Source organism: Prunus dulcis, chromosome 4 (assembly GCF_902201215.1).
Source record: "Prunus dulcis chromosome 4, ALMONDv2, whole genome shotgun sequence".
Classification (NCBI taxonomy): Eukaryota; Viridiplantae; Streptophyta; class Magnoliopsida; order Rosales; family Rosaceae; genus Prunus; species Prunus dulcis.
The window spans coordinates 8,009,049-8,069,996 of record NC_047653.1 but is presented as its reverse complement, the minus strand read 5'-3'; the positions used below and the strand labels follow the sequence as shown (position 1 = coordinate 8,069,996).

At 35.0% G+C, this 60,948-nt stretch overlaps 5 protein-coding genes across 7 annotated transcripts; 2 read left to right on the top strand and 3 right to left on the bottom strand.

Moving 5' to 3' along the window:
• The first annotated feature begins 12,764 nt into the window (after positions 1-12,764).
• Positions 12,765-13,834, top strand: LOC117624876 (auxin-responsive protein SAUR71-like). Its single transcript, XM_034356373.1, has one exon. It carries the CDS (start codon positions 12,977-12,979, stop codon positions 13,394-13,396), a length of 420 nt encoding a protein of 139 aa, XP_034212264.1. The 5' UTR covers positions 12,765-12,976; the 3' UTR covers positions 13,397-13,834.
• Positions 13,835-21,590: 7,756 nt separating this feature from the next.
• LOC117624830 (sedoheptulose-1,7-bisphosphatase, chloroplastic-like) lies at positions 21,591-24,087 on the bottom strand. Its single transcript, XM_034356302.1, has 8 exons — positions 23,854-24,087; positions 23,534-23,653; positions 23,189-23,374; positions 22,930-23,011; positions 22,616-22,837; positions 22,378-22,478; positions 22,197-22,268; positions 21,591-22,083 (listed from the first exon to the last, which is right to left on the bottom strand). The coding sequence occupies exons 1-8, from the start codon at positions 23,968-23,970 to the stop codon at positions 21,802-21,804; spliced, it is 1,182 nt and encodes a 393-aa protein (XP_034212193.1). The 5' UTR covers positions 23,971-24,087; the 3' UTR covers positions 21,591-21,801.
• A 564-nt stretch (positions 24,088-24,651) lies between these two features.
• On the bottom strand, positions 24,652-32,449 carry LOC117625833 (nucleolar complex-associated protein 3). 3 transcript variants are annotated; one of them, XM_034357402.1, is made up of 13 exons: positions 32,173-32,449; positions 31,841-32,010; positions 31,532-31,722; positions 31,207-31,415; positions 30,618-30,720; positions 30,021-30,184; positions 29,205-29,343; positions 28,446-28,622; positions 28,212-28,348; positions 26,847-27,164; positions 26,394-26,533; positions 26,215-26,312; positions 24,652-25,402 (listed from the first exon to the last, which is right to left on the bottom strand). In XM_034357402.1, exons 1-13 carry the CDS (start codon positions 32,337-32,339, stop codon positions 24,890-24,892), a joined length of 2,526 nt encoding a protein of 841 aa, XP_034213293.1. In that variant the 5' UTR covers positions 32,340-32,449; the 3' UTR covers positions 24,652-24,889. The 3 variants fall into 3 exon arrangements, with proteins under 3 accessions (XP_034213293.1, XP_034213294.1, XP_034213295.1); XM_034357403.1 differs by lacking the exon at positions 26,847-27,164; XM_034357404.1 differs by lacking the exon at positions 26,215-26,312 and having other exon boundaries at positions 25,160-25,402.
• Positions 32,450-39,942: 7,493 nt separating this feature from the next.
• On the bottom strand, positions 39,943-41,744 carry LOC117624851. Its single transcript, XM_034356333.1, has 2 exons — positions 41,454-41,744; positions 39,943-40,650 (listed from the first exon to the last, which is right to left on the bottom strand). Exons 1-2 carry the CDS (start codon positions 41,670-41,672, stop codon positions 40,120-40,122), a joined length of 750 nt encoding a protein of 249 aa, XP_034212224.1. The 5' UTR covers positions 41,673-41,744; the 3' UTR covers positions 39,943-40,119.
• Positions 41,745-57,560: 15,816 nt separating this feature from the next.
• LOC117625039 (transcription factor MYB58-like) lies at positions 57,561-60,213 on the top strand. Its single transcript, XM_034356604.1, has 3 exons — positions 57,561-57,744; positions 59,083-59,212; positions 59,374-60,213. Exons 1-3 carry the CDS (start codon positions 57,606-57,608, stop codon positions 60,203-60,205), a joined length of 1,101 nt encoding a protein of 366 aa, XP_034212495.1. The 5' UTR covers positions 57,561-57,605; the 3' UTR covers positions 60,206-60,213.
• Positions 60,214-60,948: the final 735 nt, after the last annotated feature.

The following is a 60,948-nucleotide window of genomic DNA, read 5'->3' as shown; positions in this document are numbered from 1 at the left end:
ATAAATTACTCATTTCTATTTCGTTATCAAAATACTGAAATACTTATTTTTTTTCTTTAAACAATTTGTGAAGAATATTTAAACCAAACTCATACTTTTCCTCCTAGCACCCCCAATCTATCAAAATTAAAAAGCATGCACTACACATGCAGGGATAGTGCGGTCACAAATATGACAATTAGAATTGGGATAGTCTAGGACAACTTAGACGGTAATAGGGTTTTTATACAAGTTCTTTGCGATTTGTTTTTTTCAGATCGTTTCAATTCTAGAGCTAACTCTAGTCACTAGAGAAACTTTACCCATATTCGTCGTATTCAAGATGGCTCTCTACGTACGAAAAACATCTAAACTATTCCAAACACATTCCCTCACACGCACGGAAAAAGATCTAAACTATACCTAGGTTAACCTAGTCAGAACAAGATCGCGATCCATCACATAAAGTAAAAGGCAAAACATGAGTGGGTGGGAAAAAAAATGGTTATTTACACAAGAATTTATACAACCGACCCAAATAATAAGACAAAGCAAAGAAAGAGTGCGCCTTGGAATTGTTGATGGGAGTGTGTTGTACAGTGGGAGGAGTCAGCTGTGACTCTCTGCGCGCGCGTCTTTTTCTTCTTTATCGCTTTGGCCTTTGGAACGGGGCAAGAGGCATGGGACCCACTCATCCACTGGTCATTGGCTTGTGGGCTTGGTCTTTGGTCTGCGTCTGTCCGTACTTGTTACTCTCCGTCCGTACGGCACCACCGATAGTCCACGTTCTCTGTTCATCAAACACCGTTTTCAAAGTTAAAACGTAGAATAAAACTCACGCAACTTTCTCCATCAAACTAATTACCAATTAAATTAACCAAAAGATTTGGACCTTGATTAATTATACTAAACAAAATTATTACTTTTCATTGACAATCGCTTGGGCAGGCAGTAAAAATACATATATATCCTTCCAAATTGATCGGCCCCATATTTTTGTTTTTAAGTTATTATTTTGAGTTGGATCAATATGTAGGTTAACCAATACATAATCTAAGTAATTGAATAAATGAAATGTAATTAGTGGAGTGTTGAATTAAAATAATGATGTATACATGATTCAAACATAAAATTCTAAGTATATAGGATATTTAGATCCTCTCATTGTCTTGACTGCCCTTTATTTTTTAATTTAAGTGATCTATTACAAATTCAATGGGCAAACTCGAGTTGAATGCTCCTCTTCATATATTAAAGTAATTTAAAATATCGATTTGTTAAAAAATAATTATTATTATTACGATGAGCTATCACTTGAGTTAGAAAGTTTGAAACAAATGTTAGTAGACTCAATTACTCAAATATCACTACTTCAACTTAGAAACTCTTACCCCCAATTAGTTAGACATGTTAATTAAGACAAACTTGGAATGGTAATCAACAATGTTCCGCCATATATACATATTAGTTAACAATACTACTAATTAATAAATCAAAATTAGAATTTTTTTTAATGACAACAAGTTTATGGGGAGATTGTCTACTCTCATCATTAGGGCCAGGGCAGATCTACAATCTCGAGCCAGAATAACTTAAGCGTGGTACTCAACTGCTTGTTGTCATCGATATGAATTTATGTAAGAAATTACATATCGCACATCAACGAGGATTGCTAACAGTAAGATTCGAACACTGATGAGACTATGCACAATACATGAATCTTACTAACTGAATCAACTTCCGTTGGCAAAACAATCATTTTGTCCTTTAAAATAGAAATATATATATATATATATATATATATATATATATAGGTCACTAATAGTAGTGGATAACCCACTCCATAAATAGTGTAGCGTACGATAAAGCTGCAATAAAGTTGACAGAAAAAATTTCTGCATTATCTCCTCTATAATAGTGTACAAATTCCAGTCAACATTTGCCTACAAAACCAAAAAAAAAAAACAGTTTGTGTACACACGTAGGGAGGATGATTGATATTAATAAAATCTTTCCCCATAATCGTGAAGTTCCTAAAAAAATTGTTTGTTTTAAATATTTTCTTTTGTTAAAAACCAAATAACTGCAAAAAACCAAAATCCAATAGGATAGTCTATAGATATACGTAAAAGAAAAAGAGACATTAAATAATCTTGCACAAGAGAAAGAGGACTGCTTCGATGCTCTTTTTATTTATTTATTTATTTATATATAAGACATTTTTTATTGAAATAGACGATAATAGTATACTAAACACACATCCTACACGAATGTTAAGACTCGAATCCAAAACTTTACTTTGGTACTCGCTTTAGTTCTCTTACTTTTGGCTTGATTGCAAAGTCATTATTAAGAACTAATATATATCTGGCCATATATAATATGTACAGAACCTAACTTCATAAACGTCATCCTTTGACTGCATGCAAGCCAATAGGTGGGGGCACCTCCCTTAATTAAACTGTTCTAAGATCAGCAAAACACCAATAATAAAACTCTAATGTATAGATCCAAAAGAGCCGTTGAGAAATTATTAGAATCAGATTTGCACCTAAAGAAATGAAGCTCACTCGCTCTTGGGAACCTATAGCCTTTCCTTTATACAACATACATATACAGACAACCTAATTTGAGCAATCTTAACAATGTATTATGTCAAAGGAATCTAACTTGTATAGATTAGTGGTCTCAAGTTCAAACTTTTATGACACTTTAGTAGTGTGTATATGAGAAATCTCAATTTTATTATAATTCAGACTATCACTCGTAAATTAATTTAAAATAAATCTCATAATCGTTGTTTGTACCATAACTAATTGAACAACCTTCGAGTAGAGGAATCAGCCTTTGACACCAACAACTGTAAATCTATTGGCAACAGTGTAATCCGTGAGTCATTAGGGACAAATAGAAATAGTTTTTATGTAAGTTGGAAGGCTGCACACAAGACTGAAAGATTTGATTACTCAGAAACAGGCTGCTACCCTACGTATATAAAATACATAATATTTAAGTTAAAGAATAGTTCGATATTGCCACCAATTTTCTTGGTCAAATCTTGAAAATTCAACGAAGACTGAATTAAATCTAAACGTTTATAATCTCTGACAAATATTATAAAATTTATTTCCATGAAAATCCAAGGCATGTAGGGAAGCAGTGTTGCCCATGCGTGTTTATCATAAATTCATAATTGATAAGAGAGCCGACATGAGGTCAGTCAAGTGCCATGGATAAGCTGTGGATGGGCCAATCTGATAAGATTATTGCAGCACCCTTGTTGGAATTTTAGACCAGAAATAAATAAAATTAAAAAAACAAAACAAATCTTTGACTGGAAATGTGATGGCAAGGATCTTAGAAGCTGAAGAGAATAGTTATAGGAACTGGGAAGTTGAAAATATATAGGTGATATTGCCTGGTATGTTCCTGGTAGAACATGTACGGTTTGACTTGCCTGGTATGTTCCTTTTTTCAAGTTCTAATTGAAGGCGAAGTGCTAACCAATATTCAAAGTTCAACTCATACATGTGTTTTTTTTTCTTCATGGAAAAAGAATTAAGAAGAAAACTCTCTCTATTGATGGCTTGGATCGAGGGAGTCAAAGATTCGACCAAAACTTTTTCTATGCGACGACTAAAGTTTTATTTTATTTTATGCGAAAACTGAAGTATTTCAACATCTACTGAATTATTTGAAATTAGTTAAAGAGATCTAGTTTAATGGAAAAATGATTTGATTTGCAGACTAGTATAACACATTGACAGTGTATATGTGATAAAACCCTGTCACATACTGGATCGGTTCCGCCGTAATACGATATTGTCCACTTTGGGCCTCCTGTCCTCACGGTTTTGTTTCTGAGAACTCACGAGCAACTTCTCAGTGGGTCACTACTCTTAGGATTGACATAGCCCAAACTCGCTTAACTTTCAAGTTCACATAGAATCCGAAGCCAGTGAGCTCCCAAGAGGTATCGTGCTAGATGAAGGTGGGTATGGCACATCACCCCCTCTCCATTGATCGATGTGGGAGGTTACAAACCCCCTCTTTGGAGCAATATTTTTCACTTCAATTATTTCGATTTTGACAATTAAAGGTTAGGCCAAATTGCATTACTTATCCTTGTGATTTGGCTCATTTTCCACTTTTTATTAATCATCCTCACTTCAATTTTAATAGTTTTAAGTCATGTACTTTTGTTTGGTTACGAATAAGTCCAACAAGTTTCACAATGTCAAGAAAAATAGACAAAATTCTTAAGATTGACTGCAAAGGTTTAGAAAAGACAAAAGTACCCTTACGCGTAGCGTTATCGTGCTGCCACGTCAAATTACATCTATTAATTTGACGAAATTTAGGATTTGAAGTTGATTGCAAAACAAATTAAACTACAAGACTAAAACCTTGGAATTTTAAACAAGTGATTGATGGCAAACAAACACAATGAAAGCCACGTGGATAAAGTGGAGCCCGTGAGAGTGCTAATGACTTCAACAGTAGGGCAGGGTGTTGGTGTGCGGTGTCACAAATGTCTTTCCTTTTTGCTTTTCTTTATCAATGCTTTGTTGGGCTTGGTGGTTGGGTGAGTTCAATACGACTCACTCTCACTCACTTTCTGTACGGCACGACGGCAACGGCTTCCATATCATGTCTATATCTATCTATCTTCCATCTATATAAAAATAGGGTTAGAGTGTGCCAAATTTTGCACCTCTTTCAACGGGCTATGTTTGTATGTAGGCCTCCCTGCCCTCCCAGTCTCACTTATTACGTAGATTTCAACTTCATCTACAAGACTTGAACCCTACAACTAGGAATTGACTTAGAATTTTAAAATAGAATGGGCTAAATTTTAAATTCGGCTAACCTTTATAGAGAGACTTATGGAATTAATCATAATAATATATAAATTTAATTTAAGGACATATCATTTTTATTTTATTTATTTAAAAGTACAATTTTACACCAACAATATCAGCAACAATTGATTATATATGCTTAAAATTAACATTAGTTGACAACTCACAACTCATATTGCAACTTATTTAGTATATGTGTTTTATACTAACAATAACAAAAGAAAAATACTTGACTGGGCTATAGCCCAGTTTGTACACAACGCAGGACCATCCCTGCCTACAACCCGACCTACAACCCTAGAAAAATACAAATGGTCCCACACACACACACACAAAAACAGCCTACAATTGTTGAATTTCTTTTCTTTTTGTTTTGTTTTTATATTACTCCGAGTGTGTGTGAGAGTGAACCTTAATTTTTATTTTTTGAATACAATCGATAGTCTAAATTATAAGAGGGAGGAGTGTTTCTTACACACACTAGAAGGATACTATGGGAGTTCGAACCTAAGACCACTGTACAAATCGATGCTTTTTTTTTTTATTAGGCTAGACCTCATTGGCAAATCCTGATATTATTTTCATCTAAGCATAAATATTCAACCAAATTCGATTTTAATAACCTTATTGTGTACGTTTGTGTACTTTGCTAGACACGACTAGAAAAATGCCATGTACCTTCTTTAAAAATCTAGCGTGTGAACAGAATCTTAATCCAACCATATTTACGTGTGATAATAAACACATTTTGATCGACCAATAGGACGAGAGAGTCGCATGGTTACAACAAGAAAAGGACATTTAATTTCATGGCTTCGATCAATCCATTTTATCAAATTTGATGTTAATTAAACATGTAAAATATATTAGTATACTGCACACAGGTTGTGTCCGATTTTTGTTGTCATCACCCAGAGTGGCTTGTAGCCATGAAGGGAGATGAATACGTCTAAATTTGTTCATCTTTTGTACTTCACAGTAAACTCATTCGAGTACTATTCAAAATTCAAGAAATTTTTTATTCATAAATTTGCTGCCTCTCTTGACATATATTTTGTTCTGATACTTTGTTTTCTATGTACTTCATTGAACTTTTCAACCTTTTGATGTTTTGTTCTTCATATGCACCAATAGTTTCTCTTCACACTAAATAAAATATTTTACGCTATCCATCGCATCGACAAGAAGAAGAAGAAGAAATCATCGAAAACCTCGAATATCTAGCAATGATAAACGAGATGAAGGGGGTGACTTAATCTTTTTGATCAAGTGCAATATATATCTTGCAAGAAATGAATTCTTGTAGCTTTCCAAACAGAACCAAACCAAACCAAACGTTATTGTTTTGACAACCATTTAGTAGTGCTTTTGGAATTTTGGACTTCCCTAAAAGTGATTATAAATGGTCCTCCTCCCTCCACACTTTACTGCATTTTCAAAATTCGTAACACCTAGAAGTTGGAATATTCCTAAAACCACCCTCTAAATATTCTGCTAGAATACGAACAAATTCAGCTTGCCAATATGCTACAATGTTACACCACAAATGAATTCAGGCATATGCTTTGAACATTAAAGCATTTGAAAGCTTTAGTTTCCCTTCCATTGTGTGCATGCACAGGGATTAATTAACCAACTTTGGAAGCAAAGTTAATTAGGTTCCTAATCTTGTTTAAAAAGAGAAGCATGTAATTAGCACTAACCTGAAATATTTAAAGATCAATCAAGGACGTTTGCTCGTGAAGCTTCAATCCTCGGCCGTCACAATCAATGAAAATTTTGCAGGGCTTTTCTTTCTTGTTCATTACATATATATATAATATGTGCAAATATGTTTGGAAGGTTCAGAACAGAAGCTATGGAATTAATAAGATCTGGTTTTTTTGCCTGCATGATTGGTAATAATTTAAACACGCTATCTCTCCACGCGGTCTGTGGAAGCAGCGGTACGGTGATGGTGATGATGAGCTGCCATGAATTATTAAAGATGACATTTTCAAGCTGGCCATTGTTCATTCACAGTTCAACGACGACGAAGCCATAAAAAATATATATTTTATTTTGAAAATTGAAATAAATATTTTATTGTTCTGCGGTGCACCTTGGTAAGGCATCAACATGGCTTCTGGGGTTTCTGATTTAAATTAATAAACTATATATGTGACAGTTGATTCAATTGAAGAACATGTGTTAGTTAACAAGTTGAAGGACTTGGAATACCAAATGGCAGTGTTTGGTTGGATGAGGATCAACATCCAAATTGAGTTCTTATTTCAGCCATCAATGTTTTTCAAATGCTTTAGGAGTACCCTTCTTCTCCAAACATTAATTCCCTTTGGGTATTGAAACAAAATAATGATTCAATCATTTGGAAGTAGAGTTTTTTAAAAATCGAATTAGCATAGTCTAACATATTTATTTGGTCACGATAAGTTAGCGTCGTGACTAAATAAGATACAGGTATTCACTCTATTGTGATTAACGAATTTTCACCTTATATATGTGATAAACCGTGAATATTGTCTATCCATGCCCATGTAGTTGAAAGATACTTGGATCAACTTTGTTTTAAAATATCTCTATCTCAGAAAATTCGATTTAATCTATTTAGCATGTACATATGTACACGGCATTGATTTTTCAATATATATTTGTTTACGAATATATATATTATATTGAATATAATGATCTCATTTTTGGCCTTGTATGTGTCCAACATATTCTAATAATTCTAATAGAATTATGCCAATATATTTGGAAAAATATTTGGTAAAGAGAGGAGCTTAGGCATATGCGTTCCTATAGATGCTCCTTTACAAAGTACATGCAGGGGGTACTGATTTCAACATATTAAAGCAGGGATTTTCCAACAAGCTTGTATATCTTCCATAGCCGCCCTAGCTAGCTAGTGGATGTAACTTTATACTAGGGTTAAGTTGTAGCCCCTAATTTTGAATTTGTGGACCACATATACTTAGTTGCACTTGTTCAAACCATGTGTTTATTTGTACGAATAAGTAGGGCCTAGCTAGGACAACAAGAAGTTACTATGAACTTAATGCCACGACAAAAATAAGGCAATTTCGATCTAGTCACTTCATGAGTTTTAATCTTTTTGATATAAGCGGTATCAAAAAGATTAAAACTACATGAATAAATGCTATAAATTACTTGAGCTATAAGTCCATTTCTCATTAGCTTTAATCTTGCTTTTCCACAATTTTGTTCATACATGTAATCACGCAAGCAAAATACGACTAGTAAGGGTTGATCAAATATTTACAAATTAAAGTAAACTGTAGAAGGAAAAAAAAAAAAAAAAACTTGCCTAGCTAGTTCCGTCCACAAACTTTGAATGAAACATATTGTCCCTAATCTTTGGTTTTTCTTGTCCATTTGTAGCACATCCAACCTAGCAAAGTTTCTTTCGTGTCATGTATGACATGAATATTAGGGAGGATGAGTCATTCAATCGGATAAACAAAGCAAACTTTAATTCTTGTGCAACTTCGCGCATGCACATCTTTATGTGTATAAAGATTATATAGTAATATTACTTTTGTGTAATACTTAACATTTTAAACGTTTTGGATTACTACAAATTCATTTAGACTAACAAAGGGGAATAACTTTACAAATGAATCTTGACTTTACAGTGCGTTTGGATGAGGAAATTTAAAAGTACAAAGAATTTTTTAAATGACGGAATTTAAAATGACGGAAATTAATATTCTAGAATTGTAAAGTTTCTTGTTTGGGTGGCGGATTTAAAACACGGAATTTAACCTTTATTTGTAAAGTTATCTTTTTAAAAAACTCAATCTCTCTTGGGATTTTAGAAATGACGACTTTTAGATAGAATTTAAAGTTGGGATTTATGATGTCCAAATTCCATGTTTTTTCCCACGCTGAATTTCTAAATTTCGATGTTTTTTTAATCCAAACACGGGAATTGGTTCATGTCAATTTTGAAATTCTGAATTTTGTCAAAATCTCAAGTTTATTTCCCTCATCCAAACTCACCGTAGTGAATCTCACAAATTCTGATTTTCGATTGATGGAAGTACTATATTCATATCCGAATAAATTGGATTATATCCACTAGCTTTACACCACTACAACATGTGGTTTTTACCCTATTTCTCCATAAAGCTACTTAAAGTACATAAATCTTTTACGATTAATCTAAATTTGAGGATGGAGAAATACTTTCGAATTAAAATATTCAGGCTACTCCTAGATAAATTTCTACTTCCGCCCTTGACCAAAGGTACCGAAAGGACATCCTTCTCCAATTAAACAACAACATGCCGAAGGCACTTACCAAAGACCAAGCTCGAATAACCTAAATCTCAAGACGTGTCATCACCACAATGACTTGGCCAAAGTCCCACATCAAAAGTTGGGCAAACATCCACTTCATTTTTGCCTGTAAAAGTAGAAAAGTGCCAAGGTAAAAAGGTAATTAATCTTTACCACATTCTTACTCTGCCAAAATCACATTTTACCTTATACTCCAAGGACTTAAGTATCAGAGAGCATTCAGCCGGTACCACACCAGTGCCAAGATCTGGATGATTGTTTCTTTTGTTCACCTTTTGCAGATTCGCTTACATGCTGAAGGCGTTACTACTGATGGTCCACACCTTCCCATCACTTGCTGAAGAAACCACACTTCACTCCTTTTAAGTTGAATTCAGTTTTGGACATCAACACTATGTGTTAATGAAAGACGAAATTGTATCGATATTGCTATAATGTATCGATAACATGTCGGTACGTTTTGTTGTTGACATGTTATTGAAAATGATATCGACATGTTATCAATACCATATTGACAATTCATTCTTTAATAAAGAATATACATTCGTTTAAAAGAAGAACTACTTATCAAAACATGTCAAAAAATTTAATTAATTGAGATTAAGAAATTTGTCCTGAGAGAAGTTCAATGAACTAAGTTTGCATCATCAAATTAGACGTGATATATGCTACAAATTTATAATCAACACGCATGTGGATATTTGTGACACACGCATGTGGATAATTTGTGACGGGTAACATGGCGCGGGAGGAAAATTCACCTTAGCAAAATTATCAAATTATCCAAATCTTTGCTTAGATATTACACCAACAATATTCTGGTAAACCAGCCTTTACCCACTGACGTGACAAGACTGGCAATCGAAATGTGACATACATGGGACTATCTTTGTGGGGATTCTTTCACAATTTTTCTGGTGCCAAGTTGCTCTGATTCCCCCACAAAACAAAAATCAATCCAAACAAATATTTTATATAATGCACCTTTTTAAACCTTTAAACACAATACAATACTTTATCCCGAAAAAGACAAACACATAAATCGCCACTTTTTATCCGGGCTTTATAAAGCGGACCACACGGCCACACGCAACGCACGACCGCAGCGAGCACATCGAACCAGCGGCGGCATTCTATTGGCGCGTTGATACAACGGGAGCGGAGGCCGGGTGGAGGGAGTGAAAAAGTGACACGTAAGAAAAAGAAGCAGAGGACAAAAATGCTTAAAAGCGTGAATCAGAGTCACGGAACTGTACCTGCAACGGACTACGGAAAGACGACCCATCCGGAAACCGCTAATTGCGCTCGCTTCTTTTTCGCTTTGCTGTTTTGCCCAACTCCTTTACCAGCGGCTTTGATTCTCACTTTGTCCCCCTTTTTTGGCCCGTTATTTTTACCGTTTTACTAGCTTTATACATAAAATTCTTGATATATATAATATGAAATGTTAATCAAAATAAAAATGATAGATGCGGATTAAGCCAGTTGACTTAAACAAAGTGTCCGTCATTTTGCATCTGTATTTGATTTCTATTTCCGTACATTACAGTAACTTGAAATTTTATTTTTTTTTTTCACGAAAACACCAAAATTGTTTTTGATTAAATAAAGTAACTTGTTGGGTTAGTAAAGTAACACCTCTTGGTTTAATTGTATAGGTGTTTTGAGGAGGGACGAGTTTTGAGGCAAATAAGCAAATATGCCTCTTTCTCCAAGTGTCCTTTATAGAAACTTCCATTGAGAAATCAACTGAATTATACAATTTTATTTCATTTGAATGGACTAATAAGTTTATTTGACCCAATTAAAATTTTAGGAGGGTTTGCCGTACATTTCAAATATAGTTATATAATCTATTGCAAAGTTCACACATGCAATTGCGAAGTAGTCACTAAAGACTATAGAGATGTTGCATCATGACGTGGACTACCTAAGTATTATCTTAACTTAAACTCAGATATTATAAAATGTAATTTCCACTTGCTCGCGTTTTCCATTTTATATTAAGCCATCCCGGTAAAGTAGAGGAAGCAATAGTTGAATAATCATAAAATTGCAGCATAAGTAGACCTACTTTTCTCATCTCTACATGAGAGTTGCCATATTGGAGTTACATGATAAGGTAGAATGAATTGTTGTTTTTATTATATATAAACAAAGGAATATTCTGACCACTCTATATGAAACGGGGAGGAAAATCGAACTCGAGTGCAAATAAGAGGGTATATCATATCTTACTAAAATGCAAGAAGTTTCTGACAAAATCACTCTTCTTCTTTTTTTACCTAAAAGAAAAAGAAAGAAATTATGACATAAGTAAATCCAAGAAGTTTCTACCAAAATCTAAGATCGGTTTCCAAAAACAATTAAAGAAAAATTCTGACCAAAAAATTGGGAAAAAAAGGCAATGCGATACTTTTATCGTGTCAACTTTGAGGCAGTCTTCGACTTTTGTTTGGTTCTCATCTGTTTGAGCAAATGGCAAACATGCCATAAAATCATCCCGTGAGAGTTTGATTTCTTGTGAAATGTTTTGGAATGTTTTTATTTATTTATCTAGGTTTCTTTTTGTGGCACCAAATGATTGGAGCATGCAAAAGTCTCAATAGCAACTTGTTTGTGCATCAATCAAGGCATCGATCTGCGCCCTAGATTTGCCTCAATCCATTGTTTAATTACGGTTCTAACCCCCAACGAGAAAGATAAATAGTAAACAACCAAGAAGTAAAACAAAACAAAAAGGGATAAAGGGAATGTTTTTACCACCAAACATTGCTTAAATAACACCCAAAATTTAAAGGGAAAATATACATTCGTTAAAAAAATTTATTCATGTGTGCCAATTAATGTATAGTTGTTCACGATTGATTTATCTTTGAAATGGATTTATTTGTAAGAAATATTGAGAAAATTTTGTGAAATTGACGACTCAACGTGCAGACTTTCCACACCGATTGCTCTAAAAAAAGCATTTTGCTTCTTCATGTCGATTTCTCGCATAAATGACTTTGCTTCTCATGTTGAATTCTCACAGAAACAATTCAATATCTAGAAACAAATAGCATGTCCCACATTATTATTGTCAGACGATGGAGCATTTCAGTGGCGTCACGCGAAATTTTTATCAATTAAACAAATACTTTCACGTCATACCATTTAGTATCCGCAATTTAAAAAACTTTGTGTTGCGCATGGGCAACATTCTAACATTACAAGAATTACTGCACTATAATGTAAGTTATGAGAAAATTCATAACAGTTTTTGAGTATGCATAGACAAAGATATGGTTGGATTAAGAGTATGATATCATAGTAGAATAGAAGCATTCTTTTTCGTACTCAAGTTTTTAGAAAAATCAGATCAAATATGAATGCCAAACATCAAGTCTTACCTGCTAATGATGGTGCCCTATTAATACGCAATTAAAACCAAAAAAGAAAATTACATTAATCTACAGTTCTCTAATCAAGAAATAAAGAAAGATGCATGATATTTTAATTGAGTTTAATTAAGACTAAGAAGGAAAATAAAATAAAGAGAAAAAAGAAAAGCCTGTTTCACTTATTGTACCTGCCAAGTACGCCTAATTGTACCTCCCAACCTTCTCTCATCATCACCTTTCCATGTCTCACATTACCCTCTCTCTCTCTCTCTCCTCTCCTTTCTTTATTCCCTCTCCTGCCCTTTATATATTCCACTTCTCCCCTCACACCTCTCACACCCACCACCACTCCATCATCTCTTCTTCTCTCTCTGGAAAAACTTCTCTCTTCGGCTCCTCGCACAGTCCGTACACATCATCACCATCATCATGAAGCAGTTGATCAGGCGGCTCTCCCGCGTCGCCGACTCGTCACAGTACTGCCTCCTGCGCTCCGCCGACACGGCGTCGTCCCGCCCACGCCGAAGCGAGTCGTTTCGGGTGAAGCTCCGCCGCCGCAGGTCCTCCGCCGGCGAACCGGTGGTTCCCGAGGGACACGTGCCGGTCTACGTTGGCGACGAGATGGAGCGGTTCGTGGTTCATGCCGAGCTGCTGAACCACCCGGTCTTCGTCGAGCTTCTGAACAAGTCGGCTCAGGAGTACGGCTACGAGCAGAAGGGCGTGCTCCGGATCCCTTGTCACGTGATCGTCTTCGAGCGAGTGCTGGAGGCTCTCCGCCTCGGGCAGCCCCCGTCTCGTGACCTGCACGACCTCCTGAGCTCGATCTCCGACGACCTGAGATCCTGGTAGATTCGGAAATTTAGGGAAATGTTTTGGCCTTTTTTTGTAAATACGGTGGCGTTTTCGATCGAAGCGAAGCAAAAGAGTAAAGAGCAGTTGCAAGGTCCTAAAAAAAAAAAAGTTTTTTTGTTTTTTTTTTCGGTGTTGTAAAGGGAAAGAATACTACTCAGGCTTTAGAGTGTGCCTAGAAATGCTAGTGCTGGTCTCTCTGTATAATTGAATTACAGTCATGGCAAAAACGGAAAATACTTGTACTTTTTTGTCCTAATCTTTGTGTTGCTTCTTTCTCGACTTATTTTCTTTCTTCTTCCTGTTTGTTTCCCGGGAAACCTGGGGAGAAACGGTGAAGAAAATCACGTAACACTAAAATTGGGGTTCCGTGAGTGCCAATTTTCAAGAGGGATGATTGTCTCTGTTTAATTTATGGAAATGGACGATGATTTTTGAGATTCAAGCGTTTTTGGGGGTTTTGATTGGTTTGTTTTCCGTTTGATACATTTTGCATTTTCCCGGAAGCCAAACGGGCACGGCAGTGAGTTTTGGTGTAATTTCCAGGGCGGCAGTGGAAGCCAGACATGATGTTCGTACTAAATTACAGAACTGGGACTCTATTAATTTTGGGGGGTTGTAACGTCCGCAACGGATCTGGAAAAATCTCTGACACGATATGACCGGGTTGGATTTGTCTCTGTCATGTAATTTACGCGATCTTTGGTGGCTCTTTGGGTAGGGCGATAACTTTGTCTGTCTAGATTTCTGGTGAGGGTGTTTTGGTCAATTTTGTGGGGATGATGGTTTCGGTGGCTTATGAGATCATGGTGATATGCTGTTTTGAGTTTTGACGGTGGTAGCTCAAGCCTGGCTGGCTGTAGAAGCACAAAGCACCTTCTGCTTTGCACAAAAATTAAAAGAAAATGTGTACATTAATATATTTTTGTTTTTGGCTTCACTGATTTATATTTTTGTTTTAGGGTGAAATATAAATTAGGTGTCAAGCAAAGTTGTGTCCTATGATATCGTATCGTATTAGGAGAAAAACTTATCTATAACAGAGTTGTATGTAAACACAGTTGTTTGATAAGTCGGGACAATTAAGTTTTTCTCCGATGTAAGAGTGTGTGCCTCGAGTTTCTCCGGTGCAAGAATGTGTGAGAGGAAAAGAAGAAAGAGTACATTTACCAACTATAGGGCCAAACATGTACATGAACATGCACATAATCCGGCAGTTAATCTCACCTAACACAAATGATTATAAGAAACTGTCAAAACAATCTCATTCAACCCACCAACGATGTAGAGAGTCCAAATTAGATAAGTCTATATAAACAAATCAAGGCATGCATTGTCCACCTAAAGCATAGACACCATGATTAATGGCTTAACACATTTGCCACCTAATATGATTAGGTAAATCCTCATCCGGTAGGTCTGCATACTAGTATATTGCTCTTGCTCTTGTTTTTGGGGCTACAATATTCCAATTTGAGTTCACTAATGAAATTGCTAAATATGTACGGTCACTTAATTAGTAACATTTTTAAGCTTAATTAGTAACATTTGATTACATAGCTAGAGGCTAGGGCTAGGCCCTTGGTCTCTCGGATTAGTTGAAATGTAGATTGATTTTGGAGGGGAAATTCGAGCAAAGCTTACCATGCAAGAATACATTACTGAAACTTGTCAAAGATGCTTCGGTTTTGTCTCTAAAACTTGTCAAAGGTTTCTGGGTAGGTGAGTTTTTTCTTAGTCTTTTCAAACAAATGTACCAATATTACTTCAAATTTTATCTTGAGTAGGTGATACATATATGTCATTAGTCATGTTTATACCTAAGTATATATCATGGGATTGATTATTTTGGATTTTAACTTTAGATAAAAATCAAGTGTAATTATATTTTTTTGAGAGAACCTCGATGGAACGAGTGAAACTTTATTGATAAAACGAAGAATTATAACAGGGGGACAAAATGCCTGACCCTAACTCAAAAAATCACACAATATAACATCCTAAATAAGATCGGGGGCCACTTCAAACCAAATAAAGTTGTCCACATTATATGTTAACGCCGTTAATTAGACTTTGTAAGTATGTATTGTTTTACCATGGCAAAACAAAATCTTAATTTGAGTGCAAACAAGAACGAAAAATACAAAGTCTACCTACGTTTCTTTAATTAGAGTAAAGGACATTATTACTATGCTACAAAGCTTGGTGATTACCAATTCCATGCATGGTCTTTCTTTCATCTAGTAACACCTTCACCCCTAAAATAAGGATAAAAATGAGTGTTTGAGGGATTAATTTCGTGTGTGTTACTATCGAGTTCTGAATTTATTAGTACTTCTCTTCTTAAATTTGACAGATATCTCAAGTTCAAATTTTATTTTTCTATTGATTAAAGAAAAATGCATGTACAATTCGGTCAAGCCTCGGACTCATACATTGCATTAGGCATAGACAAGAAAGTTTTAACCCTGGTGATTATACATAAAGCACTAATTATAGCTAAGTAGCCCATTAATAGAAAAATTAGTTCCAATGGACAAGAAGTACACAAAATGCAAGGGCAGTTACTCAAAGGAGGCAGTTTATGTCGTGAAGCTCCAAAGCAATTGAATTGTGCCGGGCCAAAAATTAAACACGAACAACCGTTAACTTGGTCCACATGATTCTACGTACCATTTCGTTTTCTCTGTTTGTGTATCTACTTTGCTGTCTCTAATTAACACGTGTCGAAAGTTCAGGACTTGAGCACTTGCTATATGGATCTGTTTGGCATTAATTCCTAATTAATACATACAATTGGGGACTGGTTGATTAAATCTGCCTGCATTAAAAAATGTACATGATATCATTTTTGGGGCAATTGCCAAACATGGTTTTGCTTTGAAGGAAATATTTTTGCTCACCACTTTAACCTAAGGTATATCTTTTTCAACACTTGATACATGTCCCTTGACATAACCATAGTTAACTCTTTACTTTGTATTTATACAATCATGGTTATGTCAATAAACACGTGTCAAATGTTGAGAAGGGTTGTGAGGGTATACCTTGAGGTAAAGTAGTGAGTAAAAATGCTCCATTGCTTGAATGGTGCATGAGACTATTTTTTTTCCGGGGAGGATGTGCTCCCCACTCTTTATCCGAGTTCGAATCCCTCTCCATGTAGTTTTAATTAATTTAAAATAGAGTATCAATTGTATATAAAAATAAAATATAAAATATAAAACCCAGAAATCAGATTCTGATGAGTGTAAAATATATGTAATGACATATGAGTAGGCTAAGGTGGTCTCAAACAAGAAATCATGGAAAATGAGTGGTGGGAGAATATTTTGGTTTAAGACCCCACAAGAAAAGTATTTCAATTTTGAACATTAATATGTATAATATATATGTGTGGACTGGGAAGAAGAAGAATAATAATAATTAAGCAAATTTTGATTGATTAAGGAGTAAATCAAGTGAAATTGGATTAATTGTGGACCCAAAATTCGATCCGGCTTAAAAAGAAAACAAGCAGAAATGGACAATAAGTAATTGCAAAAAGATAAGGTACCAAATATATATGGTGGCAATTGCAAAACTGATCATCATGTGAAGTGAAGGACGGGGCCTGCATGCTGGCCTTAAGCAAGCAATACTTTGGAGGCCTCACAAGGACGTAGTTTTGACACCATTGATTGGATTTGTTTTGTAATTATCTTTCTTAATTATGAATTAGTTTAAGTTTATCCATAATTAAGCTCAATCACTAACGACAGCTCATATATATATATATATATATATATATATATCCTTAGAGTGACTGATGTTCTATATGTCAAGAGCTGCAGTCTTTACACGTAACACTTGGAGAAATTTCAAGTGTGAAACCAAGACAAGTAAAGGGTATATAAAAGTGAAAAAGAATAATATCATTTAGGATTGTTGCTGATCTCTCCTCTGCAAATCCTTATCTTTTTCGAATCCCAGATTGTTATACTCAAGCAAAATTTTAGAGAATAAGCTTAGTATATTTATATACTTTAATTTTGATTAACTAATGTGTATATATATATATATATAGTTCTCTCATTTGGATGTCTGCACGTTATTATTATACGGATTTCATTGTAAACAGAGAGAAGGCTCTTTACCAACTAGGGTTATGCTAATTTGATCTCCCCTTACTTGATTAATCAAACCCAATAGGGAAATAGTTCTTGCACGCTTACTGCATTTGTATATACAAAGAAAGCCAGACATATACACTAATAATTCTTGCCAAAATTCGTGATATAAATCCACAAATTCGATAATATAAGTTTAGCAAGAGATCATTTATCTCAAATATATAACGGATATATAAGATATATTAACATGTACACCGATATCATTATTCGGTGATCAATTGCATTATATAACATCACCTTTGGCTAATGTTGGTTTAGAGAGTTGTTAATTCATTAGAGTGTGAAGTCGGGTTGCTGCCTGCCTCTCATTAAGGCTTATTGTAAGGTAATCAAAAACGAAAAAGGAACAAAACCGTACCAGGCTACCAGACATTTTACAAAGGGAATAATAAAAAGCTGGAGCCGTGGAGATGGTGGAGAGGGCTTTACAGCTTATTATTATAAGACACAACCCATTTATGCCAGCCTATTCAAGTAAGTACTTGACTTGTGTTGCCAGCTACATGAGCTTATAAATAAAATTAAAAACATAGGTTTCGACGTGGAGTTCATGATTGGCTAGAATGGGAATTTTGTGACAGTTAATGTGTTTATAGAAATATATTATTTTTCTCCAATCTTCATCACTCCCCATTAAGAAATATAAAAAATAATTGAATTTTATTTTCAAATGGGTCATCATGAAGATCTTTAAAAAAAAAATACCAAGAATCATGTTAGATGAGAGATACTATACGCGTGCCAGTGTGAAACAACTTGTGATTTGTTCTTCTGGGTTTGGGTTTTGGTTTATATGCAGGAAATGAGCCAATCGAGATTACGGTGTGAACTCTGTGAAAATATTACATAACCTAATTATTAGTCCAAGATTTGGAAAAAAAGAAGAATTGAAAATTTATGCATGCCCTTGATTTGAGGCCCCCCAGAGGCACATGGCATGCACATTTGGGGTTCAAGAACTTGTAATGCACGTTCTTCTTTGTAATCATGAAGATATATCTCTGGGGTTCTGTGGAATATTTTGAATTGTTTATGGAAAAGGATGAGCTCTAAGATCCGTGAAAATGGCAAAATCTCATCAATCCGTACGTACAACAGAAGTGGATTGGGGAGAAATGTCAAATGTGATGGAAGCTGCTTGTGATACGGGTCACATGCATGGATATACATTGCCTAAGCCTAGAGCTATAGGTATATGCTGACAATATTGACGAGAAATGAGATCTTATAGGCCTTCGATCACCAATTTTTTTCCCCCTTGACGTTTAGAGAAGTTCACATGTTGTATAGGAAAAATCATGCATTTACCTTGGCTACGTAATTCTTCGGCATGTCGGACATTATACCAATCGTTAATGCGTGATACGTCAAAAAAAGTCATCATACACTTATTTAATATATTATTTTTCTCTTTATATTTTCGTTCTAAAGAAGGAGTACATAATGAGACCCCCTTATAACTTATTATCCATACTTTGATTAAATAATTCAAGTTACTATTTTGGACTCAATAGAAAAAACTTTCACCACTTATCCTTATAGAATCCAAGGAAAAATAAGTGTGACTAACACAAATGCCTTTGCGGCCACAATAAGGCACCGAAATAAAAGTAGCGGTGAAGGCATATCATATGTTGGATAGTAATTAGTGACTTTGTTGCGTAGTGACATAATGGCATTACTCCCACATAAATTATACTTTATTTTTTTACAAAATTTTATGTCTTGATATTGTAAGTGTGGACAAAAGGAAATTTAGGGTTTAAGGTTAAGTGTTTAGGATTTAGTTTGATTCATGTCTTCCATTTCCTTAGGCCTTAGACACGTTTTAAATAGTTAAAGAAAAAAAAATTTCAATTAGCACTCTTCAAACTAATTGTATCTGTCCTTTGTAGCTAGTGACTGTTTTAGCTGAATTATGAATTCAATCACAAAAATTCTCAGAAAAATAAAAAAAAAAACTTAGAATTAATAAACCAGATGGATAGATACATGGATAATATGCTTATCCAATCAATCATACGAGCACATGTATAGAAAAGTTCACATTTAAGGAAACGAAATAAAAATTAGTTAATTACTTGAATTAAGATATGTGTCGCCCAAAAATATATGAATTAAAATGAAATGTTTGATAATTATATCTTAACTTCCAAGAAAGTTGGCCAAGCGCCCACCATTCGATGGCCTTGGAGTTCATGATTTGACTCAATGATTCGTAGTCCAATGTGTTCATACCTTCTTTAATTTAAACATGCAAAAACAAGAGCTTATAGTCAAACAGTTCAATTCTTGAATTGGCCAATTCATCACCGAGGACTTCTTATATATAAATATTCTCTTATTCAGATATTCGCATGTTATTATCGTGCGGATGTTATTATAAATATGCAGGAAAATATAGAGTGAGAGTACAAAATACATAGCGTCCGCACGATAATAACGTTCAGATGTCCGCATATGAGAATTTTTGTATATATATGTCAACCTAATTATATATGAAGCTGCTGCAGATATAAATATATGAAAATAAATGCCGGCCTTACAGCTTATGATGAGCCTGCAGCACCTGCAGGCCTTACATTACATTAATCAAACTATATATAACATAATAATTAATAAAATAATTTTAGTTATCTCTTAATAATTATATTAATTTGTTTGGACAGTTGATGCACATGGCAGCTTGGAAATTATGTACTTCGGGTTTTCTCAGCAGCAGTCGCAGCCATGTTCAAAATCATAACTCACCGCCAATGTAAATGATCCAGAAGATGCAGCACATGCATCTTTGATGAATAATGTGCATGAAATCGAGTTAAGCCAAGGTATATTTCTGCTGTGGAATTTCAGATTCTTCATTAATGGAAACATGAGTGAAGAACAAAAACATATTTGGAAATTAAGGACCAACTTGCTAATCACATGCAATAGCTCACATAATTCATAGTACGATTTTCGATAATATTCTGATCCCATTTGTTTAAGAGATGGCATATATACTATTGGCATCTACAATTCTTAAAGGCTAAGGCTTTTGAAGATGAACCCAAAAAAAAAATAAAAAAATCATTAATGCAGATATGTGCTTAGCTAAGGTAGCTAGAGCCGATGTGTTTCATGCTACTTTGCATTCGAGTTCGAATCCCCCTCTTCGTAGTTTAGATTAAATTAAAATAGAATATTACTTGTATAAACAAAACACACTCACATTGATTTGAATTAATTTGCTGATAATGTTGATAAATTTAATTTTCTCTGGCTATGGCAAGTGGTTTTAGCATAATTAAGGGAGTTTGTATTCCATATATAGAGTAGCATGCCTAGCTACACCTGGCTCTGTTAATCTATTTAATCCAGATTTCTAAAATTAATGATCACATGTCTTTATGCTCTAAGTCTTTCCAAATTTGTTGATAGAATATGGTTTGATGTGCTAATATGATAGGTAAAGGAAAATAATAATGGAGATTTGGGCATTGCATTTTCATTGGGCCTGAAAATTTGCCGAAGCTCATCTGAATGAATGAATTCCAGGCCTTATAGAATTTGCAGGCCTCAAATGGGTCAACATTTCTATTTTTCTTTATCTTTTAAATCTTTGTTTTGGTAGCCTCCTGTTCTGCATCAACAGAACTGCTTCTTGGTGGGCTTGCAGCTTTTTTAAAAGGGACTTTTCTGTGAGTGCACAACTTAAACAAACAGTCTTATTTCTTTTGGTGTTTGTGTTATTATGACTCTTTTGTAGTCTAATGCATGGGTGACACTCTTTTTTCTATCCCAGGATTTTGTCCAACGTGGTTTTTCCTAGAAAGGTTTTTAATGAGGCTGCGTTCCTACATGCGGGTTCCTTTGTAACGTTCTCTCTGATGATTCTAATGATATACCCCTACTTAAACAGAGTTTTCTGTTTCTTGCATCAGAGAAATGTGTATTTGTTGTACCTCAGTGCATTGCTCAACTGGTGACTTGAAGCATACCAGTTATCATGCGCATTTCTATCCATATATAACTCTTTGGTTAATGGATCTTAAAAATCATGGACACTTTAGTTTTCTGCTGATCAAATGTTTTTCAACAATTTTTACTTGATTTATACTTCTTAATACAAATACAACCTTGTGTCTCCAATTTCACAATAACTATTTTGAGCTATATAGCTTGATTTTTCCAACAAAAAAAGAAAAGAAAAAAAATGGGGGTGGAAATAATTAACCAAGTAAATGTTTGTCACTAGGCAGCAGCTCCAACAGGCACTGCTCCCTTGAGCCTGGACGATCCGTATAGAGTTTCTTCGAATCGGATAATCTCGTTCTTGGATCCGTAAGCAACTTGAGTCCGATCATCAAGATTAACGATCACCTTGTCTAGCACAGACTGGTGGCCATCACTACTAAAACCTCCAGCATTTTCAACCAACAAGCCTAATGGAGCTACCTCAAACAACAGTCTTAACTTAGCCTTGGTAGTTGGGGATATCACATTGGTGAAGATGCCCTTCTCTTTTACAATAATCTGCAAACCCGATAATTGTGTGTCATTTTAGATGCATTGTTTTGCTTAATGACTAGAAATTAACTAAACTCAGGCATGTCAAAGGGTGTTAATTAATTAAGATAAGTAAAGACCTGGTTAACATCTGGAACCATTCCTCCAGTGTATCTCAGTGTGTACTTCTCTTTCACATAATAGTCAATCAGCTGTTAAATAAAAATTCAAGAAATTACAACATGAGTGAAAAAAGAAAAGAAAGTAGCATGTCTTCTAAAAACACATCAATAAAATAAAATTTAGGAAAGCAGAGTTGACCTTGCTGTAGTCAGGGTTGTCAAATGTGGCTCTCAAATTTCCAGGGGAGAATAGCTTTCCTTCACCAATTTCTGTTGTCTCCTTAACATGTTGCCATTTTCCTAACCAATGCATTTTGTAGAGAAAATTGAGGGAAGCCATGCATTAAGTTTGAAATTTATCATAGAAGTGAGCTGATCAAATCATTGTTGGGTGAGAACTTTATATGAGATTTAATTTTTTTGATATGAAAGCAAACCTTCATCAAGAAGAAGGAACTCATGGGTGCCAGGGAAGCCTTTAACAGCAAGAACATATGTTGTTCGAGGCCCATAAATCCCCATGGCTGCAGCAACTTGATCGCTTCCTGTTACCCCAGTTAACTTATCTCCTGGCCACACCCCAAAAATTGTCCCTACAGTGAAATTTGTGTCGACAATACTGGAGCCATCAAGTGGATCAAAGGCAACACTGAATCCACCTGTTTATGTTAGGATTAACTAGTGAGTAAATGTTCAAATATATATTGAGTGCTCATATGAATACATGAATTTCCATATAAGATTAGCAGACCTTCAGCTGGGCCTCCCATGTCTTGGAGTTCAGGAACTTCTTCAGAACAAGCATATTTGCAAACGTGTGAGTAAGTTAAGGCCTAGATGTTGAAAGACAGAAATCAGCTTTGACAATATTCTGAAAACCAGAGTTTACAATCAAGTTTGGTTTAGGAGAAGTAACTTCTGATTGTAACATGCATTGAAAAAAGCATATTTCTTCTGCAAAATTCAAACTATCCCATTTGTGCAATATGTATATATAGATTAAGTCTGACCTCAAAAAGAAGCTTATCAGCAAGCATATCCACAGCAAGCTGCTCATCTCCAAAAGAATTCACACATGCTGTTCCTCCACAAGAAGCTGTCCTCACTTTAAATCCAATGGTCCTTAATGCTTCCCCCATTGATATCAACAATGTGATCAGTTTCTTATCTGGGGTTGCCTTTGTTAGGAATTCTTCCTACAATCACAAATTAATTGTTTTTTTTTTTTAATAAATAAAATTAAAATTGTATTTAAGCTCCATAAAGACCCTTTTGCCTATACTGATTGTGCAGCTCTTTTTGTAAGTCAGTTTTAACGTTTAGGAAATAGCATGAGGTTTCTTTTTGTATCTTACCAAGCTATCACCAATTGCACATTTGGGTACACTGGAACTGTTCTTTGACTTTAAAACTCTCAGGGATGATTTTGGCACCATACGCAATGATTCCCCAAATAGAGAGCTTGTTCTCAAAACCTGCCATGCATACAAAAATCCTTTAATAATATGTATATTTCATTCATCCACCATTTTCATTAGAGCACCATTTGGGCACGTATCGAAAGAAGAAGTCCATTATATATTGGTATATATTCTCAAGCAGCAATTTGCACTAACTTGGCCAAAAATATGTGCATGCATATTTGTCTGAAAGTGAAAACTCCATGTGTTAATACCTTAGAATTGAAAGATGAAGAGATGGAAGCTGGAGAGACTAGGGAGCTTGAATGCTGAGATGAAACATTACGCACTGGAAAAGCTCCTCTGGCGTAGCATGCAACACTGGTCTCCATATTTTACAGTTAGCTTCAAATTTGCAAGAGCTAGCTGTGCTGTGCTTTCAATCTATTTTCCTTGGGCATGGAAACTTGGAATGAGTAAGGATTGTAGATATATAACCAGCTAATAGTGTGTTTCCACGTGGCACATGCTAAGTTTATAAGCTGAAAAGGTGGGAGTGGGCTGAAGTTAATTAGCATCACTCAAATATCTGTGGCTCTGCTCTGGTCCCATGAAGAGATATGGTTTAGTTGAGACCCCACTTATATGGCTATGTATGTCACATTTCTGAACAAGAAATGCAACTGGGAGCTCCACTGGTCATTTGTTTTCTGCTTTACTCGTAGTTAGTTAATAGGATCTGTCAGCAATTTTTTTATATTTTTTTAACAAGCAATATTGAGGAAAGAAGGAATCAAACCGATAACCTCGGGTGCAGGGGTAATAAAACCACTAAGTGCTTGTTTTCCCTTACAAACCATCATTCAGAATATCTGCAGAGCATAACAAAGGCCTAAAAACCATAACTCTGGAGCACACTAAATATAAGCCAAGAATATGACGCATCCAATGAGCCAAGTATGGAGTCTGGATTATTTAAGCTTTGATATGATCTGTTGCTCTACGAATAGATTTAGGAGGTAAATGATGGGCTAGACACAAATTCCACATGTGATACAAAGATGCACGCATTATCCAAGAATATCATGAAAATTAGTATTCTTTAGAATGAGCAAAATATTACAGATGAATCAGAAATGGAAGGCTGATAGAGATCACTGTTACAATCAAAATTTCTCCTGACCCGTTTCACATTTCCCTCTTCAATTTTTCATGTTTCTTTTTTCTTTTTCTGTGAGGGTCTAAGAGAGAGTCAGGTTCAACTGAAAAAATTCACTAAACTTTTCTACGGAACTTGCCAGACCAAGAATGTTACTTGACAGTCAACAAAGTTCTACTTTTCTTCATTTTCGGCTTTTTAGCCTTTTTCTTTTGCTGCTTATACTCTTCATATAGTTGTATGGATGATGTAGTGCCATCTAGCTCAGCCCTTAATCTCTGATTCTCCTTAATGTCACGAAGAAGCATGAAATGAGCAGAAAGCTTCTTTCTCACATCATCTTCGTCGATTGAAGTTGTATCTGCAGAAGGTTCTATCACAGCTGATACAGAAGGGTCACTTCCTCTTTTCCTTTTGTTATTTGATTTTTTAATGTCACTCGGTGGCTTGAAAGACTCTGGCCTCTCCAAGGAAAAGTCCGTGAAAGCTTGTTGAGGAGAGATGGTAGAGAGATAAACCTGGTTATGAGCAGTGTTCATGCTAGATATACTTGAAGCCATACTTGAGACAGCTGGATGATAATGCTGGGTTAGAAGATTGAGTTCCCAAAGGACTGAAGCAAGAGCACCACTTAAATTGGGGTCCGAAGCATATGGGTGATATTTCTGTGCATCAGAAGGGAGAGAAGAGAGCGAGAGGAACGGGTGTCAGATTCAGCATTATAATGAGCGTAAGCATGTAATGATGTCAAATGTACCAAACCAAAATCACATATAAACTAAAAAATAATTATATAAAATCACTTTATTTAAGATTACTTGCTGAATGAACAAGCATGACAGACATTTCTCATTTTTATATTACAAAGCAGTCTGCACAGAGTGAACAATGCACAAGCATCATTTGAACTATTGCATACGTTTGTGCAAGTTTAGGTGTAAGGTCTTTCTTCCTTTTTCTCTTTGTTTTTTCCTTTTCCCCTCCTGCTTGACAAATTAACTAGTGCATTCAACTGGATGAGTCTTTATTACTACATTTATAGATGGACTTCAGATTCTGAAGAGAGGACCATTGTGAGAAACATAAGCATGCAGAGAGGAAAGCAAACGAAAAATTTATTTGTCTATCTTCCATATGGGAGACTAAAGGCCACACAGACAAAGTGAGTAAAACTTTATCAGTGGTATCATGGGTTCATGGGGAATTATTGAGGCATCCTTGAGGGAAATTAAAGGACTCCAGCAAGCAAAATGATAGTTTTGGCCTCTCTACTGTGGATTAGAATTTAGATAAAAGATAATTCTACAGTTTTGGCATCCAGAGCTGTAGATCAGAATTTAAATAAAGCTAATTCCTTCACATGATAATCAAAATGAAAAGAACTTGTGTTTTTGGAAATTTATTTTCAGAAATGCAAGCTGGCCGCAGGCTCCAATTCATTAAATATCATGAAGCAGATGTTGGCATGAGAACTTACAGCGACAGAACCTGACACTGAGCCACCTCCAGCATCATTTTCTAACAGATTTCGGCACTTGACATTCTTCAGAAGAAGATGCTTTAAAGTAACCAAAGCTACAAAAGATTCAAATGGGGAACAGGAATAAGAAATCCATAACAAGATATTGATAACTTTATTTCTAAACAAGAACATACCAGCCATGGACTCTGCCGATCCGGAACATAATGAGAATGTGGCCAAACGCTTTACAAATGCAGCAGCCTTCTGCATGTCATGTTGTCTATCTTCACACAGCATTATCTTCAAAGCTTCAGCTAATACTTCGCCCTGATCTCTGTTCCATGAACACAACCAGTAGGTAATTTTTTTTAGGTAAGTCATTAGTTGAACCTGCCTAGAAAGCATGCATTTATACTAGTCTCTAAGGTGACAGGAAAAATCAATACACCCATTGCAGGAAATAAGCTTATCACAACAAATATTCTTAATAGAAAGATGCAAATTAAGTTCCAGAACTCCAGTAAATATGGGTATAGGAATTTGAGGTTATTTACTTCATAAAATGCACAAAGATACCAACTAGATGCCACAGAAGGTAGAGAAATGTTTTAACACCAAATTTTGGCATTAAAAAGTTTAGTGCAAACCTTCCAGGCCTATATTCAAGTATAATATTGTAAAGCTGAACAAAGAAGTCCTGCAGATCAACATTTAAGGCATCAAGATTGCTCTTCATCACTTTAAATGCAACAATGCAGCAACGGAGGCGCTCAGATACAGTCAAACATTTTGAAGTATTCTCAGAATCGCTACCACCAGAAGCAAGCTTTTTCAGATAGTTTATAAGATCCCCCATGAAATCCATGTCAATTAGATGCGAGAATTTTCCTAATCCTTTCAGACACGGAGCAAGTAAAGGGTGGGGCTCAGTTGCACCAGTAGATAAACTAGCATTTGCTTCGGATCTGAATGGAGAATCACAGGAAATTATTCAATACATTTGAAATCTGAAATAAAGGGGAATTGCAAATCCATAAACTACCCAAAGAACAAATTATAAATGATTTCCACTTTCAATCAAGCATATCTATGACAGACTTCAAAACTGAATATATCTCCCATTTCAATCATCACTCTCAAAGTAGCCATTTACTGCTTTTGGATACCTAGTTCCTCAAAGCAAAGCACATGCATATTCATAAACAAGCTTATCTAAGCTTATGCCATTTAAAATATCACTCAGAAGATCATTCATGTTTATGCATTTATCAATATTATGAATGAACTGTCAAAATATCAAAAGGTAAAAGATAGAAAATTATAGAAATATGGTTGAACAATATGAAAATTACACGAAAAAAGAACTGTTTCACAATACAGCTATATTTATAACAACGTAGCTTAAGTGAATTTTATAAAGGACAGAATCAGATACCTACGTTCTTTATGGGCTTATTTGAGCACTTGAGGTACATTCTCTTTAGCGTGATCTGATTGGGAATGAGTTTTGAGCTAAATTTAAATTATTTCTCTTTAAGCATTTGTAGTTTTTTATGCCAAGATGGACATATTCTCCATCTTTTTTCTTGTACTTAATAGAAGCTAATTTCCAATCAGAAAAATTTACAAATCCTTTTGGTCTTCAATGATACAAAATGTGAAAATTCACTTCTACAAGGAGTTTCTTCCACAATGCATCCATTTACCATATCACACGCTGTATTTACAGAAAAAGTAAACATGAGTGCCCCATAGTGCCCATAGACAGAGAAGCCAGTTTTTCCTGATACCATGTGATCAGTGGTCTCTCAAGTCTTAAAACTCATGTATGCTAATTTATATGCTTAGTTTACAAACTTGTAAATCTTCTCTTTAAAAAATTAAAATTATTTGTACAGACTACACATAGTGAGCAATCTGCTCCTTCTTGCTCTGGTTTGTCTTTTAAGCTAAAGCAAATTCATAGGATATCACAGATCCAAAGTTATCAGAATCATGATGCGCAAACAAACCTGGAAGCTGATGACTGCATTGTATGTTTCAATATGCGAAAATATGTTTCAAATACAGCAGAAAGTGCCTCTGTCTGCATTCCTCTCCGCTCCATAACATCTGGGGCCAAAGCAACAGCCTTGTAATCAGCAGCAACCTGTGTATAGCATTACAAAATTCAATAGGTTGAGAGGAAAAACCACTGAAACAAGCAAGATCAAGAAGTCAATGGATTTTGCAAAACAGAAAAACACCTCCTCTCTTGTCTTCGTCAATAACTCTTGCCTACTCCTTTTTTTGTCATTTTCCTTCAATTGACGTGCCTCCTCATAATGCTTTTTCTTCTTACTTTTCTTGCTTTGGGGTTTATGTTTCTCATCATTTCTTGCAGCCCTCCCAAGATCCTCATCAAATGACAGAGACAAGAAAACCTGCAGAAGTACTAACAATAATAAGCATGGAGGAAAAACAAAATCCACAAGAGTTCTTATTATACAATATGATTCCAACACGAAATTCATCTTCCCACTATTTGTAGATTACTAGACAGAAAATCAACAATTTCCTATCAACAATCATTTGTTTATGTGAACCTGTGTATGACACAAGCTACGGTAACATATGTACGTTCAACTGACCAAATGCATTATGTGTTGCTGCAAAATTACCCGAGAAAAGCTATATCCATATACATTTCTGTACCGTAAAACAGTAAAGCTCCTTTTAAACAAAACTCAAGAAATATGCCATCTAGTTGGCTGAGCATGGAGTCTAACGGTAGATGACGGCCATAAGTAAGGAAATAACAATTTTATCTTAACTCAATATAACCCTGATTGTATCCTTATAAAACTACAGCATTTGATCAATAATTTTCTTTTGGCAGAGAGATATAGAGAACTGGTCTTATTTTCTCCTAGTATATGGTTAGGCAAGATGGTCCAGTATTGAGTTTATCGGCACAAAAATTGGTTAAAACAACATAAATAACAAATAGATAAGTAATCTCATGCCTCCACAGAGTCAGGGTGTAATTGGCAATTATGAGCTTTCACATGATCTGCAATTAATCGAACAGCCTCCACAGTTGCTTCACCACCATGTTTTCCCTCGTTTGTAAACAGTGACTTGATGGAAGAACAGCACAGTTTCCTGTTAAGAAGTAGTTCATAGTTAGATGGATGAAATAGTAAAAGAAAACATTGGCTATGATCATGGACACAATTATCTTGTGAATAAACCGAGAAAATTGACATGTACCGACACAGACATGAGAGACGTGTTACACATGGTACATGGACATGAACGTGTCATGTCAACTTCATCCCAAAAACGATGACACATCAATACATCTGCAGTTTTTTTATATTTATATAGATATCTGTTCACATTCAAACAAATCTTTATATGAGAACATTATTCTTAAAAATAATTATGAAAATAACAACCATGTCTAATTTTTTTGACAAAAAAGGTCAACACCGTGGCAATGTTGAACTGTTTCTAGGCAAAAGAAGGTGTTTTGACACCCATGCAGTCTGCAGCCAGTAACATCTTCAGTCCTTGACCAATTTAGAATATTTTTCCTTTGTCAGATAAAATTTTAAATTGAGACTCTAAACAAAGAACAATATTTCCACTTGAATGTTTTGCTCAATCCTAAAGTAAATGCTGGCTAATGCTCATATTTAGAGTTAAACTGTGTACTCCAACTTGAAGATACAATCATTTTCCAAATTCTTGCGTCAATCCTGACCTTCAAAGACACCTTGTAAGACTACTTACCAAAAGGATAAATTAGGGAACAAAAACTAAAGATAGAGCAAAACCTTACAACATCATCTGGGGAGCCTATGTTTCTGATGACAACACCTAACAAGCTCTCCCGGTAGTTGAAGTGGGGTGCTGCATCAAGCAATGTACAGATACAGCGAAATGCCACATGCTGAAATGAGGACTGCTTTTCTAATGCTGCCAACTTCTGCAGGTATGCCTGAGAATGTGCATAAAAGAAAATTTTAACAATATTTATAAGGACAACCACACAAATTAACTCAAAATTTTATCTACCACTCTTCAAAACAAAATTGTTCTTCAAATTTACATAAATCAACAACGTTTTACAGGTCTTTAGGTCTTTTTTAAACAATGAACAAACCTAGTGTAGGTTCAGTGATTGGTCCAATGACCCAAACAAACTTTACATCCCCAAAATCTAAACAATACAATATCATCCATCAAAATGACCACTAAGAAAAAGAAACAAATTTACAAATGGCAATTGGCAATTGGCATGATTCAAAATCCACTAGCTTAATAAAACTAACTAATAATTTATTTTGTTCAAGGTGTAGCAGATCCATCAGAAATCAGAAGTAAGAAACAAAAACCATAACAAGGAACCAAGCATAGAAAATATTGCCAACCTTGTATACAGATAGCAGTGTTGATTCATATAGCCGCATTTTCTTAACATCCTTTGAGACCTTCATTTCTAGCTCCTTCTCAGTAGGAAGCCTAATCCGATATCTGCAATACATTCATATAAGAGTTACAGTCCATTACTGGAATGCAGACAGAAACAATGTTGATCATGAGTAAACATGCACAATGGTTTGTGGGCAAGGACAGAAGTTTCATGTGTCAACACAGACACAAGGCGTCCAACACCTCAACAGCCAAAATTCTATAATGCCAATGTTTATTCTTAATTTGAAACATTTAGCACATATTTACATGTGCTCGGTGTATATTCTTCCAGTGTTTATTCTTAAGTTGAAACATTTAGCACATTCTTAATTGGAAATATTAACGCTGTAAAGTTTCTCCAAAAAAATCAAACCACCATAACTCTCCTTTATTTTGAGAGGCTTTTTCCTCCCAAGGATCCAAAGGTGTGACAGAAATGGGTAGGCACATGTCCTAAGGCGTTTGTACACCACATTTCATACTAAAGAAGAGTTCTACAAATCATAAAAGATCAATGTACATCATGGAACAGAACTGTGGTCTTACCCAGGAATAAGGTCTTTAAAAACAGCCAACAGAGATAGGAGTCCAAGTTTGACAATGGCATGATTGTTATCTTTACAGATCTGCAATATCTCCTTCAGAGATTTTATATTAGAAGCTGGATCAGCAAGCAGCGCTATTCCCAGCTCTGCAAGTTTGTTCTTCTTACTTTCAAAGGCTTCTTCAGTTGTAAGATCTTCTTTAACCTCAGCCTAACCAAAATAAATAAATATTTATTTATTTTTTATGTGATACACAGATAATACAGTATACTAAATGTAAAACTCAGAAGCAAAACAGAAGAATAACTAGTCCAATCAGATGATACCAGCACTGCTTCTTGTGGAGTTTGTTCGACTTCAGGTTCAGCCTCCTTTCCTTGTTTCTTAGCCTCTTTCTTACTTTTCTTAAGCTTTGCCCTCCTTTCAGCCTTTGTCAGCTTAACTATGCTTTTATCTGCAGCACCACTGGCTTCCTCTTCGGTGGGATCGTTTTCAGATGCTTTTGATGCCTTCGTTGCTGCATCATCACAAGAATTTAAAACATGCACACTCAGTGTACGTCCAAAGACCTTCTAAAGACAACTCCCCCAATTACCATTATCCAAACTAGAAAAAATAAAATAAAAATGAGGAACCTGTTCGATAGTAGAGTTGTCCATCTAAGGTTTTAACAGGAAGAGCATCTACACGATCAACTTGAACCCCAGGATCCTCTTTTTCTTTGTGCAAGGATTTCCTTTTTAAGCGCTTTTCATACAGAGCTTCCAAAGCATCCTCCTTTACATCAGCAACGCGGGTAACATGCCTTTGTTTAAACATAAATGTAGATTAGATGAACACAAAAATGACATTGAAATCAAAACTTTGAAAACTCAGGCCCAACCAATGAAAATTCAGAGGTATGTAAGTATTAAATTTTAAAGGAAATTAAGGTTCAAAAGCACGAAATAAGAGAAAATGAACAAACTTGGTGATGGACTGGGTGTCTAAGGTGGAGAGAAAGCCAGCGTATTCTCGGTTTTGATCGACAAAGTCCTTGTCCTCGTCCGAGACTTCAATTTCGTCCTCTGAGACCTCCGGTGGGAGCTCAGGAGGTAGAATGATCCTCTGCTTTTGCTTCCTCTTCGCCACCATTCTGCACCTAAAATCCTAGCTGCTTGTTAGTAGGGTTTTAGACAGAGAGAGAGAAGCTGAAGATGAGTCTCAGCTAGTTAAACTTTCGACCTGCTGACAAAAAAAAACACTTTGGGCCCACTTCAGTAAGCTTCGGCCCATATTTTATTGCTCGAGCCCGCTAAAAGTTTCATGAGTTATCGAGTCCTTAATTTCTCATTGTGGATTTGATTTGAACAGATGAATTTAAAATTTGGGTAAATTATTCAAAAGGTCTTCAAACTTATATGTGATTTATATTTTGGTTCCTCAATTAAATTATTCGTTCAATTGGTCCATCAACTCTATATTATTAGCTCCATTGGTCCTACCGTTATATTCTGTCAATATTTCTGTAAAATATGAGGGCAAATTGGTCATTATTTACCCTAAAATTAGGTTAAATCTAACAGAAAATTAAACGGTATATCCACTGGAGCGAATAATATAGAGTTGATGGACCATTTGAACGAATAATTTAGTTGATGGACCAAAATGTAAATCAGGTACAAGTTTGAGGACCATTTGAGTAATTTACACTTAAAATTTTGGAAAAAATAAACGAGGGAAGGAAGAAGAAAAGAGGAAGAAAGGTTTAAAAAAAAGAAAGGGAAATGGGGTGATGAAGAATACGATACGGCACCGATATGTATTTGATACGCCACTTGGCATATCATAGACCATTTCAGAATGTTAACTTTATGATACGGTTCTGATACTCTATTGATACGGTCACAATACGCTCGCGATACATCAAGGGATAAAAGTGAAAAGATATTGAAAATTTTGTGGTGATTTTGACAGCAACCAAAAAAGGAGGAAGAGGGAAGAATGAAGAAAAAAAGAACGAACTTGCGCTTGCAACTGTTGCGAATCTTCAATTGCAGAAGATGATGTTAGGCGCCTAATTACAATACGCACCGTTTTAGGTGCATGTTATGTTATGGGGCTTATGTTTTTATTTGGTCTGAAGTTGGCCTATGTTAACAAAAGTGTTTAACACCTTTTTATGCTTGATGCATTCATTTGGGCCCAAGCCCAATAACTGAAACAAATATATGGCCTAGAAACACATAAGGAACCAGAAATTTAAAATTTAGGAAAAAGAACTTTAAAATACTAACGAATTTCAGTTCATCTAAAAGGATGGGACTTAGTCTGCAGCGGCATTTTAGTTCAAATTTTACCAACGAAAGTTTGTTACGTGCACGAATAAAACATATAAAGTTTACAGTTTCTTATATGGCCGCTAACCTATAAAGTATAGTGCGATTTAAATTCATTAAAATTGTCAACGGGGTATAGTTTAGTAGAAAAATGGCTTGACTTATAGATAAGTGGTATTAGATTTGAATTCTCATGTCATCTTAATAATTTGTACGTGAGAAACCCCCTCCCTTTGTAGTTAAAATTATCGCTTTTATTTTTTAAAAAAATTAATAATAATAATAATTGGCAAGCATCCTCTTTTCATTATGTTGAGTAAGTAGATTAAACTAAGTTTATTTTTTACCATTTGGCTATTGATTTGGTGGCTTAAATTTGAAATCCCATGAGATTTAAACTCAATTATTCTTTGCAATTTGCATGTAATTTACCAGCACACCATATGTATTTTCTGATGTTCTTGTGCTTCTCAGCCGCAATACCAACTGTGCACTTAGTTTTAAACATTTGACCTGCCGATTTCTTTTCACACACACACGTGCAAATATTTCCACAATCAAAAAAGCGATAAAACACTACACATTAATATTATACATTACAATACATGATGAGACCATAGGAAAGAAAATCGGGTGGTCCATTTCTCATTTACTGCTGCTGCTGCTTTTGACATTTCAACCCCTACTCTCCTTCAATAGATTAGGACCATATTTTCCAAGCGTGACATTAATGTGGAAGGTTTATTTAGTTGAACCAATCCAATAAAGATGATGGTGACAAACTAAGCATTGAAAATGGGCTCTCCTGTGATTCTTTAAGGTTTGATTGGGGCTAAGCTTTGGATTGGGAATGAGAATGTATATTCTAATTCACACTTTGCTTTTGTTGTATAGGATCCAATAATTCATGGATCACAAAATGATTAATTAGACACTCATCAAAGAGGTTAATTGAATTAAGAGTTAATTAGGACTTTTTTAGATAAGCATTATGAACTATAACACACTTCAACCATTCATTAAGAATGAAAGTCTTTTATTTTTCGTTCAGTTTGTCATATCATATTATGTTCTTAGAAACGTGTGCTTAAGGGTAAAACCTAATTGTTGCTCTATGAGAAAATTCTAAAGAAAAATCATTACTTGCCGCCCTCTTTAGGGTCGGCAGCCACCCTTCCTACTCCATTCCCTTTCTTCTCCTCCCATCCCTTTTCCTCTCATTCCCACCATTTTCCCTCTAGATTCTTTGTGTTTTGTTTTGTTTGTGAAGTCAAAGCAGTCATTGTGTCATCGTCATGATATAGTTGCCGTCTTTTGGCCCACGCATGCAAGGATTTGGCTCTAATTGTCAGCCTTTGATATAGATTTGGAGCTATAAAGTGGGGATGATGTCAGGTTGTATCGGGTTCGGGTTTAGCCGGTGTGGGACTATGAGTTTAGCAGGTATGACATTATGGCTCTCCTTGGATTGCTCGAGAGAATGTATAGTGATGGTCTTATTTCTCAGTTTGTTTTAGTCTAATAATTCCCATGAATTCTTTAAGAGTTTGATGTAGTTTGTTTTTTGTTTATGATATTTTATTTCATATTCACATTTGGCTTCCAATACGAATTTGCCGTTTCTGCCGTTTCGCAGCAAATCTTTATTGCAAGTTTGAGTATATGTGCTTCTGGTTGCTGTTGGTGCATTTGGTCACCGAAGAAGTTGTATCTATATTCAGCACCATAATTGCTTTGTATATGTTTTTGTTTATCTTGTCAATAAAATACTATTGCTCTTTCATCCCAAAAAAAAAATATATATGTGTGCTTAAATTCAAAGTCTAATAATAATATATCATGCCATATATTTGATAACAGAACATTAACCCTTCTAAACTTTTGAGGCGCGCATATAATTACTTCGCTGATGCCTATAACTGCTCCTACCCATCCCTTCAAAAAAAAAATAATAATATTGGCATTCCTAATAAATATAGAGTAATATATACATGAGAATTTATAATAAATAAATAAAGTAATTGAATCCTTGAGTTCATGAACCTTACTTTCAAAAGGAGAGATCAAGTTAAAGTTGACTGACAAATCCAAACATCAATATGAGACTCACAAAACATTGACACGTGTGATGGAGTTCGGTTATTGCCAAGGTCTAAAATATCGATGATATCGGAAATATCGGTAGTCCAAAAATATGGAAATTTCGATGGAAATATCGGGATATTATCGATATCGATAAAAATTGAATAAAAACCACGGAAATTGTAAGAAAAACTTGAAAATTTTCATTGAAACTTTGGAGAATGTTTATTTAGTCAATTATCTATGGGTTTATCACAAAAAATTAGAAGGAAATGCATTGCATGATGGATTTAACTAATTTTAAGTTGATTATACAGCAAGCGGGCAAACACTATGAGTGTAAAAAATATGTAATAATTAATGAAAAAAGATTAAATACACCGTAATCATTTATATATAATGATTTACTATAATATTTTACACTTTATACATTGCATGGTAAGATACATGAGTGACTTAGTACCACATAGAGTTCCTACGAGGTTCAAAATTTTCACTATCTTCATCATCTCTATGTGTAGAATAAGTGTATTGTGAAGAGTAGTCATCAAATGATAAATCCCCAAAATAGTTTTGCATGTAATTGTTAACATACCACTCATATAAATATAAATATTTTAGCATATTATCACAAAAACATAAGTGATATGGTGTTTAAGGTGTTGGAGGAGTAAAATGGGAGGGGTTCATATCCCCTTTGTGCTTTTTTCTCCCCTTTTTCCCTTTTTTTTTTTCTTTTTTTTTCCTTCACATCGATATTTTCGATATTTTAGCGATATTACACCGATATTTTGACAAAATATTGCTGAAATGTGAGCGAAATTATCGACATCGATATTTTTCGATATTATCGTCGATATTGTCGATATTTATACGATATGTACATGGATATGTTCCGAAATATCCGTGATTCGAAAAAACCGAAATATCCTCGATATTTCCTCGATATTATCGATATTTCAGACTATGGTTATTGCATAACTTGTCTCTTGATTCTTACGTGAGTTGGTTTGTAGTTCAAAATCAATTTTCTCACTCATAAAACATTGACATTTCAAAGAAAATAAAAACGAATAGTTGCCGTGATACTGTTATACTATGAACATGTAAACACAGTAACAAACAATCATAAAATTAGAATGCATGTGCTATTTTGCAATATTACGTGAGAAAAAATTCTCGTGCGGGGTATTAAAATTTAGTCAAGCGAGCAATCCGCTCATATTGTCGTCCACCCTTATTACATATAAACTAGTAACATCACATATAACCGTTTATATTGAAAACTTTCGCTTACCTCTCACTGATGCACCCGTGCGCCTTCTTTTAATATTCGCGTTCGCTAAACCCAGACCTCCTACATGAAACTTAGGTAAGTGACCAACTGGTCCCGTTCATCATTTATTGCTAGTTCAACTTCATTCATTTATTTGATGATTGTTACTTCAACTTCTGCGGACATTTCTTTTCTTTTTGAGTGAATAGCGGTTGTATTATTTGAATGAGAGAAGATTACAACGAGTCTTCAAACAAGGCATCATGAATGAGAGGAGGGGGACATTTCATTTTGGACCTTTCATTTAGGTGAAATGTTTTTTTCTGGTCATGGCGGTCGAGTAATGCATTGAAATGGCCCTTATATATTGGTTGATTCCTGACAAAAGCACACGTTCATGGTGACCAATGTATGCTTGCATTACCTAAGTTCAGGAGTTCAATCAAAGTATTTATACAACCATATCACGGATCTATAGATACTTGTATTTTGTGGTAATTAGCCTCTATTTTATACCCTACTTGAGTCCTAATTTTATTTTAAAACAAATCATTTTTTTTTATTACTTCTTTTATTTTATAAATCCACGTGGCATTAATATTCTTCTACTTGAGAAAAAAAATATATGTGTCAATTTAACATGTATCTTAACCATCACATCGATGATGAGTAAATAACGATGAAAATTTGAGATTTCAAGATACGAAGTTGTTAAAATTGAACTCAATGTATGGACATGCAAAATGAAGTAAACAATTTATGTCCAAAGTTAATTATATATATAAAATCTCTTTCTATTTTTTTCTGGAGCAGAGTTCTTTCAGATTCAAACCGTCTATCTATCAATTCAATAAGCAAATACCTTTGTGGCTGACAAATGCAGGGAATATGTTCCAATTTTTCTTTTTACCTTGCTAGGCCATATGTGTTTGTGGCTGACATTGAAACCTCAAAAGTGTCCAAGGGCAGGGGTAGGCCTAACTTAGCCCACCTACAAAAAAAACATGGGCCATGTGTGTGTGTATATAAAAGCCAATATATAATAAAAGAGGAGTTAGGGTTGAATATTAATTTTCTTATTATTATTTTTGTTGTTGAAATTATACAGGGAAAATAATTTGGGCTGAGAAAATAAAAAGAATTAAACTCTGATAAGAAAGTAGGTAGGCAAAACTTTAAAGGAGTATGATGAAATTAAATTCTCCATTTAATGTTCGTTAGGTATATTAATGAATTGGTCTACTAAATGCCCATAATTAGCTCCACGCAGGAGCCATTAAACCACATCAGTTTGACAATTTGTAGTTGAATGCTGTTTTCAAACATTTATACGACACAACCATATTTTTAGACATCACTATCTCTTATTTATAATTGCACACCACCAAACCCAAAAAGATTGTTGTACAGATGAAGAAAAGCCCCTATATTCATGTGAGTTAATGCCCGACGATGGCCAATATGTTGAATCACTTCAAGGGTTCAAAAAATGCATGGATACAAGTCACAATCTGAGATTAATGAGTTTTCCTTAATTAGCCTGGTCCTCCTTGCAACATTTGTACGTAGAGGAACGGTCAAACGCTACTTAGATACAAAATGTTATACGGCACTAATCAGTTCTTTGGGCTCGCTTCAAATGTCATCTCATGATAAGTATAGGTTAGGTAGCACTAATCAAACGCTACCTAGATACATATATGTACGTCGTGTATCAAGCGTACAATGTATATGTTATATTGTATATATATATGTCTACAGGACAGTCAGGAAGAGGGTGAGTATTTAATATGGCATGAATGCTACCATGAGCATTTATAGACCTAACCTGAATATGTGTACCTCTTACCCCTTAGTTAATCAGGAGCAGAGTTTCCTCCAGCTTTACTTCTGGATTATGATGTTCTGCATCAAATTAAGAAGGGACGCCATAGTAGGTGAGAAACTAAACACAACAAAACAAACAAACAAATCAATAAATAATTAAGAATATGTTGGCTAAATTGATTGACAAAACATGTGTAGATTGTGGTGGTAAAACCTTGGCTTCAAATTTAGTGTTGTGTCTAATTCAGATGGCCGGCAACAGAGTGATGAAATCAAAATTTGAACCACTTCTCCCAAGAAAAAAAAAAAAAAAAACCCAACTAGATTTTATATAGAAAAATAAAAGGGGGCAAAATCAGCAGGCATTTTAAAATAGGATTAATGGATGGGAAAAAAAAAAAATAGGTAAGGGTAGGTGGAAGTGTATGGTATTTTCTGTTCTTCTGGCAGTGGCAACTGTAAAGCAACTCAGTTGGATTTTAATTCTTCAGAAATTGAAGTGCATTTACTACAGCTGATTATGACATTATAATAGCACTGATTTTCTAATCTAGGTGCTTCAGGATAAAGTTCTAGATTGGTAGGTTGATGCTTCAATTGGAATGCATTTCTTAATAGATTAATGGCACATGAATGCAGAGCAAAGGCAAAAAAAAACTAAATAATACAATTTAAGTTTTTATCTTTCAGAAATTTGAAATCACTCTGTTAAATTATCTGTATATATATATATATACTGAGATGAGCTTCAACTTACTGCAGAAAGAAAATGATTAATAATATTGGCAGAATTAATTTTTTTTTTTTAAAGTTGCTGAATCAATTCTACCAATGCTAGGATCTATAAAAGTTTCTGCAGAACCTCTGCCATGTTTATAGGACATACAAGTTCCTTAGTATACCCTAGTGGTCCATTTGGCATGCATATAATGCCTGCCAATAACTTGCCACAGAAGCAACAACTTTAATTCAGAAACTGAATTTCATAACAACTCTTTACAATCATTTTATTTATTTTTTTAAAAAGGGTTCTCTATTTACAAAATTCAGGCAGGATTAGGCAAGTTGGCTAGAGCGGGTGTGATGTGCTTCCTACTCTGCACCCGTAATAAATTGATACATCCATTTATGCCACAAAATTGAAAGAGCACAATGAATGGTATTTGCTACACGAGGCCAGGGAACAAAATTGCCATAACACAGAAGCAGATCAGAATGTGGAAGAAGAATGAACAAGGCATAAACCAATAAAAGTCTTATAAATTATGCTAGAAAAAAGCAAACAACCTTTTGAATGTACATATTACTCTTCTATAAGAACTAACAGATCTACTCTTCGAGAAAAAGACTACTTGTAGAATATCATATACAAAAATCATATGAAGAAGAAGCATAAGCAATGTTCTTCCTCTCAAGTTGATCTGTTGAGATCAAGCCGAGGTTTCTTCATCACTGGCAATGGGACAACAGAATTGCACCTAGGACATTTCGGGTTATTTCTCATTATCAGTACATAAGATAAGCAACCAGGACACCCTGCTGCAAATGGTGATGCAAATAGTTTTTCCTCACTCTCTTCCTCCTGAGTTTCTTTGATGGATGACGACGACGATGAGCACGATGGTGATGATGACAACGATGACTTCCACATCGACGAAGATCGCCTTTTAATCGGTTCTTTCTCTGCCCTTTCGAGGGCTGATTTTACTTTATCCAAAGTGCATAGGCTCTGGTAATTGCATGAGGGTGGTGATGAGGGAACTAATTTTAATTCCAGGCTGGTGCTTGTGTCATCAAAGAGACTTAGTGGGATTTTTGAGGAGGATGATGGAGGGAAATTTAAATCTTGCATCTTTGGAACTGTTGGATTGGTTTGGTCCCTCTGATCTGAGATTGAAAGTGAATTTGGAGCACTGCACCTTTGAAGATACACTTTCCCAGACTGCAGCAATCAATATACAATATGTTAATTACAGAAATAAAATAAAATAAATGAATTGCTCACAATTAATTTACTCATGACATAAAAGATAGTTTTAAAGAATCTACAATGGGATTAGAACTTGCAGAGCATTGAAGAACATCACCAAAATAATTGACAGAATACACAAATATATCCTTTTGCTATTAATTACAGTTTTTTTATTTTAAATATTATATTTTTCAAGCAATAGCAATAAACTATTAAAAAAAGATTGTTCATCTTGAGGATATTCATAAACATCAAAAGGCTCTGTTCGACGGCAGGGGAAACTCAGGTCAGGAATGAAAAGAAGAAAAAAAAAATACTGTTATATTGAATTTCAAAAGCTATAATGGACTGCAGGAAAAAAAGAACAAGAAAACATGGATAATGGAAAAACAATATTATGATAAATTGAAAATCTAATGAGAATTAAAGAAATGGACTCCAGAAAACTACAAGATTTCTTATACTCCATTACTATCTGTTTCTCAGCAACCAAACACACAGCTAAAGATAACAGAAAATTCCAAACCAAGGAATTAGATTGAAGAAAATACAAATAAAATAAAGCCAATTGCAGTCAAACCATGAATGAAACAGAACATGTCATGAAATCAGAATTCAAAGCAACCAAATCAAAAACAAGAACACAACCATACAGCAACACCAAAATCAAGTTCCCAAGAGAAATGTCAAATCTTTCCCAGGAAAATTATGACAGCAAACTGTTCCATTAATTCCCAGGAAACAAACAGACCCATATGAGAAAATAGACCAACCTTCAAGTCCAAGCGCTTTTCCCAGCCATTAGGGACCTGCAAGTCGAGGTCCAGTTCCTGGGACTCGTTAGCAAGCTTGGAAGAAGACCCACCACCAAGCAAGTCTCGTGTAATCAAGGCCGTTGATTTCTCCCCACTAGAATTACTTCCCAAACTCAGATGTTGATCGTCGCTGTATCCATTTAGAACCCGAAACAGAGAACTCACGTCAGCAGCCATTACTGGGACTTCACAAACCTTCTTTTCTCAGAGAGAGAGAGAGAGAGAGAGAGAGAACGAGGGGTTCTTGGGATTATATAGAGCTGAACTATATATGGTAGTAAATATAGCCCGTTATGTAATATTTGCAATTAAATTAAAATAATAATATTATTATTATTATTTATTGATTGCCTTTGATATTTTCTAGTATTAAAATTAGTTTGAATTTGAATTAAGATAATAATAAAGCTTATTAAATTTGATTAATTGATTCATTTAATGTTTGGGTTATTAATTGATGGGGTTGTGGGAGGGGGGTGGGAGGACAATTCAAGGAAAGGAGGCACCTAAAGTTATGGTAGCATTAAATGCTTTTGGAAAACTAATAGCCTCTCCTTTGGCTTTAATTCAATGTTTTTTTTTGTTTTTTACAATAACTTTTAAAAATATTTCTTTATACGTGGATATTATAAATAAATTATATATTTTTAATTTGGAGATTTCTTATGGGTTTCTGATTTCCTTCTAATAAGCCCTTAAATGAAGTGGAAATTGGTACAAGTAAAAGCAAAGTGTTTAGAAAGTGCTTTTGACATTTTCAAGATGAGTGAACAAGATTTTGACACGTTTGCAAATATAATGATATTACTGTGTTTGGAAATTAATCTTTTAAATTCAAGAACGGGGTGATATAGATCTCTAGTTGAATAGGGGTAATCTAGGTCCCAGCTATGATCTATCCAATAAAATTAATTAATAGAGATATTTAGTCATATACTCATTCTTAACATTAATAATATAAATAAATCATACACCATTTAATTTTTATAAACAAATCCTAAAAAAACCACAAAAAATAATAGCTAGTTTTATTGAATTTAATTTTAATTATTAAATTACTTTGGTGCCTTGTTGAGTTTTTGGGGTTTTTTTAATGAGGTAAAGGTTGGGCTTTTTTTTAAAATCGATTATAGTTTTGTAATTTATAAGAAGATAAAAGCTTCTTTATTATGTTATAAATAGATTTTTGTGTGTTTCTAAAGTCTTTTTTACATAGGATTTTTTATAAAATAATTTAGACTCCTATATTGGGTATAATTTGAACCCCTATATTGTAATTAATATTCATTTTTAAAATATTTAAACTCTAATAATATATTTAGCTGAAAAGAAAATACCACGTGACATGATTCAGGCTTCAAGTGTGCCACAAAATGCAAACTTTTAAGCCTGGTTTTGGCTTTGATAGAGATAGATAGAGTAGTTGAATGATATATATGAAGAAATAACCATGCAGTTGTTGTTGTTGTTTTTTTGTTTTGTTTTTTTTCCTGAGAAAAATTGTAGATTTCATTTCAATAGAAAGTGGAAACATTATGCATGTTTTGTGTGGCCTTGTTAAAACCTTATTAGAGAAAACTACATAAAAAAAAGTACCACACATGCACAAGAGAACATATCTAAAGCAAATTACATAAGAACCTAAAGGAACTCTGGTGGGTCTGTAAGTACATAGCGTAGCGAGCCAAACGAGTTGCCACCCAACCCAATCCTATCCGTATACGTCAATTAGGTACTCTACTGTCTAGCCAATGGAGTTTTACAATCCTCAATTAAGCATCCTAGGTGGGAAATATCAGCTTGGCCTAGTTGATGTATAGATGATTTTTTTAATTAAAAAAATATGATTGATAGTTTAAACTATAAAAGATAAGAGAGTTTCTCACACACGCATTACAAATGTGTCGTGAGGTTCGAATGTGAGACCACTGATATACAAGTTAATACCTTTTTCTATTGAGCTATACTCCGTTAGAGATAGTGAACTTTTTGAATTGGTGATGCTTCTTTAATATTTTAAAAATATATTTTTAAAGAGTAGAAAATATAACATAGAGTGATACGAAAAAGGTTGTTATGTGCTTCATTTATTAGTATTAATTAGAGGAATCAAAATCAACAACATTAACATGGAAAAAAGAAAAAGAAATTAACGACTCTTAATAGGTGCCGTATAAGCATTAATCTCATATTTTATGAACGATGTTAATGAAAATTAAATGAACATTGAATTGGAGTGCGTCAATTTACAGAGAGGATTGCATGCATGTAGCAACTAGCATCAATTCAAAAGGTTCATTTCATAGTGTATTGATTTAATTAATTTATTTATATTCCATAGTATTAGCATTGGGTTTGTATTTATATTATGAGGATATTATTACTATGTACTTTTTAGGCAGATAAAGTCGCACAATTATTAATGATGAACCATGCAATTTTCGATGCCAACATTTAATTGGGGAAGCCTCTTCTTGAGATTACCAAACTATGAGACACAGCGGCGGAGCTAATAGTTTGTCTTTGAAGGGGCCAGTACTGTAGTTTCAAGATTTTATAGCCTTATATTTTAATTGATACAGTAGTAGGTGTATAAGAGTTATTGACTTTTTAATGGACTTTTGGGTGCCACAGCCATTGCATGCTTGTATGTGGCTCTGTCCCTGATGAGACACTTACAGAGGAAGAGGATATTTAAATTCTCAAATTCAATCCCTTTTTTTGAATATCTACTATATTTGACAAGCTAATCTAATATGGCCAAAAACAAAAAGGAAAAACCCTTTTATTGAAAAAGGCCATAATCATTTGTTAAATTTAATTAGAAAGATTCAACATGGAAGCTTGAAGGTGCATGCATGTATGCAGAGTGAAGAGAGGAGTGCATCAAGGAAAAAAAAAAAAGAGAGAGGATCATTTGTTATAAAGAACAAAGGAAAAAGAAAGTCTAACTAGGGTCGTCACACATGCAAACAAATCTCAACCGTTTATTAATGAGCGAGTGACGCAAATGAATTTCAACTGTTTATTATATATGTATTTTATCGTGATCAAAAGGGCGACTGTAACCTCATTTCTTCTAGTCCAAGAAGAGGTAAATTTGATTTGCATTCAGATTTAGACAACCCAACTGCTGATTTGATATCTTCGAACCACGAAGCTTCTGAGTTTTTGGACTTGATGGTGTTGTGTTGATCATGATCTGTAATTAAGTTGTGGATGGATATTAGTTGGTTGATAAGTTCTAGGCTTGTAATTAAGTGTGATTAGCTACAGGTTGATTGTTTCATTAAATGCTCACTTATTTAATGAGTTAGGGGAGAATTCAAAGAATAGAGGGCATGCAAGTTATGATGGCATTAAATGCAAAGAAATACTGGTAGATATATATTGGCCTCTTTAATTGGAGAAACAGTTATGTACAACGGGAATATTATTGTTTTGTTATTCTCATTCAATCACGCTATATTACGTGTGATAGCTTTTTTAATTAATATAAAATGATTGACCGAAGATAGCAAAACAGTGTTATCTCCGTTTCATACACGTTTTTTCTACCTCAATTGGGCATAACTTATTTTTGGTCCCTTTTTACTTGAGAAGTTGAATACTATTATGTTAAATATCATGTGTTGGCCATGAATCCTTTGTTGAAATGTAATAGTATAAAATTCATTTTTTTAAATATAATTTAATCCTTTATAAAAATATTAAAAAAAATATTAAACTAATTTCAACGTATTTATTTATGCTTGTTACTTCATAAATATCTAATGCTTAGTTAGGTGCTTGCGGAGTTCGTTATGTACGAAGCTTGTTTTTAATTATATATATATATATATATTTATATTTTAAATAGATGATAATAGTCTTGAAGTAAATTTAGAGTAGCATTTGTTTTAATTTGATAACCTAGCATTATAATAAAGAAATTGCCAAACTTTCTTCTTAAAAAATAGTCAAACTTTGTACGGACATGATAACAAGGAAAGAAGCCATGTAGTAATGAGCGTTGCGTGCAGGAAGATAAAAGGTACACAATTGAATTGAATACTTTTGAGTTTTTGCATTTGAAGAAAATATTTATAGCCTAAAAGTAAAAGAAAAAAAGAAGAAGGCATTTATCTTTGTCGATGCATTTAGGCTAAGGAAGGTACATTATTTAATATGTATTTCAACGCTACAATTAATATTGCGAAAGACCAATTGGATGACGGATTCATGACGTTTAGTCAGGATATTCTGCCTCTAGTTGTTTTGCCATGAAATTATGTGTTGAGAGGCCCAATGAACTCCACTTTTTTAATATTAATATAATACATGCCAAGAGGGTGCCATGTGTTGTGGCCCAACAAATCTTAAGAGGAGCCCATTCGGGGGTATACAGAAACTCGTCAAACACGGCCACATGGTGCTTACACAAGTTTTGTAACTCGACACATGGGGAGGTCACAACAAGCCCACGAGAATGCACAAGTTCCATAAACCCAAGCTTATTGCTTCAACAAGTATCACGTATCATTGCCTTAAGCCATTGCAATACAACGAACCCCAAACACAAGCACAATCATGCGAGTAATAGGCAACGCCTAGCAATCCCCCTATTTAGCGACAAACCACTAGACAAACTTAAGTGGGTCTAAGTCACATAAATGATTTGGGTTTGTTGAGCATGTTGTGGTGTGAGTGTGAATAAGTACGAGGGTTCATAAAACCCATTGAGGGTTTAAAAGGGGGATGTTTTTGGTTGCTTGGGGGCACCAAAACCTGAGTTCACTTTCTTGAGCCCCACTACCTAGGTAAGCAGAGAGAGATTCCAACACCTTTTTGTTAATCACTTCTCTATATAATTATTTTAAGTGCTCGTTTGACATTATTTATTTGGGATGATAAGTGATTTTTTAAAATTTTTTGGAAGCCCAGCCCAGAAAGCTATAAGGGAAAGCAGATAATGAGATGCTTTCATTTTCTACCTATGCAAAAAATCAGTTTTGAAAAGGCGCTGAGTTTAATGATTATGCTAGAATCATTTTCTAATTATTCGGGAAATAGTACCAATAACACTTTTAACAAAAAGTTTACCAAACACCAAACTACTTTATCTCACAACTAATTTATCTCACAGAAAATCTGACAGCAATTATTTTCATAGTATAGCAATATCAAACTGGCCATAAGTGGTTTTAAGGAGAAGCAAGAAGAACGTTGGAGTTGCTTCTCATCATAAGTGATTCTGGCCCTTCTAGGAATCACTCTCAAACGATGACAGGACCCGACCCAATTTTCGCTTTGGAATCCGAGCCGAATCCTGTGCGTGTCCGACACCTGGCGAATGTCGGGCACGAATGACCTTTTTACCCTTTCCTTTACAAATTTCTTTTAAAATTTTCTCCCGACTTCTGCCGAATTTTCGGCAGAGTCTCCCCTGTATTTTGACCAAACCCAAAATCTTCCACCTGTTAAACAGTCTCAAATAACCTACCAACTGCCAGACTAAGTCAACAAACAGATCTTAATTCCAATTTCCTTATGTTCAACAAGATATCAGAGCATTTCTATACAAATTTACAGAATTAAGAAAAGTTACAAACGAACTCCTACACTTTGGTGGTGGGTCGGGAGCTAGGATGATGGCCCGGGCGATTTCCTTCGTTCTTCTACGGCCTGGGGGCGAAAAACAACTTAAAATTGTGAGTGGACCAAAAATCAAGTTCGTAAACACATTTGAGAATATAATAACCCCCGTTTGAAAAACATAGGGATTTAAAAACTATGATCTGATTATAATCAATTCAAGATATCCAATTAAACATAAATAAACATAACTATGTAAATATTCACGTACTAAGCAAAATATATCAGTATAGCACATGTTTGAGTATCGAATGTACTGATAGAAATGGATGACACAATAACTGCATTAAAAGCTTAAATTTTTTTTAAAACTGCCACCTAATTGTACCCCTGAAAACCGTCAATTCCCTGGCAGGTCTCGGGTGTCACACAGGCTACCCGAGCCGCAAACTGGCGAAATCAGGGGACTATGATCAGCCTGATCTGCCGGCAAGTCCTCGATGACACCAAGTCACTCGAGTCGCTCAGGCAGGATGCAGGGGACCGTAGTCAGCCTGATCCGCAATCCTGGCAGGTCTCGGGGACACAGAGTCAGCCGAGCCGCAATCCTGGCAGGTCTCGGGACACCAAGTCTGCCGAGCCGCAAATCCTGGCACTCACGGTTCGAGCGTCCCCGAAACTCGTGAGGCAAGTCAAGTGCACTGACTAACTGAAATCGGACCGGATGTCCGTCGACATCGGTCCAACTTTGGGTAATCACCAAATCAAGAGTGGGTACATGGTGGTCTACAATAACTATCTATGATATAATCTAATATCCTCTGAACTCTGATAATTCTGAACTAAGCTACTCTTTTTGGCTCAAAAACCACAAATCTGCTGCTTGGCTAATTTTATAAAAATAAAGGTATTTGCATAATAAAATTCATGCTAAATCACTTATTCAAGATCAAATATAAAATATAATTATAAAATCTTTTTAAGAAAGAAAAGTCCACTCACAGTTGGTCCGAGCTAGCTGGACCCTTCGAAGGTCCCACCTGTGGATTAGCTGGACTCCTGGTGCCTTATTATCCAAGAATAATAAATTAATAAACTGTTGGATAAAAGAAATTTAAATTAAACACCCTGCCCCCGGCTCCTAAAAATGCGTGCATTTCAATCTAGGTTACTCCTATGCCCACAATAGCCTTTTCAGACACTTGGACCAGTTTGGAAGGTCCGACGCTCAACTAAGTGATACGCTGCCAGATCGGCCGACCCGGGACCCGTGGGGTCCACAATCTCCGATGGCCAATCTGGGCTTCCCTGAAGGTTTCTCATAGAACGGGAACCAAGTTCTGCGAGTTTGGTCCGAATCGGGCGGTCGGATTGGCCAAAATCGCGTTATCGCTTAAAACCCAAACCCTAGCCCCAGGGTTCGCGATTCCGGAGTATCCGGGACTCCGATTCGCGATCCGTCGAATCCTACACGATCCTGAAATCACGTAGACCGACATATCCAAAATTCAGCGCAATCCAACGATTAAACGACACTGCACCCACGGATCGCGCGATATTGAAAATTCGTTCGGGGCTCAAACGGACTCCGAATCGAGATCCGCGAAATCTCTCGCGCTCGTGACGACACGAGAACCTCAAAACTGGCCAGAGCCATGCCACCACCCTGGCCCACGCGCCGCCACACGCGCGTGCAGATCGGGTGTCCAAAGCGATTACGGTCCGTCGAAAAATCTTAGAATCGAGACTCCAAACTCCTACCCTAGGTAAAACACCCCATTTGGAGTCACTTTGTTCTTGGACAACCCCCAAAAAGTGGCCGGAAATGGCCGATCACGGCTGCCGAAGTTCGGCCGATTTTCAATTCGAAAATTAAGCAACCTAGAGATGAAATCGATCTAAACCCAGCCAACCATCAGTTAGAGCACTCAAAATAGGTGGAAAACCATACCTCACTCGAAAGATTTGGTGGCGAAATGAGGGAGAACGATTGAGTGGAAGTTTGAGTGAAAACCGGTGAAAAATCACCAGTTTCCGGCGAGTTCCGGTCGTCCCGTGGGCGGCGACTGGTCGGGGAAGATCGGCGACGACGAGCTGGTCCGGTTGGCACCGACGGCGAAGGTTGCCATGACCTGAGGCGGCGACGGGCTGATCTGAAACGGGGGAGGGCTGCGGGTCGCGCGACGCGGGAGAGAGAGAGAGAAGAGAGAAATGAGGAGAGAGAAGGGAGAAGGAGAGATAAAAATCTGACTTCTCCAAATTACCATTTTGCCCTTGGCGATATTTTGACTGTATTTTCTTCGTTAGAACTCCGATTTGGGTCTACTCCGTGTCTACGGACTCGTTTCGCCGCGCTCTACGCAACGGCGCAAACGAAATTCCCGAATTCTTTTCCGATCAAAAAGTCAAATTTCCCCCTTTTAAAAAAAATGCGAGGGCAAAATCGTCTTTTGGCTAGAATAAAGAAATCTTAATTTTTTTGATATTTTGGTTTGGGTTCTTACAAACGAGCCGTGGAAAAAGGTATTAACTTGCAAGCCAATAGTCTTATGTTTAAATCTCCATAATGTTGGTAGTGTACGTGTGAGAAATCTCTCATATATATATATATATATATATATATATATATATATATATATATATTTTAGTAGAATAGAAACCAAAAACAGCACGCTGGTTATCTACAACACGCTGTTTAGATACACCAAAACTCTCTCTGAGACAAAAACCAAAAAGATGCAGATTTTCGTGAAAACCCTAACTGGAAAGACCATCACTCTTGAGGTTGAGAGCAGTGACACCATCGACAATGTCAAAGCCAAGATCTAGGTACTATTTCTCTCTTCCTCTTTCTCTTTCTCATTCCTTGTTGTAGATTTTCATCTTATTTATTTGTTTTTGTTGGAGGAAAATCTATAATTTGTGGAAAGATTTGTGCAAAATATAATTATGGTTAAAATTTATAGAAAAATTGAGTTGCTGTATTAGGATTTTGTAATTCGCTTTAATATTTGAATTATTAGTCTTAGTTGGTATGAGAGCATATACATCATAGACCATTCAATGGTCCTATAACAAAAGGAAGGCTTATTTAGCAACAGGAAAAGATATAAAAGAAATTATATTTTTGTAGAAGATGCTTTGTATTAGAGAAACTTGAAAGATGGCAATTTATGTGGCTGACCCAATTTGATTAGGACAAAAGTAAGGATGATTGATTGTGATGTTGCTGATGAAGATATGTTTAGTATTTAAATGTTGGGAGATTCACTATTATACCCAATATGGGGGCCCAAATTATAAAAATACCCTATATAAAATGGACTTTAGAAACACACCCAAAGCCCATTTACAACATAACAAAAAAGCTTTTAACTTCTTATAAATTACAAAACTGCCATCAATTTCTTAAAACAAGCCCAACCCCAAAATCTCATAAAAATACCCAAAGCACTCAATAGGGCATCAAAGTAATTTAATAATCAATATTAAATTCAATAAGGCTAGCTATCATTTTTTGGGTTTTTTTTGGGTTTGTTTATAGGAATTCAATTGTGTAGGGTTTATTTATAATATTAGTGCTAGAAATGGGTATATCACTAAATATCTCTTAAATGTTTTTGGTTGGAGAGAAAAAAAAAGGACTGAAAATTTGATTTTGAATATAGTGATTTATATTCTTCTTTGATAGGGATCAGTGCTAAGTGCTTATCTTTTGGACTTGTGACAAGACACATTGAATTTTCTTGGTATTTGATGATAATGTGTTAATTTATAGACTAGAGGAGTAAATGCTACATTAGAGTTGTGGAGATAAGTTATACAATCAAAACTTTTTAAGACAAGTAGATCTAGGATTCAATATATGGAAGAAAAATGAAGAACCACAAGCAGGGAGGCGGTGAAAATTGATGGGTAGGAGACTCCGAAAAGGTGAAGAGTTTTTCTATCTAGGCTCAACTGTTCATAGAGAGGGATTGATTGGAACTGAGGTGGCTCCTATAACCAAAGCATGATGTGTGAAATGGAGGAGTGTGTCGAGCATATTATGTGATCATATACCTGTAGAATTGAAAGGTAGGTTTTGTAGGAAAACTATCAGACTAACCATGTTACGTGGGATATAATATTGAGCAGTTCAAAAATAATATGTTCATATAATGAGTGTGGAAGATAGGATGGATGTATGAGAGGGCAAGGATAGGAGTCAAAATGTTAAACTAGCACCAGCTGGAGAAGGGAGAGAGAGTTGTGTATGGTGATTTTGATATGTTCAGCTACCACCAACAGATGCACCGATTAATGCTAGTGGAAGAGGAAGACGAAACATGGGTAGAGTAGAGGTGATTAAAGAAAATATACGATAGCATGCGACTTACATGAAAAGGCCTTAGGATAAGATGGAATGGAGGACCATGGTTCATGTAGCCGACCCAAATAGTTGGAACAAGGTTCCGTTTGTAATTTGCGTTTGATACACATTCAATCCTTTGGTGCATATGGTGTTAGCAACTTGACCTTATATTCTAGGCCGGTGTCCAATTTCAAGTGATTGTTGTCTGTCGTCATTTCATTTACGTGTGGCAAAGATCTTATTGGCTTCACAACTGTTTTTGTAGGCTTATTTATGCTGGGAAGCAGCTTGGAGATGACAAAACAGCTAAAGACTACAACATTGAGGGTGGCTCTGTCCTTCATCTGGTGCTTGCTCTAAGGGGTGGCCATCTTTAAGTATATTTATCGGTTTCAAGCTCAGACCTGCCTTCTAGCAAAGGCCCAAGGGGCGATGGTTTCAAATCCGGGGAGGGCCTAAAAATATTTTATTTGTATTTGTGGAAAATATTAGAAAAGCCCAAAAAGATATGTTTGTGACTGTAAAGAGGCCCAAAAAGTTAAAAGATCAAATGTAATCAAGCTCAAATTCATCTGTTCTGACTTCAATCATCCAGCTCGGTGGTTTCTTTCTTCCATTGATATCTTCAAAGTTTGAACTGTTTATACTCAAAGATTGTCACCATGTTGAACTCTGGCACATTAACTCGAATGTGTTTTTAATATATTTATATAATTATAAGAAATAATGATAAGAATCAAAGAATATAAGCCAATGGATATATTGAACCGAAAGTTGTGTTTAGTAAACCTCCAAATTTTTATTACAATGGAAGAATCGAACCCCTGATTCATTAAAATCAAATTAACAAGTTAGAATTGAGTGGTCTCTCTAAACCCTAGCCTCCCTTCTCTCTCTCAAACCTCTTTTGTTGTGTTCCAGGGTGGGGGAGAGGAGGTCACTCCTCTCTCTTTTCCTTACATTTCCCCCATCCCCATTTACTGGATTCAGGAGGTTATTTGTGTCTAGATATGCTTGAATTTGTGATTTTGTTGGCTGCAATCTCGATAGTGTTCTCTGTCTCCAAGGCGGCGGCGACGTTTGTTGTGGCGATGGCAACAACGACGGTAGTGGCTTTGTTGATTTTTAGTTGTTTGTTTGCAATTTTGTTATTTTGTAATAATTGCATCAACTCCATATGAGTTAGGTGTTTGATTGTTTTCTAGTCTCTACTTGTATTTTGTACTTGTGAGAGTTAAAAGTTGTAGTTGTATTGGTAGATTTGGGGGTTGTGATTCATATTTGGTTTGTTCAGGCATGCGGCCTTTATGCCAAAATTTCTCTGGCCTTTTGTGGTCTGTATCTAGATTAACCATATGTGGTTACTAGGCTTCCATATTTGTATTTCATATGTATTTGCCCTTGTGGCAGATGAGGTTTGTACCTAATTTATGAATACAATTATCGTTTTTCTCTGCCAACAAAAAAAAAGGAAAAAAGAAAATAAGTCAATTGAGGTATATTTCAATTAGTTGAGCTCTTCCATATCCACCCACGTGGGTAAATGTTTGAAACCCCCAAACACCTAATGAACATTTGTGTAAACCATCCTCTCCAAATTGCTTGTACTAAAAAAAACAAAAAAACAAAAAAATATTCCGTTGAAATGAAAAAGGAAAAACATGGTCATTGGTTCTGTTCTAATTAACTCCTCCAACGGTTGGAATATGAAAAATGAAAGAAAATGATTTGAATCTCCATGTTTATTATTATTTTTCCCAATTCATACTGGCCTAGTCATGATTTTGGAAACCCACTGAAATGAAAGAAAATACTTTGAATCTTGTGTTTTCCAACTCACTCATTTTCATACGCATTACATATGGTTGGTTCCACAACTAATGTCCAAAAAAGATAATGCATTGTTATGCAAATACCATATAAAACAATGTACCCTATATACTCATATTGTTTTCTTTTTTGGTATATGCCCACATTAATCTTACCATATTCCACTTAATTATGTCCAAATTCATTGGCAAACTGAAATCCAAAAGGTATTTTCTACAACATAATTTTATATTCATCTCGAGTTTTCCTGTCTTTTATAGTTCTTGAATAATAATGCTCTCCGATTTAATTAGGATTGAAGACGAAGGATGACAATTATAATAAAACTGTTGATAAAAAAAATTAAGAAAGAGTGACGTAAATTTTAAATATATGTTTATGGGTTTGATAAATATATATAGAGCGTTATCTACAACATGGTACTAATATATATTCTTAATTTTTTTTTAAATTAAATAAAAGCCTTCTCCATCTTTTTGGCAATTTATAGTGGCCTCAAATTAATTAGGATTTTAGTGAGCCATTATTTTTCTACGGTCAATGACCAATGACCAATCAAATTGTGTATGAAAATTTTAAAGTGATAGTATATTGTTTAATGGGCTAAATGTATCACTGAATGAGCTATGATGACTCAACGAATAAGGTATTTTTAGAAGTTCATACTAAATACGAGTTCGTATTGTAACCGAACCTTGAAATGAAAGCCTTGTCTTGTGCAACTTATTCATTTCCAGTTCAAAATTTCCTGATATGATCACTTATGCCATGGAATAACCAGCTAGATCACGGCTAATAGATTGCTCTAACACGTGTTTAGGAGGCATTCGAATATTCAATTCCCTTTAATATAACAAAAAATAATATTTGAGCAACAAAAATATTCAGAGTATTTGATTTTTGTGTGTGAAAGTATATGGTTTATTTGTCTATAAATTTCGAACTTTTCCACGATTTATTATGAAAAATCAGGAATTACATTAGGCCATGCACCATGCTGTCCCCTTTGAACAATGATGAACATATATACAATTGTCTGACTTCTTTTAAACATATGTCACACTTAAGTTTAATTAATAAACTTTTGAACGGATAATGTAGATTATAATGAATTGATTTTGAGTGACTAGGTACCAATGTCAACAGGACATGCCACCCAACTCAAGAATGTTTTAGTCACTTCATTTGAAAAATAAACGGCATGCAATATTAAGTCTCCCATTCTGAACTAAAATGACCAAAGTGAGTGTGACATAGATTATTTTTGTAAAAGATAAATAGGGTTTTGACATTTGTCAAATTCCGAACTCTTTTCAGACACAAACTCTTATAACAAATTTCAAGCCCTCAAATTTCAAGCTCACTTAAAAACCCACATAGATTTATTAAGGGCATGCCACATGGCGCTTACCCTTTTCCCACATAAGCTACACGTCATGCAAATGATAATATATTTTTTTTCCATTTTTAGAGTTCATGTTTCCTTTCTCTCTCTCTCTCTCTCTGACTACTTGTCCATGTCATAGTCATAAAAAGTCTTAGTGGTTAGTAGATTCTACTAACCAAACAGAAAGATGTCAACATTAGGTACCAAATGGTAAATGCCATATAATGTTAGTTTCCCTAACAAGAGACTTAAAGAGTTAATATTTAATGTTATTTTAGGGTCTTTTTCAAATTGTTAGACTTTGTTAGACCGCTCAATGTAGATTGCATGGGGCAGGGTTTTGGCATAAGAAATTATATTAAAATATCACCTGTCAATTTATTTAAATACTATATTCAAAGGCACTTTACTTGGGCGGGTGACCTAATCATATATATATATATATATATATATATATATATGCCAAGGTTTTGTCACCATGGCGTCTCATGATCATATGCACACAGTCATTTTCTCCACTTGCTATATTGTATATGATAAAATTTGGTAGATTAATCAAACAAGGGAACAGGTCATTTGATTGACACGAGGGAAGTACATAGTTTTGTGACTTGATGGGACTTGGTCAAATTTTTTGCCATTTTTAATTTGAAAATTTCAGTTACAAAAAAAAAGTGATCAGTAAATGTGTTACAAATAATTTTATTTGTGCTCGAACTCGTATTGCATGTATTCCTACAACTTAATTATGTATGTTGCTTATTTACGTATAACTGATCACATGTTTGATAATATGGAATTGGTATTTGAATTGTTTATGTTTCTGACTTTTCTTGTGTATACTAGCATGCGGATTAGAATCATTTCAATTCAGGACTTCCCATGCATTCGCGGATCCCATACCCATTTATTCTCTCATTCATGACTTTTCCTTCTTATAACTTCATTCATTCTAAACAAGTAAACATATGACATGTCACGATACGTTTCATTTTTCAACTACTTTTGACGAGACCATTTTAATTTTCTAACACCGATATGCTTCAAAAGCTTGAACCTCTCTTGATATTGTAAGATAATGTACTTAAGTCCTCCTTTTAAATTGATAAAATGATGGTGATGACTTTAATTTTCAAGTTACGGGTAAAATTTGGTGAGTTACATTGCGTAAAGTTGTGTAGACTTTCATGCAAAGTTCTTTGCTTCATTATATGGCTTGATTTAAAAACGAGCGTAGCACTGTAGCATATGCAATAAAACGAACAAGTCAAACATGAAAGCAAATTGGGCAGGTCTTATACCTACAGTTGAAAAAGCTGATTGGTGCCAAATTTCCCTTCCAGATGTTCAATGTTATTAATTAACTGTCTAAATCCAAACTTAATTCAAATCGAAAGGCTGACTTGCGTGTGATGACTTTTAAGCTAGAGATGACATATGGCATAGTGGAATCTAGGTCTGGGGTTCACATCTTAATTGACAAGAGGCCTTCACGCCCTCTCAAATTAAAAAAACTTACCTATATCAGAAATACCACCGTGGTACTATTTTAAACCAATCATTTATTATCATGTATTTTATTTTTCCAACATGAAAATGCAATTTTTCGACGTGATACGTAATAGGTTTGGAATACCGTCACAATGACATCCCTGTTCCGTGTAGTTTTTCTCCCTCTCAAACCCCAATGAAATGGGAACCAACCATCAACCATGCATGCATGAGTTTTGCTTCTAATGAAGAAACATTTTTTAAAAATCTCATCATTTTTTTTTCAGAAACATTTTTTGAATAAAATGGAGAGCCTATCATCCAATGTTACGTTGCACATCAAATCAAATGCTACACATACAAAAAAATAGAAAGAAAAGAAGAAGAAGAACGAAAACAGAGAATCCCAGCTGTGCAGCAAAGAAGAAAACAAAACAGTTCGTGATATTCTCATGCAAAATGTTAAATATCTAAAATCTTTTTGGGTGTCACATCATTTGCTCTACAAAGACATGGTATAATATTGGGTGTATTTTGTCCAAAGGATTAACAAAAAATTGTGCTATTTATTTTGGAAATTATTAACTTGCCATGTTACCATTGGCGCAGTAGGATATGCTATTTATTTTTTATTACTCGAAATGGAAAAATATCCTACAGTCTAGAATCGGGATTATACCAAAAGGGCCACAATAATAAATATAAATTTATTGAGGAAAAGAGGCAGCACAAGCCTAACATCAAGGAAAACTATTTACACTATCTCAACTGACCCTCAAACATATTATCTTCTTTATTATAAAGGTGAGAACACTCTAGTAGTGAATCTCACATCGATAGGTTTTACCTGTATTAGAGAGATGATTTTAATTTTATTAGTTCTATCTATATTAGAGAGATTATACATTGTACATGATCAGTTGAGACGACATAAAATAAAATAACAATAATCCACGGTAGAAGTATCAACTCAAAATCAAAGCACCCAAAAGTCTTGGATATTTGATTATAATTGTGGAAAATGATGTTTTTTTGGCTGAAGTGGATATCTGTGTGTGAATACAGTAAATTAATTAACTATTATATATTCATTGTTTGAGATTACATTTTCATCAGTGAGATATTCTTAGAATTTTAGGCTCAAGCATTACCAAGACAGTAGCAGTACTACATAACAGATAATGAGCAATAAATTAAAAAGGAATAAAATTGTAGATATTTAGTAATCATCCTGGATCTCCTATTTATTATACAGCATAGAGTTCCCCACTCTTGAGTCTGAGGCATGAACCTTGTGGCCTTGCCCCTAAACATTCCTGGACATCTGTCACTATCACTCCCTCTCTATATATACGATGAAGAGAGTGCTACATAAATGAATTTCTCATATGTGCACAAGAAAGAAAAACCATCATAAGTGAGAGAGTAGTGCGAGAGTCTTAAGAGAAACATTGAGAGAGAGAGAGAAAGAGAGATGGGGAAGGGAAGAACACCATGTTGTGATAAGAACCAAGTCAAGAGGGGTCCTTGGAGCCCTGCTGAGGACTTGAGGCTTATAACTTTCATTCAGAAGAATGGCCATGACAACTGGAGGGCTCTCCCTAAGCAAGCAGGTATTGAGTTTTTCTCTCTCTGATCTGTCTGATTTCTCTGATCTCTCTGATCTGTCTGATTTCTCTGATCTCTCTCTCTCTCTCTCTCTCTCTCTCATTGGTGATATGATGATGGTCATAGATATGCCATGGATAAGAAAATCACATGGTGTTCATAACAAGTTTTCAAATTCTTGATAAAGAATTCCCAGAAGAATTGAATATCGATTCATTCATTTCATATGTGGACCCAGTAATTTTGGAATCTCATTGGACATCCCTTTCATAACAATAATCCCCAATTCCTTTTGTTAATCATCTGTTTACAAGTTAAGATGGCATTCCCTTCAATTTTGTGTAATTTTTTTTTTCCATGCATTGCATTCTTGCTTATATTTTAGCTGGAGTTTCTTACTTTTGAATGATAACGGTGGTTTCAAGTTTAGTTTTAATGGTAGAGTACTCATTTTACGTAAGCTCAAAGTTTCAATTTTAGCACTCTCCTTTTCAAGCATTACATCTTCTAATAATTCCCAAAATTTGAATTTTAAACAATGAGTTTGGCGTTACTTAATTTGCTTTTACTGCTATGGCATAAAATGACCGGATGCCACTTTTTAGACATTGGGTTGACTGGGATTTTTCTAGTTGCCTAAAAAGCAGAAAGCAAGGCAAGTTTGAAACGTTTTTAACGTGTTTATTCCACCTTTAAAATGTTACTTCTATTACGGTTTTTAATTGGTCGAAAGGGGTATACCAATTTTGTTTTTGGCGGAAAGGGATATAAAATTAGTGATTACCACATTTTATAAAACTAATCGTTGGTATTGCATATCTCCCAAACTTATGATGACCAGTCCAGCTTTGGAGAATTCTATCTAATTTTCATGTATTTCAATATACCTAATTTTATGAAAATACTAATAAACAAACTTTCCCTTTGACCTAACTCATTTTCTTGAAAAATTATGAATTTCTTTCAAATTTTACTTACGATAAATTAGTTAGTAATACTAATGATAAATTGTGATAAATTGTGAGTGCATAATTAGTATGTTAAACGTTGGTCCTAATGTTGAATTGTTGTCATGATAGGGAGAGGTTTTCTAACTTTATATAAAATTGTCACATCTGGGTTTATGGGGTGGTTGGAAAAATCTTACCAATTACCAAGAAATGCCAAGTTAGGAATTGAGAACAAGTGCCTGGCCATTTACAGTCACATCAAATTTCCTCCAAGTCTTTGCATGGACGCTAGATGAATGTCCCTTTCTCCTTTTTTTTCTTTCCCACCAACATTAAATATATGCACTTAATATTTGAATAATCATTAAAAACAGTACTTTTTATGTTTTGAAGGTTTGCTGAGATGTGGGAAAAGTTGCCGTTTGAGATGGATTAATTACCTCAGGCCTGATCTCAAGCGAGGGAACTTCACCAGAGAGGAAGAGGACTCCATAATTAGGCTGCATGAAGCCTGGGGAAACAAGTAAGGTTCTACATAAATCTTAAAAAATGTAATTAGTAAGTTAGTTAAATCACTTACTTATTCGCGGGTTAATGCTATTTAATTTATTACCAATATTGGAAGATATCCCAAGATCGAATTCTCCCTAGTTGATTAAAAACATTTAATTTTATATTGTGCAGGTGGTCCAAAATTGCATCCCAGTTTCCAGGAAGAACAGATAATGAGATTAAGAATGTGTGGAACACTCATCTGAAGAAAAAATTGGGTTTCAAGAACTCTGAATTTTGTGGAGATGAATCAAAGGAGTTATCTTCTATAACCTCCTCTTCCTCATCATCTTCCTCTAGTGCTTCATTTTTGTCTGGTGGAAAACCAAGTGTTGCAGGAGAGCTTGAGCATCAATCACCTGACCAAGAAACTAGCATGGCCAACAACAACCCTCATCATGATCCATGCATTTTGACAATTCCAGAGGAGATTGATCTGGATCCTCCAATGGAATTAATAAATCAATTTAGGCCTGATCCCAAGGACTTGAAAGAGTTGACCAGCTCTTCTGTTTCCTCCAATGAATCAAATGGCTCAAGTTCCAGCCAACTTGATATTTCAAGGCCATCAGAAGAGCAAATGGATTTTCTGTTGGACTTTTCAGATCCTAATTATGATATTCCATTGGAGCCTGACTCTGACTTTTGGAACATGTTTGATGTTCCATTAGTGCCATTTCAGTCAAATGAAGTCCAATTAAATCAGGCTGAGGCTTCCAAGAGTTCAAACTATGGACAACATGAAAATGAGAAGTGGCTTAGTTACTTGGAAAGTGAGCTTGGGCTGGATCTGCCAACTGCAGATTGTACTGGCCAGGAGTTTTTAGCACAGGTCACAACTGGACAATTACTCCCAGAGACCTTTCAGTGTGACAAAAAGCCAAACCCTGCTGCAGAGTTTGATCAGAGCTTGGATTACTTTCAAATGTGGCCTTCTTTGCCACACAACCATTCCTCCATTTAATTTAGTAATGTTACTGATACTTACTTGAGTCCTCCTAACTACAGATCAAAATTTCAAATAGGGTTTTGCTTATGTTTTGATGGGAATTTTTTAGATGATTTTCCTGATTTATCTTAGAAGACAGTGTAAGTTGAACAAACATATTATTTTTCGTGAATAATTATTCGCTCGGTTATTATGATATTTTCTAATTATGTATACGTAAGTGTCATCATTATATCGTCACATATACGTATTCTATTCTGAGAGAAAAAGTAATTAAAAAAAAAATCCTCAATTTTTTTTCATGGGATGATTGCCCAACATCTTCGAGTGGGTGGGTGATTGTCCCCACTTACAGCAATTTATTTTGACAATATAATAACTTCAAAGTACAATGTAAGCTTGACAAAGTAGCTAGGTAGAAAATTCACATCCTCCTAGAATCAAGGCAATCGACCTCTTTGATTTGAGCTTTATATGAAATTTTCAGTAAAAGAAGACAGGCAACCAATAAAAGCAATTGAACCTCAAGTTGACCGTGACAAAGATGTGACATACCGAAAAAAACAAAAAAAGGCTGAGAGGTATGTTAATTGTGCTAGGTAGCTAGTCAATCATTTGAAGGATATCTTACCAAACTAGAGAATGTGACCATTTTCAATTTAATGCATTGTTTTACTCGGAAAATGACGTATAATTCAGGTCATGTTAACATCTCCATTGACACTGACAGAGCATACTAAACTCGCTTTACAAAAACC

Excerpts from the sequence above, each read along its gene's own strand:
- LOC117624851 (XM_034356333.1), bottom strand. The coding sequence starts at position 41,672 with ATGGCTGCTGACGTGAGTTCTCTGTTTCGGGTTCTAAATGGATACAGC. Across the intron at positions 40,651-41,453 it reads AAAAGCGCTTGGACTTGAAG|TCTGGGAAAGTGTATCTTCA; the intron begins GTTGGTCTATTT and ends TGATTGCTGCAG.
- LOC117625833 (XM_034357402.1), bottom strand. The coding sequence starts at position 32,339 with ATGGTGGCGAAGAGGAAGCAAAAGCAGAGGATCATTCTACCTCCTGAG. Across the intron at positions 30,721-31,206 it reads TTTAAAGACCTTATTCCTGG|ATATCGGATTAGGCTTCCTA; the intron begins GTAAGACCACAG and ends AATGTATTGCAG. Across the intron at positions 30,185-30,617 it reads CACTGCTATCTGTATACAAG|GCATACCTGCAGAAGTTGGC; the intron begins GTTGGCAATATT and ends GCACATTCTCAG.
- LOC117624830 (XM_034356302.1), bottom strand. The coding sequence starts at position 23,970 with ATGGAGACCAGTGTTGCATGCTACGCCAGAGGAGCTTTTCCAGTGCGT. Across the intron at positions 23,654-23,853 it reads CTTCATCTTTCAATTCTAAG|GTTTTGAGAACAAGCTCTCT; the intron begins GTATTAACACAT and ends TATGCATGGCAG. Across the intron at positions 22,269-22,377 it reads ACAACCCTGACTACAGCAAG|CTGATTGACTATTATGTGAA; the intron begins GTCAACTCTGCT and ends TTTATTTAACAG.
- LOC117625039 (XM_034356604.1), top strand. The coding sequence starts at position 57,606 with ATGGGGAAGGGAAGAACACCATGTTGTGATAAGAACCAAGTCAAGAGG. Across the intron at positions 57,745-59,082 it reads GGCTCTCCCTAAGCAAGCAG|GTTTGCTGAGATGTGGGAAA; the intron begins GTATTGAGTTTT and ends TATGTTTTGAAG. Across the intron at positions 59,213-59,373 it reads CATGAAGCCTGGGGAAACAA|GTGGTCCAAAATTGCATCCC; the intron begins GTAAGGTTCTAC and ends TATATTGTGCAG.
- LOC117624876 (XM_034356373.1), top strand. The coding sequence starts at position 12,977 with ATGAAGCAGTTGATCAGGCGGCTCTCCCGCGTCGCCGACTCGTCACAG.